Source organism: Helianthus annuus, chromosome 12, assembly GCF_002127325.2.
Source record: "Helianthus annuus cultivar XRQ/B chromosome 12, HanXRQr2.0-SUNRISE, whole genome shotgun sequence".
NCBI classification, from domain to species: domain Eukaryota; kingdom Viridiplantae; phylum Streptophyta; class Magnoliopsida; order Asterales; family Asteraceae; genus Helianthus; species Helianthus annuus.
This window is the reverse complement of record NC_035444.2, coordinates 155,685,187-155,757,275: the sequence shown is the minus strand read 5'-3', so window position 1 is coordinate 155,757,275 and position 72,089 is coordinate 155,685,187. Positions and strand designations below refer to the sequence as shown.

Genomic DNA, 72,089 nt, shown 5'->3' with positions numbered 1-72,089 from the left:
AGATATGCTCGAGACTCCTGTGATCGGTGTAGATAGTGCACTTGGTACCGTACAGGTAATGTCGCCATATCTTAAGTGCGAAAACAACAGCTCCCAGCTCTAAATCGTGTGTAGTGTAGTTCCGTTCGTGAATTTTAAGTTGGCGCGAAGCGTAAGCAATGACTTTATCCCGTTGCATCAATACACCACCAAAACCCTGTATTGATGCGTCACAGTAGACCACAAAATTGTCCGTGCCCTCTGGCAATGAAAGAATAGGTGCGCTGCAAAGTCTATCCTTTAAGTGCTGAAAAGCGGTTTCCTGAGTATTACCCCAACGATAAGTGACACCCTTCTGTGTCAGAAATGTAAGCGGCTGTGCAATATTTGAGAAGTCTTGGATAAACCGTCTATAATAACCCGCCAAACCCAAGAATTGGCGTATTTCCGTTGGTGTACGTGGTGCAGGCCAGTTCCTGGTCGAATCTACCTTGGATGGATCAACATGAATCCCATCCTTGTTTACCACGTGGCCTAGAAAGTGGACTTCACGAAGCCAGAAGTCGCATTTTGAAAACTTGGCGTACAGCTGTTCTGATCGAAGAAGTTCCAAGATGAGTCACAAGTGTTGTTCGTGTTCCTCCTGACTCTTGGAGTAGATCAGGATGTCGTCGATGAAAACAATCACAAACTTGTCTAAGTAAGGCTTGCACACCCTGTTCATAAGATCCATGAAAACTGCCGGTGCGTTGGTTAACCCGAAAGGCATGACAAGGAACTCGTAGTGGCCGTAGCGAGTTCTGAATGCTGTTTTGGAGACGTCCTCATCCCGGACTCTCAGTTGATGGTAACCTGACCTCAGATCAATCTTTGAGTAGTAGCTAGACCCTTGCAACTGGTCGAATAAATCATCAATACGTGGGAGAGGGTAGCGGTTCTTCACAGTCACTTTGTTGAGTTCACGGTAGTCGATACACATCCTGAAGGTACCGTCTTTCTTCTTCACAAAAAATACTGGAGCTCCCCAGGGCGAAGAGCTAGGACGTATAAAACCCTTATCCAAGAGCTCTTGTAGTTGCTTCGACAGTTCTTCCAGTTCAGTTGGAGCTAAGCGATATGGTGCACGAGCTATAGGTGCTGCTCCTGGAGCTAGTTCAATCTGAAATTCGACCTGGCGATGAGGCGGTAGCCCAGGTAAGTCTTCAGGAAATACTTGAGGAAAATCGCGTACAACTGGGATATCCTCTAATCTCTTCTCTTTTGTTGATGCATCAGTAACAAGTGCCAAAATAGCAGTGTGACCCTTTCGCAAACATTTCCGAGCCTTCAGAAAGGAGATGATGCCAACCACGGCACCACTCTTGTCGCCTTGAACTTCAAGAGGTTCTTTACCAGAACGGGGAATGCGAACTACCTTCTCCTTACATAAGATCTCTGCTTGCTGTTGGGATAACCAATCCATCCCGATAACGATGTCGAAACTACCCAGAACTATAGGAATGAGATCAATGGAGAAAGTCTGACCCGCTAAGACGATGTTACAACCCTTGACTACGTGTGTAGCCTCTACACTTTTACCGTTGGCTAACTCTACGACATGTTTGGTGTTTAAGGGTGTTGGTGTACGTTTTAACATTTGACTAACTTTTAGAGATACGTAACTGGTATCTGCACCCGAATCAAACAAAATAGTAACATAAAAGTCATCGAGGAGAAACTTACCCATAACCACGTTAGGATCATTCCTTGCGTCACCCTGCCCCAGCACGAACACACGACCCCTAGCATCGTTGCCATTATTGTTTCCCCCGTTGTTGTTGTTGCCCTTTCCCTGGTTATTGTTGTTGTTGTTCTGGTTCTGGTTTAACTGGGGCCAGTCACGTTTGAAGTGGCCTTCAGCACCACATTGATAGCATCCTCTGTTGCCTCGCTGCTGTTGCTGCTGCTGGTTTCGTGGAGCAGGTGGTTGTTGTTGCTGGTTCTGATTCGCTGGTCGTGAGCTCCTGCAATCTTTAGCTTCATGATCCAACTTGAGGCGCCGCTGACAACGACCCTTGTTGCACTGGCCGTTGTGGTGCTTGTTGCAAGTATTGCACCTTGGAAGGTTTCCTCGATATCCACCCTGTCTTTGATTACCCGAGGATTGCTGACCAGGGCTCTAGTAGTTATCAGTCTTGCGCTGCTGAACCTGAGACTGAGCTGTAGCTGAGCCTTTGCTGGAATCCCCATCCCATTTCCGCTTGTTATCACTGGGAGTAGTGGAAGTAGTAGCGTCGGTAGCACTGATACGTTTAGGCAGCCTGTTCTGTTCCACTGCCTGATCCGTGAGGCGATGAGCAAGACATTGAACATCCTGGATATCATTATGGTTGGCCGATGTCACGTGGCTTTGAATTTCTGGTGCAAGCCCTTTGAGATACAACTCAATACGTCTAATAGGAGGGTCCACCATAGTTGGACACAGGACGGCCAGCTCGTTTGACCGTTTAGTATATGCCTCAATTTCCGACCCAGTCCTCTTCAAATGAAAGAACTCCACTTCTAACTTGTGGATGTCGTCACGTGTGCAATATTCCCGTTTGATCAGCTCTTTGAAATTATTCCAAGGGGTGGCGTTAGCAGCTGCCAGCCCTAATATCTGGACTTGCGCATTCCACCAAGTTAGCGCAATTCCTTCTAGTGTACCAGTGGCGTACTTCACCCTGCGAGCCTCAGGGCATTCACACATCTCAAACACCGACTCGAGCTTTTCAAACCAGTGGAGGAGTCCCACTGCTCCCTCCGTGCCACTGAACGTGCTAGGACGACAGTCCATGAAATTCTTGAAAGTGCAAACAGGTGGCTGAGCGTGTTGACCTGCTGTGTATAAGAACAGGCTAAGGTTAAACACAAGAGTTGGTCTAGGAGTGTAGGATCTAAAGATCCTAGTGTGAGTTACTACTGCAGGGTATACCTCCTGCTTGTGTGGCCGCAAGTGCCGCAGCAACTTGTTCGTTAATGAGAGCCGTCAACTGGGCTTGTGTCAAGTTAATGCGTCCAGCCATGATCTTCATAGCAAAGGTATCATAAGTGAGAGAGGTTCGCGAATAGTGCGATGACAGAAGAGAGTAAGCACACAAGTGTTCTCAAGCAATAAGGAATAGTAGGCAATGTAATCTAAGCATACCACGAGCAAAGTTCTATGTAATTCTAGCAAGTAGGCAATGTAAACATGAATAGTAGTACCTATGGTGTTGAGCCTTGCACGTGGAGCGAAGCGTTGTTGTGGATCGTTGAGCATTGTACTGGTTATAGTCTGGTTTTAATAAAAACGTTTTCCCCATATTAAAACCAAGTTCTCTATAACCAATGGCTCTTATACCAATCTGTCACACCCCCAAAATCCACCCGCGGAGTACCACCGCTTGGAGGCGGGACTGACCAGGATCAAGCCACCAATCATATCGAACATATAAGTAAATAGTAAAAGAGAATGTATATCAACCAACAATATGAAAGGTGTTCAAAACATAAGTATAGTTCAATGTTTAGCGGAAGCATAAAAGTAACCCAATCATAAGCATAAGTATGAAATGTCATAATGTTTAACAAAACATTCATGATCCTTGTCCACAACGACCGCGCCTCCCAGTGCAAGCTCCATGTGTACCTAACGACCTGCAAGGCATGTAACAGAGAATTAACAACTAGTTGAGCGAGTTCACAGTGGGTTTTTTAGTAATAGTGTTCCTTTCGTAAAACGTTTGTTTGTTTAGTAACCCATGTATCGTTTATAATTTCATCGCGGCCCTCCAGGCATGTTTGCGAAGGTTAGTGGGGGTTTCCCATGTGTTGTAGACTAGTTTTAGTTGTATCGCGGCCCTCCAGGCATGTTTGCGAAGTTTAGTATTAGTATCGCGACCATTCCAGGCATGTGTGCGAAGATCAGTATCAGTACCGCGACCATTACAGGCATGTGTGCAAAGAGTAGTGGGGGCTCCCCCATGTATCACTAGTCTAGCAGTATATCTATAAGTGACCTTTCCCAAACGAGGTCAGTAGTACGTAATTCCCATAACCTTGTAAGTACAATCAATCAGTCAATCCCATTCCCTACCCCGGGAATCCCATGCCTTGGTAAGAGTGTGAACTCACCTTGGTTTGCTCGGTATGCTAAGTTATGTGCTCGAATTAATCAATCAAGTCCTAAAGTACGCATGTATACTTAATCAGTTTATATCCACAAGTTCATGTATAAGCACAATGATAGTAGTTATTGAATCAATGATCACCAAGTAGTACGAAGCGCGTATTCAAGTTCTTACAAGTTATGCTTAACATTTAACAGCAGTTAGTTAATTCAGTTACCCTTTACCAGAAAGAAATCAAGTCACTGTGCAATTTACCCATTCGGCGAAACACCCTCTGTTTCGCCGTGAACCCCTTCGATGAAACACTTCTGTTTTGTCACATTCGTTTCGTCGTAAATGGTCTCGGCGAAACACTTCTGTTTCGCCATGTTCATTTCGTCAAAATCGGTTTCGGCGAAACACATCCGTTTCGCCAGATGTGTTTCGTCGTCTGGCGTTTCGTCAAAACATCAGTTACGTTGATTAACAATCAAACACAGCAAACCCTAACCAGCCGTCACAGCATACGAAGATCATGCAGTCATCATCAACACAGAAATCATTCAGTAATCATTCAGAAATCACAATATTCATATCCTACTAATCATAACATAATCATAGGTAAATTCTTAGACAATCACGCATATGATTTAACCATTGCATGAGTATTACAATCACATGATCAACATTATCCATATCCTATTCTGATCATCATCAGCCAACAATCCAAACTCTATATACGGAAATTGTAACCGATAGAATCTCTTCAAGCAAGGTCAATTTATCAAGAAAAATCATGAATACCTACGTTATATAGCATCAACCCTAACAATCTAAGGCAAAACAATTAACACGGATACGAATCAAACAATCACGCAAGAGTAAAACACTAACCGCGATGATCGAGATGTTAAAACACTAACCGCGATGATCGAGATGTTAACAAGAGTAAAATACTCGAATTAACGTGTTGGGCCCAAACTGGGCTTCGGCGAATCGTGGGCCGGCGAAACACACTCGTTTCGTCGAGATGAGGATGACGAAACAAACTTCTGTTTCGTCACGATTGGTTATGGCGAATCACTTGTGTTTTGTCGGATGTGTTCTTGACGAAACAACTCTGTTTCGTCGTGCCATTTCATGGTTCAAATAGTTAAGTCTTTCAACAAGTTCCATATTATATCACCAAGCACATATACATGTAATAATCACAATACGTTTGTCATAACATAGCGTGTATAGTTACAAAGCAAACAAGTCAATTACGTAAACAACCAAACAGTCAACGTGCAATAAATGCGAAAGTGGAATCTCGGAAACTCGAGTTGTCACAGTTTCACTTCCCATTTCTGGACTAGTTTCCAAGAAGCAATGGGAACCCGACTAAATTTAAGTACTGCATATCATCCTCAAACAGACGGACAAAGTGAAAGGACGACACAAACCCTGGAAGACATGCTCCGAGCATGTGTAATTGATTTCAGTGGTAATTGGGATAACCACTTACCCTTAATTGAATTCTCCTATAACAATAGTTATCATTCAAGCATCGAAGCTGCCCCATTCGAAGCACTGTATGGACGCAAGTGCAGAACTCCAGTTTGTTGGGCAGAAATAGGAGAAAGTCAATTATCAGGTCCAGAAATTGTACAAGAGACCACAGACAAGATAACTCAAATCAAAGAAAGACTGAAGACTGCTAGAGATCGCCAGAAAAGCTATGTAGACAATCGCCGCAAGCCACTAGAGTTTCAAGTAGGAGACAAAGTAATTTTGAAAGTCTCTCCTTGGAAAGGAGTAGTACGATTCGGTAAGAAAGGAAAGCTAAGTCCAAGATACGTAGGACCATTTCTAGTAATGCAACGAATAGGACCAGTTGCTTATCGATTACAACTACCAGAAGAGCTAGCTGGAGTACATGATGTGTTTCATGTATCCAATCTCAAGAAATGTTTATCTGACGAATCCCTGGTAGTACCTCTTCAAGATGTAGAGGTAAATGAAAAATTAAAATTTGTACAGAAACCACTATAGATAGAAGATAGAAAAATAAAGTTTCTCAAGCACAAACGTCTAGTGCTAGTCAAAGTCAAATGGGATTCAAAGAGAGGACCAGAATACACTTGGGAGCTGGAATCAGAAATGAAGCGGAAATATCCTCATCTATTCCAGTAAATCTCGAGGACGAGATTTTTCTTAAGGTGGGGATGATGTAACAACTCTCACTAAAATTAAATACTTAGTATGTTAATTATCCAATAAGGAAACCCTAATTGAGACACCCGAGTGATTCTGCGCAAACCCTAAAATTTTCAGAACATTCGGAATCAGGATCAGAGCCCCTAAAACTCAGGTGGGGGTAAACCCTAGTTACGATTATCTAAATAAAACGTTGTCAAAATTAAAATTTTCGAATCTATCAAATCAGCAAGGCTAGTCAAGGACGTGGCTAACCTATAGTGATTTCGTGTCCCTTACGGACCGTAAGAAAAAAAGGCTTACAGTCCGTAAGCCTGGCCAATTTTGTGTATAAATAGCAGACTTTGGGACTTGAATTCTGGAATTAAAACGACGTAAAATTTCGCTACATGCACTGAGTTACGTTCTGTCTATTATCAAAACACACACAGATCACTAATCGCCGCCGCAATACCGGGTAATAACTCGATCGCTATTACGATTCAACGTCTGATCGATTGTAACTATCCAACGATTGTTTGAGTGCTGCTCAAATTGAGTTTATACTTTGTTATTCATCGTGATTTCGACTTGAATGTTTGAGTGATGTCCAAACTCGGACGATACTCTGTCATTCGTTGTGAATCCGCTGAATTGTTAAGTATTATTAATCGTTGTGAGGGTTTAATCTCGTGAATTGACGTAACTGCTGTATTAGTTACTAACCCCGTTTGCGTGTATTGTGAATTAAATTAGGTTAATCAAGGCTAATTAGTAAGCTTATACACTGCTCGTTAAATCTGCAATGTGAGTCATTCTCTTTTTATCAAATTTGAATTCAAAAACTCCAAGTTATTTTCAAAGTTATAATTACAGAGATTAAGTCTTTGTAATCACCAAATTACAGCCGGTTTGTGGGGTTTTGTATACATTACTTGATAATCTTCACCATTGGGGCAGCCAATGGGTGATATGACCATAATCACAGACACCATTGGACAATTAGAGGGCCAATGGGTCGAGTGACAAAGTACCGTGGGTAGTTGGTTTGATATCAGAAACATTGTAATCGCTCTTAATACTGTAATTTATAACCAATGTATCATTTTTAGTAAACTGAATGATTCACTCAGTATTTCCCCGCTGACAAAACCTTTTTCAAACATGTTTCAGGTGATCTATTGTGATCCAAGAAAAGTGCCGTGAAGCACTACAAGCATAGAGAAGTGGCTCAATATAAATAAATAAAGAAACATGTTTTGTAAAATAAAGATTTCCCAGTGAAATCACCTTATTGTAAATTACAAGGTTTTATCCCTAATTTATGTAAATGGGCAGTTTTAATATTAAAAGATCCTGTTTTAAAAAGACTTCCGCTGTCACTTAAAATTTAATACCACGGGATTTCCTGCCTCGCGGCTCTGGACCTGGTCAAACCGGGGCCGAGGGCCGTGACAATTGTCCTCACCATGGTATTCAAAGATGGGAGTTAATTACCGCCTTCCACGATGGGATTTCAAATGAGGATAGACGAGATATTAAGGCTATCATCGGGGGTACCTTTTTGAGAAATCATGTGGACGTAGATTGGGATTATTTGGATATTGTTGCAGCGGATTCAAAGAGGCAAGCATAGTCGGATAGGAATAAAAACTATCTGATTGTGGCACCATCAAGTGCGGGAGCTTCTAATGCAAGGGTTACTCAGTTAGAGAGAGAAAAGGAGGCGTTGGAATGCCAGTTGGCGAAGTTTAAGGGTCTTGGCGCAAGGGATTCATTACATGCGGCACAAACCTTTCCGGTTTGTGACTCGTGTGGCGAGTTAGGACATACTTTGGATGCATGCCCGGATCAGTTTGTAGAGGCTGATGAGGACGTGAACATGGTGTATGGAGAGCAAAAGAATTATGATATGAACTTAAACACATATCATCCAGGTTTGCGTAATCATCCAAATTTCGGTACAGTATTACTAATCAATTGAATCCTAATTTTCAGGTACCAAACCAAGGAAGCCAGCCGTATCAGAACCGTCAATCAAACTATAATGAGAATTATAATCAAGGAAATTACAACAAGGGAAATCAAAGAAGCTATCAGCAATAACAAGAGCAAGGCAAGTCAAATACTTCAAACGAGGAGATTTCCAATCGTGAGATTATGGAAGTGTTGAAGCAAATAAAAAAGGACCAAGAAGTACAAGCTAAATCTCATCAAGCGTTGGAAAAGCAAGTCGCTCAGTTGGCGACCGAGATGGCACAAGGAAGAAAAGACTCGAGCCGATTACCTAGTGATACCACGAAGAATCCACAGCATCAAGGGAGCTCGTCTAACGCCAGAATTAATCAGGTAAGTATTCTTCGTTCTGGGAAAGTTTATGATAATCAGGTTGGGATTCCTCCGCAGTTGGTTGAGGGTATCGTGGAGGAGGTTGATGAGGAAAACGAGTCCGATACTGAACCGGAACCTATTAGCCCTAAAAAGAATAAAAAAGAAATTCTTGAAAAAAATAATAGGGTGATAGATACTGAACCGGGTGCCAAAAAGGAACAGGGTACGGATAGTAATACCGTCCCATTTCCTAAGGCTTTAATTAATCCCGAAACAAAAGTCGTTAATAAACGGGGCCCACAACAGGATGAGACGTGGGAGGTTTTTAAACAGGTAAAAATTAATCTTCCGTTATTAGATGCCATCAAACAGGTCCCGGCATATGCAAAATATTTGAAAGAGCTTTGCACCCAAAAACGGCACAATAAATTTCCAAAAAAAAAAAGATAGCTTTAACCGAAAAAGTTAGTGCCGTTTTGTCAGGTGATCTTCCACCAAAGCTCCGAGATCCAGGTGCTCCTCTAATCCCCATTCAAGTGGATGAATTCAAGATGAGTTGAGCCTTGCTGGATTTGGGAGCAAGTGTTAGCATCCTACCGGGAAGTTTGTACGATCAATACGACTTCGGACCTTTGAAACAAGCCGACACCATCGTGGTGTTGGCCGACTTGGGTTAAAACTACCCTGGGGGATCTTGCGTGATGTCATTGTCAAAGTTGACGAGTTTTATTACCCGGTTGATTTTTTGGTTTTAGATTATGTGCAAATTGAAAACACTAAACAACCTAATGTCATACACGGTAGACCATTTTTAGCGACCGCAAATGCACTAATTGATTGTAGAAATGGTACCGTTGATATCACGTTTGGAAATCGTAAAGTCTAATTAAATCACCAAGTATCTTATGCAAATATCATTCTAAAATAATATGCATAATACACTGTACAATGAAATATAAAACAGGTTAGTAAAACGGGTGACGTGTAAAGGAAAGGTCTTGAAATCTCGAGTTCTGAGTTGATTTTCTTTGTTGATTCTGGTTGTGTTATACTTGTTGGTATTAATATGGAATGCGTAGGAGATCAAATCACGATGTAAAGTTTTGTGTATACGTTAAAATGAATCTGATTAACTGATTAGATTAACGATTGGTGATTGATGCCATTGGTAATAATGAATCTGTTAGATCAGTGATGATGTAAAGTTCTGGATGAACAATTGTTGAATTAATGAGTGTTGTTCGATCTGTTTGAATAAGGTTCATGGATGATTAGCAAAATATGTGGCCGCGGGTTAGGATTGTGAGGTTAGAAACTGTGAATTCATGAGTAGGTGATGAAATTATGTTTGATAATATGATTGCTATTTGATGCGCATCTCGATATGACGTAACTGTTAATGGATGATTTGGTATTAATTGGCAGATGTAAATTATGATAAATGTTATAGTTACAATTGTAAAAAGGAAACAGTTACGATTTCTTTTGGAGTAGATCCTACAAACGCGGGTGGTTACAAATGTGATATGGGGATTGACTGGTCAACCGCACAAGTGCAGTCACACAAGTGCAGTCGCACAACCACAGCCCAGTCGCCCAACATATCTGGGCCGAACACTTTGATGGATCGCACATCAGTTGTTAGGCCCAATCGCACAATGAGGCCCGGATCGCACAAGTAAGGTTCGGATCGCACAATTAAGGTCTAGTCGCACACTTCCTTGGGCCACACCATTACTTGAACCACACACCTTGTTGGGCCTGCTAAGACTTGGGTCGCACAACCCCGTCGAACCATGTATTGAACTGTTCATCTTTGTGAACTTGCATATTACTTGAACGAGAATTGAACTGTTGATATGTGTTATTGTGAAATACGAGCATGTGATGTGAATTTTGCATGAGACCCGAATACTTGTTACATGTTGTTAAGGATCATTGTGATACGTGACCTCTTGTTACAACTTGTATAATGATGTGTGGTTATGTGTCCGCTGCTTGTGTAATGTGAATGTGGAATACATGATTTATGTGCATATAATCTGATTATCATTGGTAACTATGTTAGGATTTGGTTGAGCAACTGTAAACGTAAACAAGTAACTAGTCTTACCGAGCAAACCTAAGGTGAGTTCACTACTTTCAATACAAGCATGCGTCTGGTGGGGACAATCAAACAGGTAAACAAACAAACGGATTTTCATAAACCCATATCCTTGCAGGGGATATGAGGCAGTTTTCAGTAACGAACAGTCTTTCACAAACCCATATACTTGTAGGGGATATGAGGCGGTTTTCAGTAAATGTTGATGTTGGATAATACACTCACTTTCTATCACTTAAGTCCCATCATACTACCGAACTAGTTGCTTGTAGGGCAACGGGGTTATTAGTTGATAGCGCTATTAGGTTTGGCACCCTCACGACGTACCTGGATAGGACGGGAATGAACTAATAACTTTAAAATCAAGACCAATGTTTGATAGAGCATTGGAGAAGGGCAAAAAGGAGTCGTCTGCGGTATCGAGTTATTATCAGCATAACATAAATCAGTATTTGGTAACAATCGGTTTAACAAATCAGTGAACTCGCCAGCGTTATGCTGATACACTTTCTCTTCATGCTTGCAGGCCTATAGGTGCATATCATTGGAACTTGCTGTCTTTAATGCTCGAGTGGTCATGGGTCGAGATACATGGAATCACGAGACAAGCCTAATGGTTTTAAAACACTTGGGTTAAGAAACTCTTAATTGTTGATTATGCTTCCGCTGAATAATAGATAATGTTTTGTAACACTTTATTTTAATAAATGAAGTTTTATTTGAAATATTATTATGAGTTCAATGTGATTGGTGGCTAGATCCTGGTAGGTCACACGCCTCGCGGGGATTCCTGCATGTGGTAATTTGGGGGTGTGACACTTTGTACCACCAGTAAAATCTGGTATACCGGTTTGAACCGTTATACCGGTACCGTCTCAGGTATGTTTTTGGGTTAGGATTTTACTTTTTATCGTCCCATCTCCATGTTTACTCTTAGCTTTAACCTAATAACTTTTAATATTTTATCTCCATCTATCAAAGTTCAAAACTTGCTTCATCACCCATCATTCTTGACTTGTTCCAGACTTCTATCACCCCATCCTTCGTTTCAGATTTCCATTTTAATCCAATTTTGGATTATTTTTTGAGTTAATGTTGTAATTTATGAAATTATGCAATTAACTAGTCAACCCGGTTGAACCGCCCGGCACAACCTGGTTCAACCGGTTAAACCATTTTTGTGCCTAATCCGGTATGATTAAAGAACCTGATTTTAAAACGTTTGCTTGACCTGCATAGTTGCTTCCTCCTTTTATTTTTCTTCGACAAAACCATCTCACCACCAAATTGCAACACCAGGTTAAGCTTCGAGGCCAGGCTGTCGCGCCCCGCGACAGACATAAAATATTGTTTTTATTCGATTTTTATTAAAATAAAGGTATTTTTTTATTTTCATATTTTTATTATATCTCTTAATTAACATAAAATCTATTTATTTTTTTATTTTCATCTTTTTATTATATTTCTTATTTAACATAAAATCTACTAGTTACACTAGTATTTTTTTTAAATAGATTTTTTTTAAATAAAATCTACTAGCTATATAGTTTTATGTAAATTAAATATCTTACTCGTTTTAAATAATGTAAACCTTACTCGTTTTCAATTTTGGATAGATATGATAGATAATAATAAATATCTTTCATGTAAATTAAAAAATAGACATGTATAAAGCTGTTAGTTTTAAATAATATAAACCTTACTCGTTTTCAATTTTGGATTCAACTAACATGTATCGAGTAAACTTTTCAAGTGTGTATTTTATTTTTTAGAACGCAATATAATTAGTTTTATATTAATATGTATTTTATATCTCAGTGATCAATATAATAAATATAGAAACTGTATAAGTTCTAAAATAGTAAAAAAAATACTAGTGTAGCTAGTAGATTTTATGTTAAATAAGAAATTTAATAAAAAGATGAAAATAAAAAAAATAAATAGATTTTATATAATTAAGTGATATAATAAAAAGATGAAAATAAAAAAATAGATTTTATAAAATGTATTTAAACTTAAACAAAATTAGGTGTTAGTACTCAAAGGTGTTACATTGATAAAATTTAAAAAAATAATGGAAGGGTATTTTAGTAATTAGACCGTGGGTATGGTGGGGCTTGGGTTGGGGGCATGAGTTGACACGTGGAGCTGAAGCCCCCCACCGGTGAGTGACGTGTCCGTGGGGTATGGCGGGGCTTGGGTTGGGGGTGTGGCTTGGAAGTTTATTAAAAAAAAATTACAAAAACACCCGCTATGACATGGCGGTGGACAGCGAATAGGAGGCCGTCACATCGGATCTCAAGCCCGCCCCACGCCCGGCTTCAAACCCAAGCCCCAAGGGTCACGCCCCAACCCAAGCCCACCCGGGGTGGTGGCTTGGGCGTTTTCCCCCAACCCACGCCCCAACCCAAGCCCCATACCCCATAGTCTTATATGGTGTTAGTACCCAAAGGTGTCTACCAATGTTTTTTTTAAACTTGCTTTTCCTCCCTCCTATGGCTAACAACCCTTAAGGTTGCGGGGAGGTGTACGAACGTCGCGTCAACTGTGGAGAGGATGGTTGTTCTGCCCATCAAGCCAGAAATAGCATTTAGAATGACGTGAATGCGGGGATGTGGGGGAACGGTAAATCCTTCCCTAGTGTGGGCGGGAGCAAGAAGGTGTCGTTGGTATAACACATAGCCTAATCTCATGATTAGTATAGAAGGTTTTTATATATATATCTTCACACATAAAAATATTTGATGGTGATTTACTAAAGTCACAATCAGATGATGGATCGATTTAGTTGGAGACGAATTATAATCAAATATTAAATCATGCGATAAGAAACTTGTATGTCACAACACAAGTACAACAGAATAAATAAAATAATACACCAACGTACACATGATATCATATCCCCACCTATGGATAGGAATTTATGCATTATAATTAATAATGGTACTTTTTTACTATTTGTAGTATTGGAAGCTTAAAAAGGAATGGGGTACCTAATGAATAAACGAGCACAAGAACACTTCACATGATGCATATGTGTATTAATTCAAACACCAGAGGGTAGGTGTCTTCTGTTACGTGTCCACTTGCCGATCAATTTAGTTGGTTTTTGAATCATCTTTAAGTGGTCAAAGCACGTGGTCCATGTTCTTGCTTTGTGCATGGGATGAACCATTCCTACATGTGAAACCCAAATTAGTTAGGAGTTTGTTAGTAGTGGTTCCATCTATTTAGGAATTGTAGCATGCAACTTATCTATTTATATCTTTGTATGTTTTCATTTTGAAGTATGAATGAAAATTAGTCTAAATCTATCTCTAAAATTCTTTCAAGTTTCGTTCTAGTTTCTTAGGCCAATCCAGTATCGGTTGGAACCACATCATCTTCTTAATTCGTTTCATTATTATCTTTATCTGTATCTTTTAATAACCATTTTACATATATAATTAATACATAAAATAATGTAAAAGATCCCGCTCAAATAAACTATGAAAATTTCAAGCATTTCAATATTTGAACATCACCCTTGTAATTAAGAACATAAGCGTAAAACTTTACAAGATCCAAAGATCATGTGTAGTGAGGCTTAAAACTAATACCCCTCCTTTGGGTATGTATGAAGTCATATGGTCAGCAATGAAAAGTTAGTTAATGACTAGAGTGGTATAATGCTTAATAATGCCCCATCAGTAATTACCCAATTATTTTTTTTTCTTTTAAAATTAAAAGTAATAATATTGAATTGAAATATATTTATTTATTTATTTATTATTATTATTATACATATTAATGAGAAGTTTCCATGAACAGTGGTTCATCAATTCAAATTTATTTAATTTTTATACTTTATTTAAAGTAATATATCAATATATTAATAAAATATATATTTGATTTAAAAAGGCTAGGAATTAGTGATTGTGTCTGATTAGTCGATTGGATACTTGACACTCATGGACTGGACTGGAACACTTAAACTTTTTTTCAAGATTTTGATAACCAATACCGATCAAACGATACCGAAACAGATATCGATATTTGTTTTTATTGTTTTTGATTGATGTAAATCATGTGTCGATTGATAAACTGAGTGTCAGTATCGTACTTATACTGTAATGAAACAAACTGATACAACCAAAATCCGCCGCGAAGCGCGGAAAAATACCACTAGTTTTAATTATAAGTATCATATTTAAAGTATGACATTATTATATTATCTAACGACTGTCTTTTTTTTTTTCTTTTTGAATGGAATGCTTACTTTGCTCGATTCACCAATTTAATTCTAAATTTTTCACTCTTCCCCAGGATGAAACATGAGACCTCTACCAAGTGGGCTAGCCTCACATTTAAACTTTGAATGTTTCACAACGCATACTTTCGACTGTATGATTTCACACTCAAAAGAAACAAAACAACCATAAAACTTAGTAAGCGAAAATGTTAAAAAGCATGGATGCTAAAATTATTGATTGAGTTCGTCAATCAAACAACATGGGATGTATCATGAGATGTTTCTCTTCTTTTGGTATGAGTGTTGTTTAACTCTTTTGCTTTGAAGGACGCACCATGCATGTTTACTCATTTCATCACCATATAAAAGTCTTGATGATGCACACTTTCCATATATCAACCAGTCATCGTTATGGGTTTTATGCAACAAGCAAATGGCATGTTCCTCAATCTTTACTTTAGACAATCGTATGGTACTCCACTTATCTGTCTAAGATATATTCAAATTTATCAAGGTCCCATCCCATTGTACTTCACAATATCAATTTTTTATTTGTATGTATTTTAACTATTTATTTATTTATTTATTTATTTATTTATTTATTTATTTATATTAATTTAGAAAGCCTGTGAATAGTAGCCTATAACACATGGCTTCACATCATTCAGCCTCTTCTTTTCCTTTTCACACGTTTTTTAGATTGTATTTATACAGTTCTTCTTCCTCTTTTATTGTCTTAGTGACTTTGGTAAACTGGGTTTTTTTGTTCCTGAATCCCCGTTGCACTTGGGCTTGATTCGTAGCCCTAATTTTTTCCCACGTTTTTTTTGATTTCATTAAATAAATAAAAGTTACATAAATAATAAATCACACACAAATAATACTACTCGTCTTAATTTTCATTTTTTATAGAAAATAATGTGTAGTTTGGGTTTGTTATTGTAGGTTTTGGTTTATTGTTTACAGAAAATGAAATGTGAGAGTTTGTATATACATACATATATATATATATATATATATATATATATATATATATATATATATATATGTTGGTGCATATTCTGTGACAACAGCTTAGATTTGGTCTTTGGATATCTTGTAATTAGGTAAACGATAAACGGTTAGCGGGTTTAGCTTTGTAATAGTGAAATAATAGACTTTGGGCTAAACTAAACCCGGTTTGGGTCATAGGGGACGAATTGGGCTTTGCCCATGTAGTAAACCCTAGCCCAGTTGCAAACCTTGTGTTATATAAACAAGGTTAGGCTTTAGGGTTTAGGTTAATCAGCCAAAACAGAGTTTGAGAGGCATTAGAATTCGTGAGAGCTAGGCTTGGACGAATTTGAGTGTGTGAGGATCTTGATTGATTGTAATCAGTTTGATAGTTAATCAATAAAGATCCGGATTGAAAGTGATTTGCTGTTTCTGTTCCTACACGTTTTCTGCTTATTCTGATCAAGAGGATTCCGCACTCTTGATTGGAAAGACAATTCTGTGAAAGATCCATAAGACTCAAGGGGACCTACAATTGGTATCAGAGCATTAGGCTCTTGAAGGCTCGGTTCAGAATTGTTTGCTGCAGAAACATGGAGTTTTTCGAATTGTTTAAAATTAGGGTTTTAAAATTTTCAAAACTTTTCTGTTGATTTGATAAAATTTTCGAAATTTTTGGCTGTTTTGATCTTCTGGTTTGTTTGTTTGGTGTTTTCAGGATTTCTGGAAAGATTCTGTTGATTGTTTGAAGGATTTTGGCTGGAAACACTTGAAGATTCGAAGATTGTTCTTCGTGTTCTTCACGTTCCTCGTTCTGTTTCTTATTAATTTTCGAAAATCACTAATATTTTGCTGTTTTGTTTTTGCAGATTTGTGTTGGAGAGGAGATAAAATCTTCAGAATTTCAAAAAGATTGAATTTCCTTATTACTGCCTAGCGAATTTAACAAATTCGCAAACAGGACCAGCATAATTAACTGAACGGCGAATTTGGGACTTAATAACTCGGTCATCGGCGAAATTAAATCCAAAGGCGACTTTGGTAATCGTATAATTTTCCACAGCGAAATTATTACGATTTTCAGGGACTTTACAGTCGTCGTTATAGCAAAATTAAAAGCGAATTTGATCAGCGAAATTGTCTCAGCGAACTAGACCTGCCTGCGAAATTAACCTGAACTGACTCAGCGAAAATAACAAGCGAAGTTGCTTACTAGCGAAATTAAGACAACAAATTTAAAAACCAGCAAATTTAAAAGGGTGGAATTTCAGTTGGCAAGCGTCGATAAAATTTCAGTGTTTTGCAAATAGAAATTGATCCGTAACTCGTTTGACAAAACCGTTTGCACCGTTGAATTCGTGTGATTTTTAGGACAAAAAAAAGACTCTGGAAAATCCCGAATTCGGTTTTTGACATTATATATCATTGGATTCGTCTTTTCGAGACGATTCTAACTATGTAATTTGGTAACCACTGTTTTCTGAAAAATTTGTACGGTTTTATCAGTCTGTTACGTTAAAAATGTCGAACATGTCTAGTTTGAATGAGCTGTTGAAGATGGAGCATGAGGTTGGCACTACCAACAAACCACCTAAGATGATGAAGGTGGAAAATTACTTGACCTGGAAGGATCGGCTTCAATCATTCGTTGAATATCAGGACACGCGTATGTGGATATGCATTGAAGATGGGTACATAAACCCAGTACATGACTTTGAGGGCAGACCACGATTAACAGCCAATGTGAACATGCAAGAGGCTGACAAAAAGATGTATGAGGCTGAAAAGAGAGCCTTGGCTGCAATCAAAATGTCCTTACCTGATAGCATCAAGCATACTTTCAAGGAGTACACAACTTCAAAAGATATGTGGGATGCGTTAGAGAAAAGATACGCGGGAAATGCAGATGTCAAGAAAAACAAAGTTGATCTATTGAAGAAGCAGTTTGCTGTTTTCAAGTACATGAAGCATGAGTCACTTGAAGACATCATCACTCGTTACTACCATCTGATGTCAGAAATGGAAAATTATGAGATCGATTGCTATTCTGACGTAGAGAAGAATGACAAGTTGCTCGATGCCTTACCTACCAAGTGGGATATCTACACTCTCATGATCAAGGGTGAAGCAGATTATGAAACAAAAGAGCCTGAAGAAGTAGTTGGAAAGCTCAGAGCTTATGAGCTCAGTATGAAGAAGAAAGATACTGGATATGATCAGGTTCAAGATCCAGCAGTTTACAATGGGCTTACATCTTCTTCATCTCACAACGCTTCTAGCAACTCTGCTACTGCGTTTCTATCATGTGAGAATGAACAGGTTACGGTGAATGAGGATGGTGATGTGTGTTTTGTAGCTGCTTCAGGAGGATCATCAGGAGCAAAGAAAACATCAGCTTCTAAGCAGAGTAGTAGTGCTAAGTCAATGCCTATGAGTGTGAAGTCTGCTGAAGAACATCTTGCTCTACTTGCTTCGTTTGTTGCTTCTTATGAGAATTATATTCAGGGGAAGATATCTGATCCTGCTACTTTAGATGAAGACTATGATCAGATTGACCCTGATGATCTTGAAGAGATGGATTTGCAATGGCAAATGGCCATGATTTCTAGACGAGTGAAGAGGTTTATGAATAGAACAGGAAGGAAGTTTGTGGGAAGGTCTGTTGGTTTTGACAAGACCAAAGTGAGATTCTTTAACTGTCAAAGTTATGGGCATTTTGCTAGGGAATGTCAGAAACAAAAGCAAGATAATTCGAGTCAGAGTTCAAACAACAGGAATGCATCAAACAACTCTAGCTCAAAGGCTTTGATCTCCACAGCACGAGAAGGTTCTTATGATTGGAGTATTCATCTAGATGACAATGAGAATGCCACTCAGGCATTCATGGCAGAGATAGTGCCCATTGATGATGATAAAGCTACTGTGGGAGATACTGAAGTGAAAGTCGATGCTGAAGTGAAGGTGGAGAGTAAAGCTGCAGAAGAGAAGGATGATCAGACACCGGTTGCTGAAGAGGAAAAGCAAAAGTCTGAACTTGAAAGGGAAGCTGAAGAAAAAGATGCTAAGTACAAAAGAATGGAAGCTCAGCTTGCGGCTCTAATGGCCAACCTTGATAAACAAACAGGAGAGGTAAAAACTAATTCTGTATGTTTGAAATGCCGTGAACTACAGGGTGAAGTTGACAGGTTGTCCACACACAACCAAAGTTTGGTCAGCGAAATGTCTAACATTAAAGAATCAAATTTTTTCGCTAAAAGAAATGAATCTCTATACTTGAAGAAAATAAAAGGTTATGAAACTGAAATCGATTCTTTAACCTGCAAACTAAACGAAAAACTTCAAGTCATAGACTTAGCTCATGACATGATGGCTGAGAAAACAAAAGAGATTTCTGAAAAATGCAAAGAGTTGACAGATGCACAACTCAAAACTGTTGAACTTGAAAAGAAGTTAGGACAATTCAGGGATTCTATTTTTGTCATGAAACATATGATGAGTGGGTTAAAGAAGAGTAATGACAAGACGAGTGTGGGATTCCAAGGCTTTAATGAAGTCCCACCTCCTCTTAGTCATGATTATTCATTCCTACCTGATGAAGATGAGCTAACCAATTTTATGTCAACAGCACCAAGTAGTTCCTCCTCAAGTCAAGGAGATGAGTCTGAGAGAGGTGATGCTAAGAAGGATAATAACAGCAAACCTGTTTTGAAAAAGAAAACTTCACATCCTAGGAATAAAAATTCAACTTGTGTTAAAAAGGTTAATTTTGTTCAAGGAAGTGACATGAAAAACGAAACAGCTGTTATTGAAAATGAATCGAACGTAGAGTTTGCTAAAAATAAAAACAAAGAAAATTCTGAAATTAAGCAAACTGAACCAAATCCTTCTAAGGCATCTTCATCAAAACCCGAATCTAGTTCAAAGGCTTCAGATAAGAAGTCTTCGAAAAAGAGATCGTGCTTCAAGTGTCACACAAAGGGACATGTAGCTAGCTGTTGTCCTAATAGAAAGAGTGAAGCACAAGTGAGTGAGAGGAAGAGAGAGAAGTCACCAGAGAAGAGTGGTGATAAAAAGGAGAAAGAGTTAAACTCTCCAAAGAAATCTGCTCCCAAGCAACCAGAGAATGTTGCTGTTGGTGAAGATAAGGCTGAAAAAGGAACTCCACAAGTTCCTCGTTTTCAAAGAAATCAACCAAGATTTCAGCCTAGATCTCCACCAGGCAGAAATGAGAGACCTAGAAGCTGTTCACCAAGAATGAACAATCATAATTCAAATAATTTTAGAAGTCAAGGTCAATATCAAAATCGATACCAAAATAATGGTGGTCGAAATTTTTATAACAATGGCTTTAGAAATTACAACAATAATGCTTCTTGGAATCAAAATCAAAGGTCAAATAGTCCAAACACATATAGGAACCCTCAGGACCAAAGACCTAGTGGAAATCAAAATCAAATTCCATCAACAGGTCTAAGATCCAAGACTCCAGTAAGGAGTAATGGATATTGGATGGATGTTCCAGTGGTTGGTGAATTTGGACGACCCAAGACCATTAAGGCTTGGGTCCCCCAATCTAACTAATTTTTTGGTTGGTGTGTGCAGGAGCTGCTAAGGAGGATTATCAACTTATGGTATGTTGATAGTGGCTGCTCTAGGCACATGACGGGGGATGCGAGATTGTTGACTGAATTTGAAGATTATGATGGAGGACATGTAAATTTTGCGGGTGCTAAAGGTGGTAGAATTACTGGACGAGGAAAAGTGACCAATGGGAAGATCACACTGGACAAAGTGAACTATGTGGAGCAGCTTAAACACAATCTGATGAGCGTGTCACAAGTCTGCGACAAGGGTCACTCGGTCCATTTTACCAAGAATGAAGCATTAGTGTTGAAACCAGGTTTGGAGATACCGGACGATTGGATAGTGATGCGAGCGCCAAGGAGAAATGACACTTATGTCATGGACATGGGTGCTAAGGATCCAACTGCGGTGGTGGCGTGTTTACTATCAAAAGCATCTAAAGCTGAATCAATGTTGTGGCACAGACGCATGGCCCATATTCACTATCGAAAAATGAATTACCTTGTTAAACATGAGCTAGTGAAAGGGGTTCCAATGCAGAGGTTTCAAGTGGAAGATAAATGTCTTCCATGTCAAAAGGGAAAACAACATAAGAAACCTCACAAGTCTAAAACAGTAAATTCCATAGATGCCCCTTACGAATTACTTCACATGGATTTATTCGGTCCAGTGAACGTGAGGAGCATAGGTGGAAAGTACTATTGTCTTGTTGTCACTGATGATTACTCACGTTATTCATGGGTTTTCTTTTTAGGTACAAAAGATGAAACAGCAGAGATGTTGATAGATCTTTTTACAAAATTGGAAAACGTCCATGATGCAAAGATCAAGAGGATAAGGAGTGATAATGGCACGGAGTTCAAGAATCGTATTCTGGATCTCTACTGTCTTCGCAAGGGAATTGAACATCAATATTCTGCTCCTTATACGCCTCAACAAAATGGAGTCGCTGAGAGGAAAAACAGGACATTGACTGAAGCCGCTAGGACGATGCTTTCAGATTCAAAGCTACCAGTTCTTTTCTGGGGAGAAGCTGTGAATACAGCTTGCTATGTCCTAAACAAGTTTTGACCGTTAAACGTTTTAACAAAACTTGTCATGAGTTGATGTTTAACAAAAAGCCAAACTTAGAAGGCTTTGAACCATTTGGATTACCCTGCACCATTGTGCGAAATAAAGATAAACAAAAATTCGGTGAAGTGGCTGACGAAGGCTATTTTCTAGGTTACGTACCTGGCGCACCGAATAAAAGGGTTTTAATCTAAAAACTGGTAAAATTGAGGTTGTGTTTAATGTGAAAATTACTTCATACAAACCTCAACAATCAACGAGTGGTCCAGCTATATTATATGATTATGAAAGTGTCTTTAAATCATTTAATATTCCTGAGTTTTCCAATGCAGATGAATCTTAGCTGATTCAGACAGTGCTAAATGAAGACGATGAAGGCGAGTTCATGCCTAGATCGAATGTTGATATGACAGATGCTCCGGAAACTTCCCAAGGTGCTGCTGATACTGATTCAAGTGATAGTGAACCCGAACCCAACCAGGGGGAGGACTTCATTAATCCGTTTGCGGATCAGAACGTTCAGGGGGAGGTTGGATCAAACCTGGGTGACAATCTAGAAGTCGATGCTGTTGCTACTACACGAGCAAATAGAGATCATCCAGTTGACATGATACTTGGAGATCCTACTGCATGTGTTCAGACAAGAAGAAGTATAGCAGCGAATATAGGGTTATTTGTTTCGATTGAGAAGACTGGGATTGTGAACGAGTGCTTGTATAGTTGTTTTATTTCCCAAGAGGAGCTAAGAACATTCATATGGCTCTTAAGGACAATTCATGGGTTGAAGCTATGCAAGAGGAACTGGCCCAGTTTGCAAAGTTGAAGGTTTGGGAGTTAGTTGACCTTCCTAAAGGTGAAAGAGAGATTGGCACCAAGTAGGTATTTAGGTGCAAGAAGGATGAAAGAGGAATCGTCACGCGAAACAAGGCTCGATTGGTGGTGAAAGGTTTCAATCAGCAAGAAGGGATAGATTACAATGAAGTGTTTGCACCAGTGGCAAGGTTGGAGGCAATTCGTTTGTTTCTAGCTTTCGCAACATTCAAGGGCTTTAAAGTTTACCAACTAGACGTGAAGAGTGCGTTTCTTTACGGGAAAGTCCAAGAAGTGGTGTATGTCTCACAACCAGATGGGTTCGTTGATCCAGATTATCCAGATCGGGTGTACAAACTTGATAAGGCTTTGTATGGATTACATCAAGCTCCCAGAGCGTGGTACGAGACACTGTCTACACATCTGATCAAGAATGGTTTTGAAAGAGGTCAGATTGACAGTACACTGTTCATCAAGAGGAAGAAGGAAGATTTTCTGCTGGTACAGGTGTATGTGGATGACATCATCTTTGGGTCATCAGATGAAAACATGTGTAAAGAGTTCGAGCAGGTGATGAAGAGCAAGTTCGAAATGAGCACTATGGGTGAGCTATCTTACTTTCTGGGATTACAAGTTGAACAGAAGAAGGATGGGATGTTTATTCATCAAACAAAGTATGTGTATGACATTTTGAGTCGGTTCAAAATGAATGATTGCTCTACTTTTAATACACCCATTTGCGAAAATCACAATCTTGGCCCAGATCATGAAAGTACTGAAGACGTTGATCCAACTCAATACAGGGCGATGATTGGTTCTCTGATGTACTTGACTGCTTCAAGACCTGACATCATGTTTGCCGTATGCTTGTGTGCCAGATATCAGGCTACTCCAAAAGTGTCGCACATGAAAGCAGTGAAGCGGATTCTTCGTTACTTGAAGGGGAAACCTAAACTTGGGTTGTGGTATCCAGCTGATAGTGATTTGACGTTTGTTGCTTACACTGACTCAGACTTTGGAGGATGCAAGTCTAACAGGAAGTCTACAACAGGTGGTTGTCAGTTCTTAGGAGGCAGGATTGTGTCTTGGCAATGCAAGAAGCAATCTTGTGTTTCTACCTCTACGTGTGAAGCTGAATATATTGCTGCTGGAAGCTGCTACTCTCAGGTTCTCTGGATTCAACAGCAGATGCGCGATTACGGTTTGGATTTCACTCGTACTCCTATTATGATAGACAATAATGCCACAATTTCAATAACTAATAATCCCGTGAAACACAGTCGCACAAAACATATTGACATACGTGATCATTTTATACGGGATTGTGCTGAAAAGCGACTGACTGAACTTCATCGAGTTGACACAGAAGATAACCTGGCAGATCTTTATACTAAAGCATTTGACAGGGCTCGCTTTGAACACTTAGTCGAACTCAACGGGATGAGGAATCCTGAATAACTGGTTTTTCATAAGAATTTTGTAAATAGTTTATTGTTTTTCTTAAAAATCAAAAATACAAAAACATTGAAAAATAAAAAACATAAGAAATAATAGAAAATAAAAAATGAGTTATCACTGTGTGAAAAAGAAGAAATGATAGTACATCAGCAAGTTAGACTGTCACACTCAAAATGAATTACATTGCTTAAGTGTGATAGCAGCTTCATCATATGATGTACCAGTAGGCAAAAAGCATGAAATAATCAACTTACCAAAGTGATATAAACTTAAATAGACTGAATATGAGTGGGGAACACATCAGTGGTGTATGGTTTAATGACCTTAAATCTTGCGTTGATAGATTGCCAAAATCTGAAGTTTTGGGTCTTTATACTGTTATTTCATCTGGGGATATCAGGGGTGTCCTTCTGCTGCATCCAGATACATGCTGACCTAGACACACCCAGGATATCTTAAAAGAGCAAAAAATGCCAAAACCCTGAAAATGAAGAAGCTCTCATAGAGAGTCTTTCAAAAAATGCAAAATGCATAATTCGTACCAAAAAATGGTATTTGTCTTAGCCCTCGATAAGATATTTTGGTCTCTTTGCTGTACGGAAGTACTGACCTGCTCACCAATTATCTATCGTTGAAAAATAAAACGGATGAATTCAGTATACTCACCTACTACGATGAATCTTTGTGCATACCTTGATCGCGGGGGTATATCCTGAAGTGGGACACACTAGTATATCAGTAATAATATTACCTTAACGTGTCATATGGTAATGGTACTTGAAATGTTCATGCATTTTGCTTAAGTGGACAAACATACTGGTAATCATCTTGAACTGCTTTTCACTAAAACATTAAATAAAGAATAATCTAATTGTGTGCAACAGTTTGATTGTGCTGATATGATCTTCTTACCGGTGATTCTCACAAAAATAGAGTGTTTATTGCTTTTTGTTATTTATTTGTTTTCAGAAAATACAAAAAAACCAAAAATAGTGTCATTTTCTGTTTAAAATTCTTAATGTACGAAAAACTGTTATTCTTGGAGGAATTGTTACGGATAGGGGGAGACGGTGTTAGAAAGTGAGTTCAAAATTTTAAATCTTGCAGGTTCTTGTGTGTTGAACAAAAAGTTTTGCGCATTGGTGATAAGTTGGAAATGCTTAATCTGTGATACAGTTTAACTATCTCTTGAAAAATAATAATTTATTTAACTTTGTTGAAAAATTCTTATGGTTTCTCAAGATGTTTGTTTTATAGTATACAGATTGAAGCAGTTTGTTGCTGAGAAGTTGCTGTGAAGTGTGAAGATGAGAGTTTGATTGGATGCATGGTAGAACCTCCTTTCTATATTGCAGACAAGATTGAAGAGTTTGAAGATTGTTGTGCAAAAGCTAAACTGGAGTTTACTCAAATGCTAACGTTTTGAAGATTTGGTGATTGGATGCATCAGCTTAGGGGGAGTCTGTTGCTGACAGAAACTATTGAAGCTGAAGCTATCCAAAGACCAAAGACAGTGCAAGACTACATGAAGATTGCAAGAAGACTGAAGACAAAGTTTTTATGAAGCTATTGTCAAGGGGGAGTTTGTTGGTGCATATTCTGTGACAACAGCTAAGATTTGGTCTTTAGATATCTTGTAATTAGTTAAACGATAAACGGTTAGCGAGTTTAGCTTTGTAATAGTGAAATAATAGAGTTTGGGCTAAACTAAACCCGGTTTGGGTCATAGGGGATGAATTGGGCTTTGACCATGTAGTAAACCCTAGCCCGGTTGCAAACCTTGTGTTATATAAACAAGGTTAGGCTTTAGGGTTTAGGTTAATCAGCCAAAACTGAGTTTGAGAGGCATTAGAATTCGTGAGAGCTAGGCTTGGGCGAATTTGAGTGTGTGAGGATCTTGATTGATTGTAATCAGTTTGATAGTTAATCAATAAAGATCCGGATTGAAAGTGATTTGTTGTTTCTGTTCCTACACGTTTTCTGCTTATTCTGATCAAGAGGATTCCACACTCTTGATTGGAAAGACAATTCTGTGAAAGATCCATAGGGTTGGGCTATATAGAAAACCCTAAATATTTAAGAAACCCGGAAAACTCAAAGCTCCCGACTTTTTTTTTTTTTGAAAAAAATAACACACGTAATATACATGTTTTTAAGAGTTTTGGGCCAAAAAAATCAAAAAAGCGCCGAAGGGTTTTTTTTAAAAAAAAAAACAAATTTCAGCAACTTTCAGCATTTTTGTCTAACACATGTTAGGCAACCGAACATTGCTGAAATTTGTTTATTTTTAAAAAAAAAAAATCCCTTCGGCGCTTTTTTGTTTTTTTGGCCCAAAACACTTTAAAACATGTATATTACATGTGTTATTTTTTTCAAAAAAAAAATGTCGGGAGGTTGGGTAAAAATGGGGAGAGATTTGAGTTTCCAGAGTTTTCTAAGAATTTAAGGGTTTTCTGTCTAGCATTCCCCTATATATATATATATATATATATATATATATATATATATATATAGGTAGAGGATCCTGTAAAAAGTGCTCAAAGTGTAAGAAGTGTAAGAAGTGTACTATAACACTATATATAATACTATATAACACCATATAAACACCGTATAACAATATGTAACACCATATAATACCATATAACACTATGTAACACTATATATCATTATATAACAAATATAACACTATAGGTTGTCTGATAGCATGTCTATGATAGATGTATAGTGTTATATTTGTTATATAATGATATATAGTGTTACATAGTGTTATATGGTATTATATGATGTTACATATTGTTATACGATGTTTATATGGTGTTATATAGTATTATATATAGTGTTATAATACACTTTTTACACTTCTCACACTTTGAGCACTTTTTACACTATCCTTACCCTATATATATATATATATATATATATATATGGTTGGGTTCATTGCAGAACTTGTTTTTTATTCAGAACTCGTAAGAACCATTTATAGTCATTGATCTATTAATCAATGGTTGAAAATAAATGAGGGTATATTTGTAATTAAAGAAACAATAAAAGAGTTTTAATTAAATGAAATAAGGGTAAAAATGTAAATAAACATCAACTGGAATTGGAAATAACCTTATTCTATCCCCTTTTTTCTCTAAAATCCTATATTCACGATCATTTTTCAAAAAATTGTTGAAGTACTCCATCTTTTTAGGTTTTTTTTATGAATTGCTTGACATCTCATTTTTTTCATATTTTTCCAATGAAGTGCTTTATATTGCATCGATTAAAAAGATGAAAATTGATACGATATTTACATATATGATGATGTTTAAATAAATGGTAATCCTTAACATACATGTAAATATAATATTTACATGTTTGAAAATATATGCACTAATTGTCAGTTTCTTATAGGTGAATGTCAACTACATATATGTAACTGTTTAACATACATGTGACTGTAGTAGAAATATATATGTTAATATTCACGTTGATCATATGTTCAAAGGGGATGTCAATTTACATTTATGTAAAAGTTTTACATAGGTATAAATATAAAATTTACATATATGAAGATATTCAAACTGATTAGTTTCTTCAAACTAAATGTTTAAATACATTTATGTAAATCTTCAAAACTAAAATTTTAAACTTATCGTTTATTTGAAAATTTTGAATTAAATAATTAATTAGAAAGTCTGAGCAAACTTTAGAAAAAAAAAATTCACAAGCATGAAAATCTTGAGTGCATTACCATAATGTCAACATGTTTATTTACTCAAAAAATTATATAAGGAAAAAATCAACTCCATTTCCCTGTGTACGCAAGTTTTCTGTTTAATACTTTTAACAGAAATGAGATAAAGGTGTATGTAGATTTAAAGGTGTTTTTGAAATGAGATAAATCAGGTTAAATTAAAAATGTGATAATTTTTTAGGTATAAATTTACTTTAATGCCCCTCATAAATAAAATAATGAAAAAATAACATGAAATAAAATGGGTGGCTGTAAAGAGTTCTGCAGGTTCTGTAAATTTTTTTGGTTCTGAAATGATCTTGATCCTATATATATATATATATGAGCCAGGATCATTTCAGAACCATAAATATTTACAGAACTCGCAGAACTACTAATAAACAATCTTTTTATTTATATATTTTTTGTTTAGGATAATTTTATCATTTAATTTATTATGTGTATTTTTACAATTACATACATGTTAAAAGTAATTTTATCATTTTTTATATGTAATTTTATAATTACACATATGTAAACTAGTTGTTTTACATATATGTAATTAGTTATGACACATATATATAATTTTGGCAATTAAACATATGTAAACTACTTTTAACATGTATGTAATCAAAGAAATACATATAATAGATGATAAAAAGATCCTAAATACAAAAACTTATATATAAAATGATTGTTTATTATGAGTTCTGAGAGTTCTGTAGTTATTTAGAGTTCTGAAATAAACTCAACCCATATATATATATGGGCAAGGATCATTTCAGAACCATAAATATTTACAGAATTCGCAGAACTCCTAATAAACAATCTTTTTATTTATATATTTTTATGTTTAGGACAATTTTATCATTTATTATGTGTATTTTTACGATTACATACATGTTAAGAGTAATTTTATCATTTTTTATATGTAATTTTATAATTACACATATGTAAACTAGTTTTTTTTACATATATGTAATTAGTTATGACACATATATATAATTTTGGCAATTAAACATATATAAACTACTTTTAACAAGTATGTAATCAGAGAAATATATATAATAGATGATAAAAAGATCCTAAATACAAAAACTTATAAATAAAATGATTGTTTATTAGGAGTTTTGTTATTATTTAGAGTTCTGAAATGAACTCAACCCTATATATATATATATATGTATATGAAATAAGAAAAAGAATATATCATAGTCGTTGAGTTGACCGTTGCCAACGGTCATTGGCCAAAATGAATCTCGATTTAGCGTTTTAAATAACACGCCCACACATTTTTTTTTTGAAAACCACGCCCGAGGGCGGTGGGGACGGCGTGTTTGGGCTTTTTTTTGTCCTCCATGCCCAGTCATGTTACCACTACGGGTGGTCTTATAATTAGCTATATTTTGTGTCGCAACCCCCGACCCCTGCCCCATGGAGGCGGACGGCCGCGGCCTACTCAGAGATGGTGGTATCGGTGTTTATCATTAATTTGGCAGCGGAAATTTTCATCAGGATCGTAGTTAGAAAATTTTTATCAGAGTAAAACACCACATTTTATAAATAATAAATATACGGGGAAAAACCAAATTTCCATTACAAACATGTTTTTAGGGATAAACCCTAATTTATTGAAATAAAACTTCTTCTTTATTTAGGTAACTTTTATAGCCACTTTTCCAAGCCTTCAGTGCTCTACAGTTGGCTTCTAATTGGCTTTCACATTTTGTTACCTGAAACGCGTTTAAAAACATTTTATCAGCAAGAAATACTGGCGAGTGAATCCCAGTTTAATCAAAACAGGTTTTATCATTTTACAGCATTGAGGGCAATCCAACAATTACATTTGTTTATATCTACTTTAATTACCACCCACGGTACTGTCAATCCTGACTGGTGGTAATGTTACTACTCACAGTGTAGTAACAAATTTTGTATACAAAACCCCAACATACCGACGATAATTATAGAATTACAAATACTCAATCACTGTTAATTATGAGGTAAAAACAATTGAGGTTTTGTAAAAACAATTTGTGAAAAGAGGAATCACTCACATTGTTATTTTAGCTATTTCCCTTGTGACTTTGCTGCTTATAATCTAGTAAATTAAACAATGCACACGCGTTAGTATAATAACCCAAATTTACATTAGTTGTACCCTCCCCGAGACAGAACTCCAACGACTGAGTCAGACAGAGCCTCGACATGCGTTACGGAGCACTAGATCGATCGGGCAGCCTATCTAACATGTAACCGGGGGTTATAATACTTACAATGAGGCAGAGCTTCGCTATTTAGGGGGGTATTATGTCTGGAGATTATTATTGCTTTTTAGATTTGAGAGAGAAATTCGAATTGTGAGCGATCTGCAACTGAAGCCGATCCCCTCTATTTATAGTGTCTGGTCGACCCTTTCCCGCGCCCCGCGAGAGACTCTAGGGTAGGCCCTAGCTTTGCTGACTTGACCCTAGCCTCGACACGCCTGACGACACGTGGCAGCACCAGGTTAAGCCTGGAGGCCAGGCTGTCGCTCCCCACGACGGATCAAGAGCAGTCTGTCGCGCCCCGCGACAGACATAAAATATTGTTTTTATTTGATTTTTATTAAAAAAAGGTATTTTTTTATTTTCATCTTTTTATTATATCTTTTAATTAACATAAAATCTATTTATTTATTTTATTTTCATCTTTTTATTAAATTTCTTATTTAACATAAAATCTACTAGTTACAGTAGTATTTTTTTTAAATAAATTCTACTATCTATATAGTTTTATGTAAATTAAATATCTTACTCGTTTTAAATAATGTAAACCTTACTCGTTTTCAATTTTGGATAGATATGATAGATAATAATAAATATCTTTCATGTAAATTAAAAAATAGACATGTATAAAGCTGTTAGTTTTAAATAATATAAACCTTACTCGTTTTCAATTTTGGATTCAACTAACATGTATCGAGTAAACTTTTCAACTGTGTATTTAATTTTTTAGAACAGAATTGTGCATATAATTAGTTTTATATTAATGTGTATTTTTTAGCTCAGTGATCAATAAGAAATTTAATAAAAAGATGAAAATAAAAAAATAAATAGATTTTATGTTAATTAAGAGATATAATAAAAAGATGAAAATAAAAAAATAGATTTTATAAAATTTATTTAAACTTAAATAAAATTAGGTGTTAGTACCCAAAGGTGTTACAGTGATAAAATTTAAAAAATAGAAGGGTATTTTAGTCATTATATGGTGTTAGTACCCAAAGGTGTTACAAAATTGAAACCATAAAACCTAAACCGGTTAAAAAAAAGTTAGTACCCAAAGGTGAAACCAGCTATAAACCATAGGGTCCATCTGTGTAATTAACTCTTATAAGAATAAAGAAAAGGAATTATGTTTATCAATTAGGGTTTATCCCTATAAAAACCTTTGTTTGTAATTTGTGTTTTATCCCAGTTATTTAATATTAAACTTCGGCGTTTTACAAACTCTGATTTTTTTTCTAACTACGATCCTGATGATATTTTCCGTTGCGAATTTAAAAAGCATGGATGCTAAAATTATTGATTGAGTTCGTCAATCAAACCACATGGGATGTATGATGAGATGTTTCTCTTCTTTTGATATGAGTGTTGTTTAATTCTTTTGCTTTGAAGGACGCACCATGCATGTTTACTCATTTCATCACCATATAAAAGTCTTGATGATGCACACTTTCCATATATCAACCAGTCATCGTTATGGGTTTTATGCAACAAGCAAATGGCATGTTCCTCAATCTTTACTTTAGACAATCGTATGGTACTCCACTTATCTGTCTAAGATTTATTCAAATTTATCAAGGTCTCATCCCATTGTACTTAACAATATCAATTTTTATTTATATGTATTTCAACTATTTATTTATTTATTTATTTATTTATATTAATTTAGAAAGCCTATGAATAGTAGCCTATAACACATGGCTTCACATCATTCAGCCTCTTCTTTTCCTTTTCATACGTTTTTTAGATTGTATTTATACATTTCTTCTTCCTCTTTTATTGTCTTAGTGACTTTGGTAAACTGGGTTTTTTTGTTCCTGAATCCCCATTGCACTTGGGCTTGATTCGTAGCCCTAATTTTTTCCCACGTTTTTTGTGATTTCATTAAATAAATAAAAGTTACATAAATAATAAAACACACACAAATAACACTACTCGTCTTAATTTTCATTTTTTATAGAAAACAATGTGTAGTTTGGGTTTGTTATTGTAGGTTTTGGTTTATTGTTTACAGAAAATGAAATGTGAGAGTTTGTATATATATATATACATATATATATATATATATATATAGAGAGAGAGAGAGAGAGAAAGTATAATGTACTTCAAGGCTTAACCTACATTAACATACATGACAAAAAATATAGCGTGCGTTATTATCATAGAACGTGCGTGATTATAGTTTCATGCGTGATTATGTGGTCCCATGCGTGATTATGTGGTCCCATGCGTGATTATACCCCTGATTCAACGGTTACCATTGTCTCCTACGTGATGTATGATAAAGCTTTTTGTATGTTAACCTTACTCTATATATATAGGGGATGGTTCAAATGAAAACCACTTTTATTGTGAAAACTCGAAAACTAACTAAAAAAAGCCTAAAAAACACACAAAAAAAAAATTTCAATTTTTTTAATAAAAATCGCTGGTTTTTATATATAAAAAAAAACTTTTTTTCAAAAAAAAAAAAAAATTGTGTAGTGCACATGTGTAATAATACACATGTGTAGTACACATACACATGTGTAGTATTACACATGTGCACTACACAAATTTTTTTTTTTTTGAAAATTTTTTTTTTATATATAAAAAAACCTGCGAAATTTGGTTTGTAAAAAAAAAATGTATGTTTTTTTTGCTTTTTTTAATTAGTTTTCGAGTTTTCACAATAACTAGTGGTTTTCATTTGAACCTTCCTCTATATATATATATATATATATATATATATATATATATATATATATATATATATATATATATAGCAATAGTGACATCTCTCTGCCTTACTTCAATCATAGCTTTTTTATAAAAAGGGAGGGTAATTTGGTAAAATTTTTTTGTAAATTTTATTATTTTAATTCTTGATGTTTTAATTTTCGGTTCAGATTCTATGTTGATGATGTTCCGATAAGAGAGATCAAAAGAACCGAATCAATGGGTGGGGATTACCCATCAAAACCAATGACTTTATACGCGACAATATGGGACGCTTCCGAGTGGGCTACAAATGGCGGAAAGTACAAGGTTAATTACAAATACGCCCCTTACATCGCTGAGTTTTCCAACTTTGTTCTCCACGGATGCACCGCAGACCCCCTCACGTTGCTCAAATGCGACGACGCATCAAACGCCAACGTAATCCCAAAGGGTATCACGACCTCACAAAGGGCGAAAATGGAAGGTTTTAGAAAGAAACACATGCAATATTCATATTGTTATGACAAAATAAGGTACAAAACGCCACCTTCCGAGTGTGTGATTAACCTGAAAGAAGCAGAGAGGTTGAAGAAGTTTGATCCTGTGACGTTTGGTGGCGGTCGGGGTCACCACCATGGGAAGAGACACTGCCGTGCGGTGGCGATTTAAGCATGGTGGTTGGTTCTCTTATTATGTTACTATCATTTTCTTTTTCTTTTTTTTTTTTTAAGTTTCTTATTTTGTTGATCATCTTTGATCTTTTTTTTTTTTTTGGGTTAATTTTTATGTGAATAGAGGACAATGGTGGGAAAGCATATAATTTGTTTGTGATGATGATTATGTGGAGAAATATGAGATTTTGGTTGATGAATACACCGTACACGACAAATCCATCATGCAACCCTTTTTTACTTTTGTTTATTTAATTATAATTATTGTTGACCCTAGTTTTTTTTATCTGTTGTTAAATGGTAGTTTTTATTTGTAAATTAAATTTTTTTTTACAAGTAAGGTTATTATTATTATTGGATATTCGGTTTATTAAAGAGCCTAGCGAGGCCAATTCCCGCTGATGATACAATGATACTTCAGTAGCCCGTCAGTGGTTTTGCTGTTACAAAAAACTAATGATATTTTAGATGTCCGTCAATGATCTTAATTTGCTGTTACACAAAACTAGATAAAATAAACTTGTTAATAAAGTTTTACACAACTGTTCTTATTATTTTTTCTTTTTTCAACTTGGTGTAGCTATTTATATAATTATTATCAATAATTTTAATTTTTCTTAAACACACGAGTGATAACGTGGCTACTACCTTTAGGATGATACGTTTTAGAAATTTGTATGTAATGACAAATCTATCATATAACCCTTTTTGTATATGATAATTTATATAAACCCTTTTTGTATATGATAATTTTTTATGGAAAAGTTGATATGAAAGTTTTCATAAAGTTCCTATAAGAATTCTTATTTTATATATTAAGAACACAAGTATGACTTATTTTAGAAAGCTTTTGACCTATTAGTCATGATTTAAAACTTTCATTATTACAGATTCCGAGATTGTGAAAACTACTCAAATCTGCTATTTCAAAATCAATCACGCTATATAAAAATGTGATGATGAAAAGTAATCTAAAAAGAAAAGTCGAGTCACATTGCCTAGCCTACCATTATAAATTTGTTTGAATAAACTCACACTTAAAAATTATCAAAGGAAAATAAGTTTCGTTTAATATTGCTTGTTAAACCCTAAGGATTATAGTTAGGCATTCAAGACATGTATAAATAAGTTTTGTTTATACTAGCTACTTTATCCTGACCGGCGTATTTTATTTGTAATTTTACAAGATTTACCTATCTCATGCTAATCGTATTAAACCAAGTGTAATGTCCATACCCAAGGCGTGATCATCACACCACTTGAGAGCCACATTGATGCAATCCGCCCCTTCAAGCATGACTACTGACTAACTAGGGTCACGCCTTCCCTTCCACACTCCACATGTGCGGTGTACAAGTCCCAAACCTGCAAAAGTAATTCCGTCGGGGTGATGAATTGGATTTCTCCACACCCATCATCACCCCGGCGAAATCACTTTTGCAGGTAGGTTTGGGACGTTTGTTACCCATGATCAAGATGTATCACCAAAAACTTCAATCTTTTAAAAGTGACAACCTATTGTCAAATCACTTGTAACTCCAAATTTTCTCCAATCAATACAACTTTTAAAGTACAATTATATAAATGATGTAACCAATCTAATTTGTCATAGGTTAGTTATATACTTCCAGTCTATACTATATACTAGAACAATCTCTTAACTACAATAATTGATAACTTGATTTGTAGGTGACCTGAAACTCTAATCGTTGCCTACCATGTGGCCGTGGGAAGTACAGATACCTTAAAACACTTTCTTCCTTATTTTTATTTTCTAAAAACATATCTATGCTCAATTTTGTCTCATATTTTAGATAGACTAATGCATAATTTTAAAACTATTTTTTTCCCGTAATCAAAAGACCCTAGGAAAATGATTTTCGTAATCAAATTTTGATTTGGTAATATCTAAATACATGAAGTGTTTGTTAATTTCTGGAAAAGTTCATTGAAGTTACAATTGCTTTTAAAAATATCACTCCCAACCAAAAGTGTTAATTACCCATTCCAACAAAATAAATTTGGAGACGTTAACATGTTGTGTCGTGTCTTTGAAACTAAGGGTCTGTTTGGTATGGGGTAATGGAATGGACGGAAGAATGGAATAGACGAGGTAATGGAATGGACAAAGGAATGAAATGGATCATTCAATTCCATGGTCTTGTTTGGTTACCATGTGGGAATGGAATGAATCGTTACCTTGTAGCGTTTGGTGGGCAGGAACAGAAGAAGGAATAAAATTGGCGATGGGTGGTGGTAGTCGATGGCGGCGGTGGTGGTTGGTGGCAGCGGTGGTGGCAGTGGCGGTGGTAGGTTGTGGCGGCAGTGATGCTGGTGTTCGGTGGCGGAGGGTGGCGATGGTCGGAAGTGGTGCTGATGTTGTGGCGGCGGGTGGGCGGTGTTAGTGGTGGTGGCCGGTGGTGGCGCCGGTGTTCGGTGGCGGAGGGTGGCGATGGTGGTGGGTTGTGGTGGCGGTGGTCGGTGGTGTTTGGTGGTTGATGCCAATGTTCGGTGGCGGAGAGGGTGGTTGTGGCGACGGGTGGTGGCGGTGGCACCGGTGTTCGGTGGCGGTGGTCGGCGGTGGCACGATGGGTGGAGACGATGGCGGCGCCGGTGGTCGATGGCATAAAGTGGCGGCAGCGGGTGGTGGTGGCATTTGTGGGTGGCTAGTGGTGGGAGGTGTTGGTGATGAAGATGGGAAAGGGAATGAAATGGAAAAAAAACACAAGGGGTGTGGATGGAATGAATTTGAAGGAATGAAATGTCATATGTAATGAATGATTCCATTACCTTGACCAACCAAATACATTTTTTTTCATTTCCTCGTAATAGTCCATTCTATTACTTCTCTCATTCCATTCCTACATACCACAACTACCTAATTGTTTTCTTCATTGTTGTTGTATGTGATTTTATTTTTATCAACATACATATGTTAATAACGGTCTAACGCACAGGTTGGCTGGTTTTGAATGTTATTGAATGTTATCGACGTCACGTTTTGATGTTCGACTTGTGCGAAGCACGGGTTGCTACCCACTAGTTAAATAAATAATTTAAAAAAAAAAAAAAACCTATTCTAAACCAAGCTTTGTTAGAAACTAAAAATTTTCAGTTCCCACACGAAAATATCAAAGCTCTCAAAAATCCAAAGCTACATACTGATGATCACCACTAGTTTTAACAAACAAAATCAACTTACAGTAAACATAAATCTCATCAAAACTTCCCAAATAAACAAGCCAAAAAAGAAAGATTAACCGTAACATCATTCCCAAAAAAAAAAAAAAAAGATCTAATCTTGACCATCCTGACTCTCATCTTTGGCTAGTTTGATCATGTCATCAATTCGAAGAATCGTTATAGCTGCTTCCGTTGCAAACTGTGATACATAAAACAGTTGAATTTACCTCGTAAAATTAAATACAAATTTATGTACATAAGAGAGTAGTAGATTTATCACTTACTTGTAGTATCTTGACTTTGCTCATTGCAGGTTCAATTACACCGGCTTCTAAGTTGTTGCGAACCGTACCGTTTATCAGGTCCAACCCCATACTGCGAATCAAAATCAATTAAAGCAAAATCCAAATGGAAATTAGCAAATTACGTTAATATATTTAACCTTTTTCATTAATATTGTTCACATCAACCTAACCTTCTAATCTATTTTTATTATGTTTATCCAAGGTTTTTATTAAGACGTTTTCTTTTACTATACTTTTTTTAATCAAAATCGATATTTGTTTCGGAGCAAATTACTTTGAAAATCATTTAATTTTTTGTTAAACCAAACCATAAATTTAGGTTTGGATTTTTATGCGGTTCGGTTTTTTCGGTTTTCTGCTCACCCCTAACTACAGTTAACTACTGGTAGGTATGAATTAAAAATAAACATACCTTGATAAATGTTTCTTATCTGCTTTAGTTTGCGCGGTGTGGTGATACGCACGCAATTTGGCTACCAAATCAGTTGCATCCTTCGCAGCATTGACAGCAAGAACCTTTCATAAAATAGTATTATAATCAGTAATCAATTTGAATAACTTGATCTTTGACTACACAAAAGTCAACACCTTTGGAATGATCAGCAACGATTCAGCAAACTCCGCAATTGCCAGCTGTTCACGAGATCCTAACGTTGTAGCAAGGTACTCTAAATACACTGACAACGCCGCCTCAACCGCGCCACCGCCAGCCACCACCTGATTAAACATTCCAACGCTCATCAATATATGTATATATGAATGTATGTATATTGTTTTATATCAATACAAATCAAATGGGGCATTACGGAATTAGATTCCAAGGTCCTCTTGACTATGCATAAAGCATCATGTAAAGCTCTATCCATTTCATCAAGCATGAAGTCATTAGCACCTCGAAGAATGACAGAAACCTGTTGGAATAATCACAAATAATATAAATATTAAAATTATTATGTTGTGGATGGAAACGATTTTTTTTAAAAAACAAGTTGAAATGTTGAATAACGTACTGCACTTGATGTTTTGGTTCCTTTGATCAGTATGACGTCATCGTCTGCAATGCGTTCCTCCACTACTTCATCTGCGGATCCGAGGAATGACGAATCGAAAGTTTCTTCTCCTTCCATGTCAGCAAATGTTGACACCTGTACATGGTAATAAACTTACTTTTAATATAAACTAGTATTTTGACTCGTTGTTGAGAAAAAATTACGTCAAAACATAAACCACCATACGGAAACATATCTAAAAAAAGCACGTAAGAAAATAGTATCTTTTAAGTTAAGGAGCGGTACCGCGTGTTGGGAAGGTGTTGAAACGTAAAGTAAATCAAACTTATATACCGCCTAGTGAAAACGTATTATGTTTGACCAGACTTGTTTTCGAACAAAATTTATGACAAAAAGTAGACCATTTATGTCAAAACGCAAACCAACTTGGATCTATATCGAAATGTACTTAAAAAGCACGTAAGAAAGTAGTTTTTTCTTTTTAATAGTACCACGCATGGCGGAATTTGAAACGTAAAGTAACTGGAATCAATACCGCCTAGTGAAAACGTATTATATATGACAAAACGTAAACCAACTAAAAACATACATAAAAATAAGCAGGAAAACAAATTGATAAAATGTAGACCAACCTAAAACATACATAAAAATAAGCACGAAAATGTATTATATTTGACCCACATACATATGAATTAGCACGTAAAACTTAAGAAGGTCAAAAAGACATTTTACAAAGTTTTTATAAAGCTAAGGGGTGTAAATGACAATGCTGAATGTTGAGGGTACAAAAAGAAAAAAAAACCCAAAAAAAGTTGGAAATTTTTTTAAAAACCTTGCTTTGATTGTTGCTACAGTGAAACACTTTTCCACAAATTGTAATACTTTTAATGTGTTCATTGAAAAAAAAAACTATAATTTATAAATACATATGTGCATATTACCGCAGTTGCGCCTGTTGCTTTGGCAACATGGCGTAAATCTTCTTTTCGAACTCGCCTCACAGCAATGGCACCAGCTTCCACAAAATACTGAGTTGATACAATAAAAATTGTTAGAATTAAAGGAAATATACATTTATAATGTTATATAATCAAAAAAAATAAGCAAATTTACCTTGAGTGCCATGTCATCAATCCCCTTGGTCGTTAAAACAACATTAGCACCAGCTTTTAGAATCTTTTCGATACGCTCTTTTGTCATATCAGCTTCTCTGTAAGGTTATACATCATACCCATATCAATACTTTAATTTAATAGAAGAAACACAAAACACGTAAATCCATGAAATAATAGATTTTATTACCTTTGACGAATTTTCTCCAACTCGCGTGGGTCGGTGACTAAAACCTGAACACCTAATTGCATTTTCGTCTTTTGGAGATTAAAGTCGAGGCATGCGATTCTTGCGGGAGAAACTTTCATCGGCATTCCTTGTGCTGCGCGCCCGGTATTAAGAGCGTAACCTTTTAACAAGTAGCTCTCTTTAGCGCTTTTTCCATGAGCTTTAAGGATGTTAATCCCCTAACAATATTAAAAGCGTTTCAGACATTTTCAGGCGTGAGATATTGAAAAAAATACGGTACTGATATACATCAAGGACAAAGTAATGACGTTATTATGAACAAAGTCACAAACCTTGATTGGATACTTGATTTCACCACGTGCATTGGTCATTTTAACAGCTTGCACTGCATCGACCACCTGATGATGTGTAACCCGTGATTGTTATTTTATTCAATTTAGATGAAGTAAATAATAAAAGCGTACCAGATTTGCGAAAAAGTCAGAGTCACCGGATAACAATTTAGAAGACATGCTTGTCTTTGCACAATTCACAAGAGAATCCTTTCCAAGCTTGTCAACCTAAAGAAAAACAAAAGAACACTTAAGGTTACGGGCGAGCAGAAAACCGAAAAAACCGATCCAAAAAACAGAATTGCACAAGAAACCGAAATAACCAAATCAAAATTTATAATTCAGTTACAGTTTTACATTTTTTAGAACCGAAAAAAAATCATTTTTAATGGTTGTTATGTATTGGTTATAGGAATTATTAGTTTCAATCTTGAATGTTGAGTATTTATAATAAAAACATTAACATGTTTATCTATCTTTGAAATAATTTATCCATTGCTTAAAAAATAACAAAATTTAAGATACAACTAAAATGATTTTCAAAGTATTATAATAGAAAATGTCTTAATAAAAACTTTGGAGAAACATAAAAACAGATTAGAAGGATAGGTTTACGTGAACAATATTAATTAAAAATTAAAAAGGTTAGATACAATAACTTAAATGTAAACATCTAAGAAAGATTCTTGAATCTTGGATTACACTTTTTTTGAATCTTACGAAATTTTGTTCCAAAAACCGGAAAACTGAACCGTTGCTAAAACCGAAAAAAACCAAAACCGAACGGTTTTCAATAACTGAAAACCAAAAATTTCAGTTGCGGTTTTAGTTTTACCATAAAACCGAACCGTTACTAGAACCAAAAAAACCAAAACCGAACGGGTTTCAATAACCAAAAACCAAACATTTTGGTTGTGGTTTTGGTTTTACCATAAAACCGAGCCGTGCACACCCCTACTTAAGATAATCAAAAGATAATATAGCTTCTTCAACATAAACGTAAGAAAATCCAATTCTTGTAGACGTACTTTTTGCCATTTTCACATATTACTCTATAATAGTATTACCTTAATCGCGAGCTTCTCTTCAATATATTTGCATGCTTCTCTCATTGCAAGCTGCGAACATAAAAACAGAAAAAAAAAAGTATACATGCCCATGAGAGCAAGAATTAACAAAACAATACTATATAGAAGACGAAGAATTGATTAACACTCACTCTGTATCCACTAATTACAGATGTTGGGTGAATCTTGTTTTTCACAAGATCATTTGCTCTCTGCAAAATTATCATAAGAATATATTAATAAAATTTTACAACAGGGGTCGAATTCTTTTATGAAAAATAGTAAATACAAAGATGTATTTACTAGAATATGTATATTAATACCTTGAGTAATTCAGCTGCTACAATGACGACAGAAGTAGTGCCATCTCCTACTTCTCTATCTTGAAGCTCGGCCAGTTCAACAAGAACCTATATTATATAAATAACCATAAGTTGCAAAAAAAAATGACATATTGAACAGACAAATAGCAAGAAAATTAAAAAAAAAAAACTACAAAAGACTAAAAAGATAAACTTTTTTTCTAACCTTGGCAGCTGGATGCTCAACGTCTAACATCTTGAGAATTGTAGCACCATCATTTGTGATGGTTACATCCCCAATGTCATCGACCAACATCTGAAACATGAGCTTACATTAGTTACACTCACAAGGTTTAATTTAATCGGAAAATAATAGAAGCATAAAAACAAAACAGAATAGAGAAGCAATTACAATTGCCAAAGTACTATAATGAGTTATAAGAAGCGAAACTGGATGCTATGTACAATACAAGAGAAAAAGGTTTATTATTGTCTCCTTTACTTCAACTTAATCCATCACTAATTCGTAAGCAAAAGGTTTACTGTTTCCTATGCACTGACTTTGTAGTCTGTAGCATAACATTTTATAAACGCAATAGCAACGACAAACGCTACTAAACCGCATTCACAAAACATACTCATCCTTTGAAACATCTACCAGAGCTCAGCCTCATCAGTCGCATACTAAACTATAAAAATCCCGACCGAAACCACAAGATCACAGACTTGCCTGTCCTCAAACTTTATCACAAACTATTAACTATATATTCTACCAACAATTCATCATCTTTTAAACTTTGACAATGTCACCACCATATTGTCATCTACCAGTTAGGGTTTGTAAAAACTTTGTGCATACTGAAATCTATCCAGCACAGACATAATAGATCTATGGTATACAAAACCCTAAAAAAAACCTAAATCTGTTATAACAAAACAACAAATACCTTGTCGAGTCCAACGGGACCAAGTGAAGTCTTGACGATATTCGAAACAGACTGACAAGCAGTAACTGCACCAAAACATTATTAAGGATCAATTAGAGTGCAGAAATTAGGGTTTTAAAAGATGAAGACAAACACTTACTGTTTTGAGTGCGAACATCTTGACCAGATTGACGATCTCCGAGAATATCAAGCGGCTGTGAACCAAGCGCCATTGTTGATTGTGAGGATGTGAAGGTTAAAATGATACTTCTTGAAGAACCCTAACCGATTGGGTTTTTTGAACCGGGCGGAGTTGGAGCGTTCCTTTGATAATACCAGTTTTATTGTTATTTATATTTTCATAATATAAACTATGTTATAACCCCCCGTGTGTATTACACGGGTTGAATAAATAAATTTTAGGGTAAATTACTTTTTGAGTCTTTGTGTTTCAGTTGTTTTAACTAGTTGATTCCAAAAGCAAAAAGTTTAACGACCTGAGTCCCTATAAGCATTTTCATTAACTATTTGAGTCCTTTTAGGTCCAAATTTTAACCTTTTGAGTCCAATTTTTTGGACTCAAATCGTTAAACTTTTTGATTTTGAACTCAAGTGGTTAAAACTACTAAAACACAGGGACTCAAAAAGTAATTTACTCTAAATTTTATATACTAAATGATAAAACAATATATCTTTAAAAACCCTTTTTATTGTACGGGTTGAATAAATGTAATTTTATATATTAAATAATAAAAATTTATATTCATAGGAACCATATTGTACATGTTTAATAAATGTAATTTTATATTCGAAATAATAAAAAATTTATATCTTTAAAATCGCGTGTATTATACAGGTTGAATAAATGTAACAAAATGACAAAACATAGGGAGCATACCTGCTATTTTCAAAAGGTGGGGACTAAATGTGAAAAAAACGTGAAACCACGGGGACCATCCGGGCAATTAACTCTTAAAAAATTAAGACTTTTTATTATTAGTAAAATCAATGATTTTATATTTGTAATTTTGTTTGGTATTATTTTATTAAAAAGTGCATATTATACATATAATTATATTATGTCTTAAGTTATTGATGTCATCAATGTTTTTTTTTCGATTTTAGGGGACTAGGGGTGGTTCACTAGTGATGGATTCTATCACTCCCACTCTCCAATCAAATCATGAAATGTCATCAACCAAATTTCTATCACTAGTGATAGAAATGTAGGAGGGGTGGAATCACTAGTGATGGAATTCTATCACTCCCAATTTTTTTAATTTTCATTTTAAAATTAGAAATTAAAAATAAAACACTAAATTATAAATTTCATTAAACTTTAAAAATAAATTACATAACCAAATAAAAAAAAACAACTAAACCGGTGGCATCTCCCAACCCCACTTTGCGCAAATCGCGCGCTTTTGTTCAATGACAACTGACTTGAACGGTTCGTCGAGATGGGCGTGGTTTTCACACAAGATTTTTAAATCATTTTGTCTTTCAATCGTTTTCAAGTGTTCTTTGTACGCCTGCTCCCGTTCAACTTTTAGGGACATCATTGTTTCTTTTCTTTGTTCGGCCTTCTTGAATTGGGTCATTTTCTCCTCTTCGATTCTAAAGATCGACTCCGCCACCGCCTCCTTCCCTTTGCTTGACGATTCACCACCTCGTCTGCGTCGTGGCCTTGTGGGTGTATCTTCCTCAACGGGCTCGTTAAGGAGTTGATCGGGTTCGTCAAGAGGGTCGTCGTTTAAGTTCATTTGAGGCAAGTTATCCGACGCGGAAGTCGTGTAGTTCCCCGACTCGGATGTCTTTGATCTTTTCGAACCGCCTCGTTTTTTTGGAGCCGTAGGACCATGCGTGTCAACTAACTCAACGGGGACCCACTTCGGGTGATGTCTCGCAACTTCCCATGCCGCCACGTGTGGAAAAGTTCTCTTATGGTACGTTTTGCAATACTCTGCGGTGGCTTGTTGCATGATCGTCGCCTCGCTCGCTCCACTTTGTGGGTTTCGGCTCTACAAAAAAAATAAAATGTTATAAAACTGTTTTTTTTATAAACTGTTTTTTTATATAAAACTGTTTTTTTAATAAACTGTTTTTATATAAACTGTTTTTTTTTTAAACTGTTTTTTTATATAAACTGTTTTATTTTTAAAAACTTTTTTTTATATAAACTGTTTTATTTTTAAACTGTTTTTTTATAAACTGTTTTTTTAATAAACAGTTTTTTTTATAAACTGTTTTTTTAAACAGTTTTTTTATATAAACAGTTATTTTTTATAAACTGTTTTTTTAATAAACAGTTTTTTTTATAAACTGTTTTATTTTTAAACTGTTTTTTTTAAACTGTTTTTTTTAAACAGTTTTTTTTATTTAAACAGTTTTTTTTTATAAACTGTTTTATTTTTAAAACTGTTTTTTTTATAAACTGTTTTTTTTTTAATAAAAAACATACCTTTTGAATGAAACAAGCGTTGAACTTGCTAATTTTCCCGTTCAAATCCGTCCACTTCGACGTCATTTGGTCCATATTTCGTATCCTTGCACCGGGAAGTTTCATAAAATGATTAATAACCCGTCTCCAAAACGCATCCTTTCGTTGCTCGTTCCCGTGTTTCTTACTCTCCGAGATGTGCAAATACGCCTTCGTCAACGAGACCTCCTTCTCGCTCGTCCAAGGTTGTCGGCCGATTGGAGCGATTTCTTGAACCTAGTAGTGGGTCGAGTGTGTGGGGTTGGGTTTGATACGTTTGCGATTGAAATTGGTGAGGTTGAAACGGTGGAACGAACGGTTGGTTATGGTACGTTTGCGATTGAAAGGGTGGATATTGTTGGGTTTGAAAGGTGGATATTGTTGGGTTTGAAAGGGTGGGACTTGGTCGGGTTCGTCTTGCAACCTAAAGCGTGCGGGCTCACCAAGATTCGCTCGAACCTTGGGCCTTATTTTCTTCGTACCCGAACCGCCACCTCTTTTTTTCGATCCACCACCTCTCTTGCTTGAACCTTCCATATTTCTTGTAAAAATGAGTGTGAAAATAGTTGAGAGTTTTTTGAATTTTTTGTATTGAGTGTGAGAATTGTTGAGAGTTTTATGAGTTTATGTATTGAAATATGTGGGATTTTATATAAAAAAAAACAATAAACAACGTTCAAAAAATTACAAACGGTCAAAAAGCAACGGTCAAAAACATACAAACGGTCAAAAATTTAGAAAGTTCAACGCGTGGTGGAGTTAACGCGTTACAAATGTAACGCGTGGTCATAAGACCGGCGGCGGTGTGCAACTCGTTTACAACGCGTTAAACTCCTTCATCACGTACCCGCCCCGAGTGGCCTTATGTCTAGCATTATATATATATTATGGTGAAAGTTTAAAGTTCATTAGAGATAACTAGTGGGAAGGCCCGCGCGTTGATGCGGGTATTTCGCATTTGGACCCAAAAGGTTTGAAATCTTGCCATTTTCATCCGGCTCGTTAACTCCATCCATTTTCTCCGTTAATTCAGGGGTATTTCTGTCTTTTTTGTTAACTTAAAGGGCAATTATCTCTTTTTCACTTTACGTACAAGCATATAGCATAATGTACAATTATTCAAAAGACTGAATTGCCCTTTAAGTTAACAAAAAAGACGGATATACCCCAAGGCGAAAAATGCATGGAGTTAACGAGCTGGATGAAAATGAGAAGATTTTAAACCTTTTGAATCCAGATGCGAAAAAACAAACGTTCGGATGAAAGTTTTGCCAAACCTCAGGGGACAAAATGGCATTTTACTCTAATTGGTATTACAAAGCAAAATTAATTTTATCACTCCCTCCAACATAAATGAACGAACATAAACGGACGTTCTCGAACATAAGTGAATGAACAAAACGTGTGTTCATGTTCGTTCGTTTATTAAATAAATGAACTTCCCGTCGAAAAAATTCACGAACAGTTCATAATGTCCGATTCTTTTTCTTTTACAGGCCTACCTTAATCAATATACAATCATGTGTTTTTTACATTTTATTTCTAGGGACTAATGGCCATAACAGCTGCCTTGAAGCCCAACATATATGTAGGGCTGTTCATTTTTATCCAAAACCCGAAACCCGACCCGAATTCAAAGCCACCCGAACCCGAATTAGCAAATACCCGAAAAACCCGAACCCGAGAAACCCGAACCCGACCAACCCGAAGTTTAAATGGTTCGGTTATCGGGTCACTTTTTCCAGGCCAAAAACCCGAACAACCCGACCCGAAAAACCCGAAACATGAAACCCGAAAAAAAACCCGAACATTTTTTTGTTTTTTCCATATAAAAGTGTTTAGATTTTGAGTCTTTAATAGATGGAACACTAAGTTTTGTTTTTTTTTAATATTATAATAGCATATTGTCAATTAATCTTTGAACTTTAATGATATTTATAAAGTAACAATATGAATTTTGATGATATTTTGAAAAAAAAAACATTTATTTTCATTTTACATCTAAACCCGAAAACCATATAACCCGACCCGAACTAACCCGAACCCGAATAACCCAAACCCGACTAACCCGAACTTTAAATGGGTTGGTTATCGGGTCAATTTTTCCCAGTGAAAAACCCGAAGAACCCGACCCGAAGAACCCGAAACCCGAAGAAAAAACCCGATGAACACCCCTACATATATGTAGTCAGATTCATAAAGAGATTTTGAGCATCAACCATATATATGTAAGCACTCAAACATCATACAAGGCTACAACCATACTGAACTACGAGTAACAATTTTGTGTTATGTGACATGGTTATGATATTAGGATTAGGAGGCCACAATGTTATAACAACTCCAAAATCAAAGAGTTGGTGAACAAGGCATCAGTGAAAAAAGAATTAGGGGTACACGGGATAGATTTTGTGTCGATTAGTAGTGGTGTATAATGCACTGATGGAAGACATCATGCGAAACCTTCAAGTTGGCCTTCCAGAGGTTTTGGAAGATGGTTATAAGATGCTTGTATATGTCGGAGAATATGATTATTTTTGTAACTGGATTGGTAAGACTCTTTCATGCTAAGGGCTCTAATCGAGCCGAGCCAGGCTCGAAAACAAAACGAGCTTTTTACAAGCGAGCCTCGAGTCGCGATCTCTTTGAACACCTCTATCATGCTGAACTTAAAAACAAAATAGAATAATGTTTCTTTCTGAATTGTTTAGAATGGACACGCTACAGGGAACTACAGATGGGTTGAGGCCATGAAATGGTCCGGTCGAAAAGGGAATTTGAAACATCAAGGATTGTCAAATTTGAAGTAGATGGCAAAGAAGCGGGAGAGCTAAAGAACCATGGTCCACTCACATTTTTCTGACGGTTCGTGTGTGTGAATATTAACTCCCCATCAGTTTTATTAAAGAAGCATTCTAGTTTCAAAAATTGACCGTTTGTGTCAACTGTCGAAACAGGTGCATGATGCTGGACATATGGATCAACCAAAGGCTTCACTGCAGATGCTCTCTATATCTAACTGACAGGTCTACACAAAACAAAACAAAACAAAACAAGATGAACATATAATCTTATAGAACCTTGTCTATATGTAATTAACCATCATCAAACATTGGCAGCACAAACGAATAACAAAACCGAAAAAGTAGGCAGTTAACGATCAGATCTTACTCCATACAGCTCACTTAAACTATCCATCATAGGACGAAAGCCGAAACAACACGCAGATGCTGTGCATTGCCATTCCTAGGGTTTGAAAGTGTCACTCTCAACATCTCTCCCTCCAGAATCCTTCTTACAGTCTCACCTATTCCATCAATTAGAGCACACAATGATAAGGAATCAAATAACATATCTATGATAGTTTCCCTGCGGCAGCAAACGAACTGGACATTCATCAAACACTTCGTGAAGCGTAGCGGGAAGTTCGTTTATGTTTGTTCTTTTAATTTTAATAGATAAATGGGCACGAACAAGAAATTTAGTTCGTTTGTTTAATTAAAGTCGAGATTTTGTAAAAAAAAAAAATCAACTATTTTGAAGAAAAAAGAAGTAAAATGCCATTTTCATCCCTGAGGATTGCCCACTTTTGCGACTTTCGTCTCTGACTCTGAGGTGCCATTTTCATCGAAAAAGTTTTAAAACTTGCCATTTTCATCCCTAAGGGCCAAATTCCGAGGGACGAAAGTCACAATAAACTGTCAAACTCAAGGATGAAAATGGCAATGAAACGCAAACCCGAAGGACTCAAATGCACAAAAAAGTCATTTTGGATGGAGCAAGCAAAAATGACTAAACCTTAGGGACGAATTTGGCATTTTACTCAAATAGGAAATATTTTTGTAAAGTTTGGAACGATAATCGTACCTTTGAGATTGCACGTTGTGCAAAGAATACATGAAGAGGACCTTTCAATGTGTCCGAAAGAACAAGCTCATTGAACACCTTCACCTCCTGTAGCAACAAAACATTAGATCTTTAATTTATTCAACACAAATATTTTCCACAAAAAAATAACTAAAACCAAAATACCTTCAAAACACAGGCATTATTCTTGTTTTACAACCACATATAAACCAAAATACCTTCAAAACAACCAGCATTATTCTTGTTTTACAACCACATATATATATATATTACATAAAGCTTTCACAGTAGGACAAGACCCCAACTGACTGTAATACAACCATAAAATGAAAGATGTCGCAAACAAGAAACAGGGGATGAACATTAACTATAAAGCGTTAAGCTTGTTATGGAGAGTTACCAAGTCTAGAGTAGAGCATCAATGCACAATCCATGCCCATCATCAGCCGTTGGCATTCTAACTTCCATTAGTGGAACCACACTGGATTTTTGGTTCCAGATCCAGGCATCACAACACCAGCCATAACTCTCAGCATATTCGAAGCATCAATGTCCATACACACATTAATTTCCGCTACCCCTTTTGCGGCCGGAGGCTGGCAAATCGTGTCTTAACGGGTTTAACAGGTTTCTGACGGCGCGCACAACATAAGTTTCAAACATGATTACGACTCGTGTAACTACTTTCTATCTCATGTTTATAAAACAGTTTTATGTTTTATGTACAAAGATGAATAAATGATAGATCCTAACATTGTAATTTTAATTATTTTAAAAATTAAAAAAGTCAATGGGTGTATTTTTCAGTCAAACAGGTCTAATCGTGTCTTAACATAACAGGTACCCAATTGCCAGCCCTTGAACCTTGAAATCAACTTCATATGCCAACATGGTTATATATGGCTTCAGGAGGAAATTAAAACAAAAGTAACCTGAATACGGTTGCTAAGTGCAAATTCAGAAACCGTCCGTTATCCTGTCAAATCCTGAAGTTCCCTCTGTCGATGCGATGATAAAGCATACGATCAAAACACACTTTTCTATCATCAGCGATACAAGTCAACACGAATATCGAACAAATCGAAACATGATCCATTACCATTAATGGAGGAAACACAAACATTAGTTTACAAACGAAATCTGAAGCAAAACGAAACCCTAAGAAAACTTACTTTTGCGTGTGCTAAAATTGAAGCAAAACTTAAAGGAATTGATTTGGACTCGATGAAGAGGAAATTGTGACAGATTGTAAGACACATAATTAAAATTTGAAAAGCAAAATTGTGAATATTGTATGTAGAATATTATTGGTTCAGAGATGGCTTCATTGTTAGGTCAAGAAACCCCTGCCTGCCTAAAATCACCAATTGAAACTATCTATAAACAGATACTTACAAACAAATCAATCATCAATCATACAATAACATCAACAGATACTTACAAGCCATGATTGAGGTGACCACTGGCTCCGATCATCAGTCTTAAATGATTGTTGGTGATGTTTTGGGAACCAGATTAGGGGAATTTATGAGTACAAAGCTTGTTCTCCTAAGATGTGGACGTGTGTACCGGAAGAGAATGAGAGGGGTCTCGATGATGGTAGGATCAAATGCCTCCTTCAATTACTGGCAATGAAGCCCATTGAATTGAATGATGATGAGGGGAAAGGACGCAGAGGTGAAATCCCTAGATTGCCCCTTTAGGCGTCTGAAAACTTTGAATAATTTATCATTTCACCCCTTCTAACATAGCTTCTTTTTCTTTGTACACAATGCTTTAAAATTTGTATATGTGGCAAATTACCTAAAGGGCAAAAAACCCAGTTCTCTTAATAAAGGTATATAGATTACATCATCGAAAAGAATAAGAGTAAATTTGTATGTTACAAACTAGAAAGTAGGTGTCTGTCATATGATATAAAAAATCAAATAAATAATGTTATAAATGAGAAGTACCTACACCACCTTGCCGTCGTTCCACTGCCGGCACCACCGCTGATGATGATGCTGATTCGAGATGGACTGGTGATGATGATGATTCGAGATGGACTGATCTGGAGAAGGAGGATTCAAAAATCTAAAGAAGAAAGAAGATTCGAAGATCTGGAGAAGAAAGAGAATTCGAAAATGTAGGGATTTGATTACAGTTTTCTATTTCAAGTGGATTTAAAAGACTCTATTACCCCTACAATTTGCAAATTAGTCCAAAAAATAAAACATATTTTACAATTTGGTCCCTACTGATCTCAACCATTAGATCAAAGATCTAATGGCTGAGATTCTTTCTTACCCTCTCACGCTTTTGGTCTTTTTTACAGGAATTTCAATATATATATATATATATAGGGTAAGGTTCAAGAGTGAACCATAGTGTTTTTGTGAACAAAATGAACAAATCTTGTCCATTGATTTTGAAGATCTTGAATTTATAATAATGGTAGTTTTCTAATTATTTATGTGTATAAAATAATTGAAAAAGGGCATAAGGGTAAATTGTTAACTAATTCATTTTTCAATTAAATATTTAATTACATTCTCTCTCTTCATTTCCCTCACCAATTACCAAATTTGTTAATTTTAAAATATACATTGTTCAGCCAAACTATTTTATACACATACATATATTTGTTTTTATACACATGCGTACATATGTAATTCGAGTAATACATATATGTACTTTGAGTATTCAGCACAAGTACATATGTGTATAAACCATTTATTAGTTCTATTTGTGTATGTTTTATACACAATTAGGATTCAGCCAAACTGTTTTATACACATATGTATATCCGTTTTATACGCATACATACACATGTAAATTAAAAAATACATATATGAATAACCAAACTATGAATCGAATGTATTGAACAGAAGATGATTTTTTTTAAGAAAAAGACACATTATTACATATAATCTAAGATTTTTTATATACTCCATCATTAAACATAAGATAAACAGATGTTCAAGTGAAAGAGATTCAACATGAGAGTAACCACATAACTTTCAAAACCCAAAATACCAAACGTGAGTTTAAGGAGAATATTTAACCTCCTTACAAAACCTCTCAACTTGGATATATGACTACAACTAAAAAAAACATAATTACAAATCAAATGGTAACCACCGATTTAAATCTCATAAAATTAAAAAGAAAAGTCAAAAGAGCATATATATTATCTATGCAAGCTTTACGTGGTTTTTGTTATCCTTATGAATTTCTCTTCTGAGGCATTTCATCAAAGAACGTATAGATGATCAGAAAAAAAAAAAAAACAAAATGAAGAACTGAAGCAATTGAAGTAGATTGATGTTCATCCAGGCGGTTGAAGGAAATAAGAAACTGTCAGATCTATATTTTTTCTTTGAGTATTTGATTCGGATTTTGTTAAATAGGATCAGTAAATTGAAATCACAACAAAATAGGAAATCAGTTACCTAATATGGTAACTGATTGATTTTGATGAATCTTATTTAAATTTGGTTTATAATAAAAAAATAAAATTTGTATGGGTAATGACAATCTTACCCTTAAAATCATAAAACTAATCAATGGCTAGGATTTGTTCATTTTGTTCACAAATAAGGGGGAGGTTCACAAATGAACCTAACCCTATATATATATATATATATATATATATATATATATATATATATATATATATATATATATATATATATATATATATATAGGGTAAGGTTCATGCGAGAACCATCCTTATTGCGAGAACCAATGTGAACACAAAATAAATTCTAAAAAAATCAAAAAAGCACTCAAATTTTTTTAATGTTTTTTTTTTCAAAAAATCGCTATATTTCGTTACCATTAAATTTTTTTTTTCGAGTAACTGATATCTATGCACATGTGCATATGTATCATTACTTCGACAAATTCAGTAATACGTTATCAGGAATAGACAATTGCACTTTAATTTACAATACTATTCGTAATACACTACTTTTTACATTACCAATATTTAAAATGCACATGTGCATCATTAGGTATAACCATGATATAACGTGTTTCGGTACAAAAAGTTTGTGATTTTGAATGGAGAAGTAGGCTCATATACATGTTTTTTGGTTAGTTATATCTAGTAGTTGATGGTTTGGTTATAGTTGTCAATTTATGATGTAATATGTTGATTGGATGGTATAAATGGTGTTTACATACATGTAATAAAGTGAAAATATCAGTAATGGTATTGTATTATGGATGGTAGGAGGTAATGGTAGTGTATTATGGATGGTATGATAGATGAAAGAGAAAGTGTATTCAAAGTAGTGTACCAAAACACCTTATTTCATGTTGATACATATAAATGCACATGTGCATTTCTAATATTGGTAATGTAAAAAGTAATGTATTACATATGGTAGTGTAAATGAAAGTGCAATTGTCTAATATGTGTAATGAATTACGAAATTTGTCAAATAAATGACAAAAATACACATGTGCATGCTTGTGTATTATGGATGAAATAATAGATGAAAGAGAAAATAGTGTACCAACACACCTTATTTCATGTTGATACGTATAGATGCACATGTGCATTTATAATATTGGTAACGTAAAAGGTAGTGTATTACACGTGGTAGTGTAAATGAAAGTGCAATTGTCTAATAGTTGTAATGAATTACGGAATTTGTCAAAGAAATGACATAAATGCACATGTGCATGGACAACTGTGACTCGAAACAAAAAAAAAATTTTGAAATTTTTTTTATTGTAAACAAAATATAGCGATTTTTACAAAAAAAATATTAATTTTTTTTTTTGGGTTTTTTTAGATTTTTTTAAGTATTATTGTTTGTGTTCACACTGGCTCTCGCGGTTGTCGCAATAAAAAGTGGTTCCTAACAGATCTTTGTCCTATATATATATTAAGTCTGTATAATGTGCTTAGAACAATGTTCCTGTAATCAATTCTAATGTTATTTCATTTATCGGATAAAAAAAATTAAAACTATGTAATGTGCATACATCAAAGTTCCTATAATCAATTCTAATGTTATTTCATTTATCGGTTTAAAAACATAAATTTCAAATGTAACCATTTTCGATAAAAAAATTTTGTTATTTGATTACATCAGGAAAAAAAATTAAATTTAGTTACATTACATATTTCAATATTTTCTTTCTAAAATCAAATTAGTCTTACCATGTTATAACAATCGATTTTCGTTTAAAAAAAAAACATAGAGCTCAATTATAATATCGAAAGTCAAAAACCAACATGTTTGACTTTAAAAGTCAAATCAAAATAGAAGCAATAACAATGTAACCATTTACTACCCCTGCACCGCCTTAGCCATGCCAAAAGCGGCTGCAAACGCTATGGCTCCAATCAGGGCTGTTTGTAGGGCACTCCAAACTGGTCTGTCCCCGGTGAAGTAACCTTTGGCAAACCCAAAGATCAGCAGGGCTAATATGGTCACCATGACAGATGCAACCAAAGCTTTTTGGGCCACTGGGATGAGCATGTAAGGTAGAAGCGGGACCAATCCACCCAATACATAAGCGATCGCGATTGTTAGTGCGCTTTGAAGTGCTCTTTTTGGATCGGGCTTTTCAAGTCCAAGTTCAAATCTGGATAATAAAAATATGAGAAATTGTTATTCATTCATAATGACCAAAGATCACATACAACCATATCCATTAACATTTTATACAAGTTGTTGACGTTTTGTATTAGAGGTAGCAAATGAGCAGATTAGGTTGCGGATTCAAGTCAAAATACGTGATAATTATGTGGGTCGGGTCTAATGGAGGCTTCAGTTGGTCCAAAACATAAAGTATGGTGTTAGCGTACAAATGGCATCCCTTCAAGCTAAGCAGTTAATGCGGTAAAAAAATCAGATATCGGTCAAGGACCGATATTTGAGATATTGGTTATCGCGGTGCGATATCGGTAATTTTAATATCATGCAAAATTTATATATAGCAATTTAACACTAACAATTCAGTATATTCTCCCACCATTAACATATTAACCTTTTGCAACTTGCAAAACACTAACAACTGTAGCAAGTAGGAACTGACTAAGACTTAAAACACTAACATTTAACAAAAACAATTAATAACTAAGACTTACAACACTCATGGCAGCAATAAGAAGAAAGACGAATGGTAGAACTAAGAAGAAAGGTGCTGTTATTGGGATAATCGGCCAATATCGCCCATAATATCGGTACCATATTCTGACCAATATTTTACATGGGGACCGATAACCGATGTATCGGTGATATATCACCGAATTAACTGCATAGCCTTCAAGTAATAAGACAACATGCATGGAGGCCTCAGATCTGCTTTTGTAATATTCCTTATAACCTTTCTTTGGCTAAAAGTATATCATGGTGACTGATTTTTTGTCTCCAATAAACTTATTTTATTTTGACCATCATAAAGTGTGGCCAACGTGCTAAAACAGCCAAAATGTTACACATAAAAGATAACTTATGATCAATTTTATATATACCTAAAACACTAAACAACAAAGTTAATTCAGTATTGTTTATAATTGTTCTAATTGAATGGCAGATTGCTTCTGGTTTGCCAAACACCACATGCTGACATGCATAAACTCTCCTTAAAAGTAAAACTGTAAAAGACAAAACATTCTTGAGAAAGACGTAATGAAAAGACGATGTTTAGCTTATCGATGGCTAGCTTACATATAATACTCCAAGAAACGATTAAAAGTTTCCTAACCATGTCCTACTAAGATTCCAATTGTCTAAAATCAAGAAATAAGAAGCAAATTTACTAATCTAGCCCTCAAGCTTCCATTACTTTGTTCTAAACAGTTAATTTGAGGATATGTAATAACACTTACTTCATCATGAAATCAAGCCATGCTTGCGGGTTCTTCCTCAAAGCATTCACCACAGGCCCGTACTCATGTGGCTCCACCCCATACTCCGCCAGTATCTCCGCCACTTCAGCCGCCTCTACAGTTTGTATACATAATCAGATCACCAATTATCAATTCCGTACTATCGAGTATGCATCTAATTTTTTGAATGAAATTATGAAATAACCTGAATCAGGTATGGTGTCAATTTCTTCTTGTTCTCTACGTAGCTCTCTATCGTAATGATCAGCTTCACTTTTTGCAGCCAAATACCTACACATTCAATTTATTGATCAGAGTATGATATCGGCATTAAGTCATGATACAAAACGAAAAAGTAACGAGTTATTGGAGCTAAAATCATCTTAAATCCATATCAAATTTTGAAAATCAATAACGCTAGGTTGTACCTCAAAACCTGAATTCTATAACCTAACAACATTCGCATGCAATTCACAATAGAGTATTGCAAATTCGTAATGATTAGAATTACGTCGTAATGATAAGAATTATTATGATTCTGTCACAAATTCGGATCATTCAAATTATTGATCAGCATTTGCAAATTATTGATCAACATTTGATACGGCATCAAATCATAACACAAAAACAAAACCTAACAAGCTATTGGAGCTTAATTCATCATAAATCCAAATCAAATACTGAATATCAATAACACTAGGTTTGACCTCAAAAGCAATTCGAAACGGAGTATCGTAAATTCACAATGTGAGTAGTATTATAACTCTATCTCAAAATCGAATCATTCGAGTTATTAACAAAAACGAAAAGTAACAAGTTATTAAAGCTAAATTCATCACAAATCCATATCAAATAGTGAAAATCAATAACACTAGGTACAACCAAAACCTAAATCCTACAACCTAACAACATTCACATGCAAATCTCAACGAAGCATCGTAAACTTGTAACAATTAGTATTACAATCCTATCGCAAATTCAAAACCAGAATATAACTACAAAATCAACAAATTAAACCTAAAAAAGCAAGCGAACTAACAAAAATCGGTTAAATTACCCTCCGAGTTCCATAGAGATAGCACCGACAGCAACCTCCGCTATACCGGAGGTGAGGATGATGGAAGACGAAACATTAGCACCGGAAAGACCAGCGGCAAGCGCGAACGGGACGATGAGGCCATCAGAGACACCGATGATGACGTCATGGACGATTTCACCGGCGGTGAAGTGGTGCTCCTTGTGCGGTTGAGTAGATACTTTTCCGATTCGTTGATGCCGCCCATTGTTTGTTGAGTTTGAACGTGGATTTACTCTGTGTGTGTGTGTGGAGGATTTCGAAAAGTTTTCTGTAAACGGTCCATATATATGATGAAGTTCGCATGGGAAATGTAAGTTTCATTAGTGGCCCTTTTGGTTTGGTTAGTGGCGGGCGTAAGGCCACTCGGCTTGGTCCATCCTGGCCCGTCGTCGAGCCTCAACACCATTTCCCCCTTAGCATTGTCGACGTATGAGGACGGGCATTAAATGACAAAAATTTTGACCGTTTTATGCTACTAGCTGTGATAAAAAAAATTAGTTTTTCAATCATACTTTATAAATATACACCCTTTATTCTCTCAATCTCTCTCATTTTTTTTATACAATATCTTACTTTTATAAAAATATAGGCATGTTTTATTCTTCTTCATCGTGGTGTTCGTCATCTGCGGGTGAGGGCGAATTATTTTTTGCAAACTTCATTATGCACGCAGCGCAGATGATCATGGAGGAGGCAGGAACGTCGTCACAACCGCAAACTAGGGCAGCCGCCTTAAAACGAGATCGAGAAGTTATTTTATTTTTTTAATGTATCTTTATTTAAATTTAATAATGTTTTTAATTTTTTCGGTATTAATAATGAATTTAATCTATTTTTTGTTGTTAATATATAGCCGGCCATGATAATTTAGTGGCCGATTATTTTGCCGACAAACCTATGTACAAGGACGCGATGTTTAGACGTCGGTTCCGAGTGAGTCGTCGACTGTTCTTACGTATCGCTGACAACTTGGCGCAGTCTGATTCGTTTTTCACACTACGATACGACGCTAGGGGCCGTAAGGGATTCATCACTTTACATAAATGTACGTCGGCCATTCGTCAAATGGCATACGGGACGACACCCGATTCGTTGGACGAGTATTTAAGGATGTCCGAAAGAACTTCACATGAATGTTTGCACATGTTATGCGAATAGATCGTGAAGTTATATAGAAAGAAATACCTGCGGAAACCAAACGCAAACGACGTCCAAAAATTATATCAAGCACACGAAGAAAGACATGGTTTTCCAGGAATGCTCGGAAGCTTTGGTTGCATGCACTGGTCGTGGCAGAACTGCCCTACGGTCTGGCAAGGTCAATATACTCGGGGCGATCATGGTCATCCCACTATAATACTAGAGGTTGTTGCGTCACAGAATCTCTGGATTTGGCATGTTTTTTTTGGTCTGTCTGTTTCACGTAACGAGTACACACATTAAAACCTACAAGCGGACTTGGTGGAGTACATTTGGAACAACGCATAAAACGAACCTAATGACGCCGGATGAAGACTAGTAGTTTTTATAATTTTTTTAAGATTATGTTGGTTTTTTTAATGTAATGTTGGAATTATGAATTATGAATCAGCAACTTGGTAATGCATATGCATGTTGTACATTTGGCTTTGGGATTGTTTTAAAAAATTGATTTTTCACTTTTCCCCGCATGTCTTGATAGTTGTTGTTGTTGCCTCCACATCAACACACAACAGGGAGATAGAGAGAGGAGTAAGAGAGACAAAGTAGAGAGGTAGAGAGAACTGAGCGACTGTGATGGAGGAACCGGCGCCAACCGCCGTCGAGGAAGCGGGAACTGTTGTTCCGACGTCACCAACCGCCGCCGACTGAACCAGAGTCTGTGATGACGACGACGAGTTCTAGAGTCCCGATCTCTCAATTGGTCGCCGGTTGTGGCTTCTCCATGGTGGTCGGTCGGTTAACGGGGATATCCGACAATACCCACCAAAAACCACCGCTGGTGCTTTGACATAGAGAATACAAATATGAGCCCTAGATTTGCACAGCAAAAATAAGGAGCGACAGAACACGTTGGTGAGCAGTCCGGCAGTTCTTTCACTCCGGCGATGGCGGTTTGGACCTGAACCAGGGACAGCGTGTCCTTGCACTGCCACTGCTTCCTCCTCCCTCTCCACCACGCCACTGACTTCACTCCGGCGATGACAGTTTGGAATTGAATGAGCGACGTCGTCTCCTCCTTCCACTGCCGCTGCTTCCTCCTCCTTCTCCACCACGCAACCGATGGTGTTTTTTTGTTGAGAAGTGGCGGTGGTGTTCTTTAAACACATTGCAGGTATATAACATTTCAAATTTTCTTTCCCCTGGTTGATAATATCTGTTCAACAAGTGTTTGTGTTTTCGTGATTACAGTAGATGTTAGGGATTTGTTTTGAAACCTTTTGTTTTGTCGATGTGTTTCATCTTTTATGCAATTAGCTTTCATTTTATTGGAATTCATATATTTTTGCTTTTAATCACCAGGTGTTATATCCAAGATTAAACGAGGCAAAGGAAAATTTATAGTTATAATTTTATTGGAATTTATATTCTGATGGATGGCTTTGTTTTTGGTATATGATAATGATTTGAAAATTTATAGTTATAGTGTAGTTATTGATCTGTATAAGACCAATTCAAATTGTCATAGATTTTATAATTAAATATTTGAGCATTATCATCGTTACAAATCACTTGAGCAAATCCAAATATCCATTTCACTTTGTTAATTTTTCAAAAAGAGGACTAGCCCATCGGAATTTATAAAGCAATCTACAGGCTGTGATTGGCGGTGATGACGATTCCTGTTCAGCATCAAGTTCAAGATGAATCAATGGAGATGGCGGATGAACTAGACCCATCTTCAAACCTCTCTGGTATGACTCTCAGTGAACCACCATAGGCACACACAACGACTATTGATGCAGATTACTGGACCGTGGTTTCTTTTAGAAGAAAAAGAGGTGGCGGGCACTAAGTTCATTTGTTTTCTTAGAAGAAATAAGTGTATCAAAACCAGGTCCAATAAGGGACTGCAACCCCGTCTATATTCTTTTCCTCTTAAATTAAGATCGTTTAGTATTTTGCAAATAACTTAAAATCTTGCATGACTACCAAACTCCCTTTCCTTTTAAACTTCAATAAGTAAACAATCAAATTCACTGGGGTACGTGGGGGTGAGCAAGATCCGGGTTCAGGTTCTGTCAGTGAAACAGACCAGGACCGACCCGTGAAACCACTAATACTTTTTGTCAGTTCGGTTCTTGGTTCTCATTTTCCCTCTTATTTGGTTTTGGTCCTACCCCAATGCCCAACCTGAAAAGACCCAAGAAACCCGATTACCCTGAAAAAAACCACTGTGTTAAAATTGACTTTATGGTTTATTATTGTTGGCTTGCCATCGGGTCCTGAGATTTTTGGAATTAATTTGCATTCCTATGTGTTAGAATTGAATTTATGGTTTATTATTTTTTTTATAAATTGAGCTATTTATTTATTTATGTATTTGTGTTTTTGAGCTTAAAACAGGTTCCACATGGATAAATGCAACAATGGTCGACACTTTTTTCAGTTTAACCAGTGTGTAGATAGGGTACGAATCTTCATCTCATCAACTATTCTCGATTTTAGATTGATTTTGGCTTGGACTGTCTTTGGATTGAAATATTGTTGGATACAACTAGCTACGTACTGTATTGGAATTTGATACAAAATTAATGAATCAGTGATGAATTATCTGAATCCAGCCCCTGTTTGTCATACAAGTTGATTGTTGGTTTTGTTTACATATTTAGATTTTTGTGATTGTAGGAACACGCATGTGTTTTGAGGCTGTTTAAGAGACTGGTGTGGACTGATCATCCGAGTCTGACTAAGAGCTGGTGTCTAACATGGTTGTTTCGGACTTCAAATCCAATGAAAATCAAGGTAAGAATGTTGATTTCTGGGTTCCAAGTTATTTAGATAATAAAATTGATGCGAAGAGGACTATGCGTGAGTGAGTAGTGGCGTTAATCTCAGTATCTTTCTACCATTTTGTGTGAAATAAAAAGCTTTATCAACTTAATGCCACTAGGCAAACTTGATGAAGTTGAGGTGTTCGACTAGCCAAGCTTTATCAACTTGACGCCAATTTTCAATGATTGTGTCAAATATTTATCATTTAGATGAGGAGTAGAACCCATCAAACTGTGCTGCTGCAGATTTGGATATTATGTTAGGTAGTTAGGTATTTATCAAACCCATTTAAAGTCGATGTTTTATATATATTTTTCCACATTTGGATACAAAGTCGTGCATTGGTGTAGTGGTTAGCCTTTTGGATTTCTTATTAGTTGAGGCGAAAAAAGAGAAAAAAACGAGTGGGCCAAGACTCAATCCCTCGGCCCACGCATCAGATGTAAGGAAAGCTAAAAGACCAATCAATACACCAACACACAACTTTGTATCCAAACGAGGAAAAAAATTTAAATTGGAATTTCATCATTGTTTTCATTTTCATGGAAGAACACGGCCTATATGAGGATATTTTGTAAATCTGGGGATATTATTTAAATCCATTAATTATTCATCGAAGTATCCTCCTGCAAGTATTAACCGTTAAACTAAAATATCTAAGTTTGACTTCGACTTCTTTAGTAATACAAGGTTTGGCTCTTTATTTTTAATTCACATGTTACATGAACAATAGGAGTGTCAAAACTGTTCTGTTACCTTAACGTACTGACTTATTAGGTGGGTTACCAATGTTCATAACTCTGCATAGTTATCTTTCCAATCTTAAATATGTCAATTTGGTGTGTTTGAGTTACACTATATGTATATAGGTAACGTTTTAGACAATGATGGCAAATTATATGAACAGTTGACACATTTTGGTTTTTTTCTTTTTTGTTTTTCAGGTCCACCTTCTCTGTCAACGGGTCATAACAAAAGGGTCATCAAGTTAATTCAAGTTAAGAGACGGTTTATAGTGTTAGGGTTATTGGTATGTGTATGTCCGCTGATGATGATAAAATAACCTATAACAGGTAAAAAGACAAATCTAATATAGATCTTTTCTTTTTTCTTTTTGTTTTTTAACTGCTTTGTAAACAACCTTCACTTATAGGTTTGTACAATTTTTATCTTAATGAACATTATTTTACATGTAGGCATGTGGGGTGATGGATCAGATGGCTTCTGCATGTGGCAAAGCTAACAAGTGCTTCTTGCAAATAGTTTGCTAGGCACATGATTCCAACATCAAGCAAGAATTTCTTGTCATGTAGGTTGGAAAAGGTGTCAAGAGACTAATTCGTGCTTTAGTTCAGCTTATTGGAAGATAGACATGCCAAGACGGTTATTTTAACACTAAATTAAACTACGCTTTGTATTTATCCTTCACGAAGTACGTGTTGACACAGTTTCACGCCCCCCGCCGCAACGCGGGGGAGCTTAATCCTAGTTATTATTATGTACAAGAAAAGGTGCAATTAGCTATGCATGACATAGTTTAACCCTTCACCAACGTCTTCTAGATGTTACACTAACCCCAGCCAGTTAAGACCTTATTTAACCATGGTTAGGTCTACTGAACGCTATATAAACTCAACGTCTCGGGCTACTTAACTCATTCATTCTTCATTCTCACACACACCTTCAAAGGTTCAAATTCTCTCTTCACAAGCTCTAACAATGGTAAACTGATCTTCTTCATATTTTGCTTTAACTTACTTCGCTTGCATTCGAATGAAATTTCTGATGAATATGATACGTTTCGTTTCGTGTTGTATTTATATATGTTGTTGAAACTGTGTTCAAAACGTTCTAAGTCATGTAACTTATGAACATCGCTGTGTAGTTGAATCGGTAGTTACTCAAACAGTGGTAAACTGATCTTCTTCACATTTTGCTCTGTTTCTTGTAAAATCCACCAACATTTCTGGTCGGATCTACAGTTGTTGCATTTGTTAGGCATATATAATATCGTTGTGCATGTTCTAACCCTGTTCCACCTCGTTATGATTCAATAATAATAATAATAATAATAATAATAATATTAATAATAACCCCAACAACTCATCTCTATAGGTGAATTTTTTTTTTAATTTTTATAAAGAAAAACCTATAGAAATAGTAAGTCGTCTCTATATGGCTTATATATTGTTATTTTTATTTTTTAAAGAGAATTTATAGAGACGACATGTCGTCTCTATAGGTGAAAATATTTTTTTATTTATTATAAAGAAAAACCTACAGAAACGACAAGTCGTCTCTATAGGGCTTAATTGTTTTTTTTTTATTTTTTTTAAAGAGAACCTATAGAGACGATATATGTCGTCTCTATAGAAAATATTAGAATAAACATTTCTTTTATTTAGTAAATATTAAGTTTAATTTGGGGATAAGATCTTAATCTAGATGGTTAATCACACCAGTAATTCCTTGAAAGGCTTTGTTGTTTTGACCGTTTAAACTCATAAATTAAAACATGATGATGGTGTAGGTTTTCGTGACGGTTGGCTCAATCTTACGATCTTCTACGATTAGTTAACCTTACGATCTTCTATAGTTATCTCTTTCGTCATTAAGGTATGATTATAGTTGTTTAATAAAGGTTGTGAGGCATTTGAGGTTTTAGAATATGATTCTAAATGTTTATTAAGTTTTAAAATTATAGATAACCTAGTAACTACATAATAAAATTAATGATATTATATACATATTTTAAATGTCTTTTAACCTTTTAGTTACTGTTTTAGTTACTTCACTTTGAGTATGAAAAAAGTATGGATTCTTAATTGCTAAAAAGGACTTATGAATTTACTTCATTTTGAATTTGAAAGTATGGATTCTTCCCTACACACACAAGCAACAAAGGTTTCTTTTACCTATTCACGAATTCTCAAACTCAAACTTTAAAAAATTAAAAAACTCATACATAAGTTGTAATTCAATTTATAGGTAAAGGCATCATGTAATGTCACATGATAGTTTTTAATAAAGTAAATAATTTATTGTATGAAGAACGATATCTTGTTTTAATTATTTAGAGATAAAAAAGAATAAATTTTAATTTAAAGTCAAGGAAATATATATTATTTCTTTTCTTTAGTAATATAAAAGATTTATGTGATACGATGGGTAAAAACATCCATATACTTATATAAAAATGGTCAAGATCTTAAATCAATCTTTTTTTCTCTCTCTATATATATGTTTGTTTATAATAAAAACTAGGCTATCATCCGGGAACATCCCGGGTTAGGAAAATTTAGTTTTCAATAATAAAACGTACATAAACAACATTTTCAAAGTCATTAATATCTTCTTTCACTACTTTTGTTAGTTCTATATTCTATGGACTTTGTAAAGGAGTTGAGTTGGATTGTCACTTCGTTGAATCTGATGACTTATGTTACTATATTCAGGTTTAGCCACCAAAGTTAAGTTACACGACTTATGAATGTAAATGTAAAAGTAATACATTTCAATACCGATTCGGTACTGATTCGGTATTGGCTTTGGAGATTTTCGATACTGGTTCGGTACCGGTATTTACCTGTTTTTACCCTCAAATAGGAAATAGGAGTTCCTGAGCTTTCATTATGAGGTATATAAACTTGAAATTAAATATCTTCACAATATATAGATATTAGTTTCACCAAATAAAGGATCGAATAATAACTAAACATGGATTAGAGTAAAAAATGTACTACCAGACAAAAAAAATATAATTTTACCCATTAGCGTTCTTATTCTGATTATGATGTTAATTTTCGTCTATAACTAAACATGTAACGCGTATGAGTTTACCTGTCGGGTCGACCGGTATGTAACATGTTTCATTATCCCTAAAGGCTGGAATCCCCTTGCATAGAACACCTACTTCAAGTGGTGGTACAGCTCCCTTAGGTCTAAGAGTTGTTATTTCTTCGCCCTCCCATCCACCACCTGTTTTCAACAAAAAAATCAACACTATCAATTTTAGGTATTAGAAAGAAACGATATAGCCTTCTATGACATAACTGTGCATACCAAAAAATTAAAGCTTTATACCCTTTAGATGAAGTTTGGGTCATTTACTTTTCTAACTTTTGTAATTTACTCGTTGACCGATTTGATAAAACGTAACCCAAAATAGATATATTTATAGGGGTCAAGTTATTCTATAAAGGCCTCTAATTGTAAGAAGTGTAAGAAGGATTTATAGAGTGACAAGTGTCCAATAACCTAAAACTAAACCCACTACATCACCACCAAAAACCTAAACACCCACCCCCACCCCACCCCACCACCACCCAAAAACCTAACCCCCCCCCCCACCCCGCAAAAAAAAAAAAAAAAAAAAAAACTATACCTCACCAAAAAAACCCCCAAAAAACCTAAACACCCCCCCCCCCACCCCCACCCCCAAAAACCTAAAAAAAACCTAACCCCCCCCCCCCAAAAAAAAAAACCTAAAAAAAAATCTAAAAAAAAACTAAACACCCACCCCCACCCAAAAACCTAAACCCCCACCCCCCTCGGCAAAAAAAAAAAAAAAAAAAGTTTAGGGTGGGTGATGTTGGGGGGGGGGGGTGGGGGTTTAGGTTTTTGGTGGTGGTGGATGTTTAAGGTTTTTTTTTTTTTTTTTTTTTTTTGTAGTGGGGTTTTTTTGTGTACTGGGTTTTTTTTAGGTTATTGGACACTTGTCACTCTATAAATCCTTCTTACACTTCTTACAATTAGGATCCTTTGTATTTGATCCTAATCCATATTTATAGATAACGGGTCAAATAACCTTTTATGATATAATTGTTCATACCCAAATATTGAAGCTTTCAAGATCCCTTGTTGAAAGGCCTTAAACCGTGCTTCATGCAGCTCCGTAGGTCTCATTTGATCTGTCATTTAGGCATACGGAAAAGAACAGTCCAGATTGTCCTCACTTGTCATGAGGTATTTTCACCATCACCAAAACCTATTTGATTATGGTTTTGTCACTTCACAAAAACACCTACCAAATATACTATTAATCATTGATGTAGCAGCATATATTAATCCATCATAGTAGCTTCTTGTATCTTTCATATTATGCAAAATAAGTAAACTTCAACGGTCATACAACTGACCTTACACTTTGCACAACAATTTAATATCTGATAATTCCGATCGTCTTTAGTTGTACCTGCAAGCAAATAACCCCAAATTTAAGGCATAAACCAGCCAATACAATAAAATCCTGTTCAAACTTCCTTTCTTTGGTATAGATAATAATTAGATAACAGTTTGAATTTAAACCTTTGATTATTTAATAAATTTGGGCCTAAATTGATAAGTAAGGACTTTTGTACAATTTTTTTTTAATCAGATGTATCTTGATAAATATTGATCCAATCTATGCCTTGCATACACACTCTTCAATAATTCATAGTATCAAACATTACATATAAAGTTATAAACACTAACACGTGATTTATCTTTTTTCACTCTCTTCAGAGCTCCTTTTTGCATAAATATATCAAAATCAATCTAACAAAACAAAAAAAAATACAACCAATCTAAACCCCCATTACAAGCACTTATTCCATATGCAAAGGGTACTGTATCGTACTATGTTGTATCATTCTAGCAGAAACATGAATACGCCATGTGGGTCTTCTTCGATACATATCTCGAAATATAATTTCCCGGTTCAGAACCAGCGGATGCAGAATCATCAGGAACCACTATTTTAGTCTTCCCTGAACCTATTCTTTTACCTGCAACATCTGCGTAAAACAACCCCGAAATTGCGAGCACGAACACATCACTCTCTGAACAATGGGTACCTGGTACCATATACTCATCCCTAAACATGTAACGTGTACCAATCTCGGTCCTAAAAAGTTGGAAAAATGGGTACCTGGTACCATATACTCATCCCTAGTTCTAATTGTGCTCCTAAAAATACGTCACTATTCCTCATACCCTGAAAATACATCAATGTTTCTCATAAATTTCAATTCTTTCAAAAAATAAATAAAAGCCAGAAAACATGACCCAAGGCTAAAACATTGAGGATATTACTTACTTTCAAGTTCCACTGCTGAAAGGAAAACTTCTCATATCATCCACAACAATTCTACTATCAATTTGTTGAATCAATCTAAAATTAGCCAAGTCATGACCCCAGTTGTAAGTTGCAGTCCCATCAGTTAGATATACTTCTCCTGCAAATAAATTTTATAACTTTATGAAAGTGAATCATTTGGGACACGTGTCGCGTTGTGGTGCAAGCATTTGTGATTCTTGGTCATATGTCACCATAAGGACTTCGCAAAGACCCATTTATCTAACATATGGTCATATGATAGCATAACACCATCAGTAAAATTGCGAGTAACACCATTTACCTATGAAGTTATATTCAACTTGCACTAAAAACATGTCTCAGTTCAAACCCATCTTAATCTATCACCCAACCCACCTATTACGTAAATCACCCAACCCACCTATTACGTAAAATGTAGTTATATTCATTGTTTGTAGCCACATCAAGTTAAGATATTATACAAATTCACCAAGGAATAGAAAATTATGTTACCAGATAAGATTCCTCATTTCCTTTTCAGACCATGTCTTCACCATTTTCATTGGGTTGTGGTTACAAAATCCGTGTAAATCGATATTTAGCTTTTCAACGCTTCTTCGGGTTCATTTTAGCCTAAACCGCTACAAACCGCCTTCACCGGCCACCTCTAGCCACCATTGTATATCATATTGCAATCCTTGATAGAACACCAAGCTTTACTTATGGACCCCCCATTCATACATCTCGATTCAGATTCGAAACCTAACCCAAAACACTTATTGTTGTCTTCACATTCTCGATTTGATTTGGCAGCCCTTACCGGAACTTACCGTGGTTCAATGTATAGATTTCTCAACCCTAAAGCTCCTCTCAAACAGCTACAAAAGATCCCAACTCGCTTCATGGTACCTGATGTCTGTCGTTAAGGACATGCAAAAACCAACTAAACTATGTAGATAGGATAAGTCGGATATCGAACCAGAGGAGGATTGTGGAAAGTGTCGTAATGAAAAGTTTTAATTAACTAGTACAGAATTGGAAAATCAGTTTGTTTGAATGTGAAAAGTATCTAAATTAACGAACAAAAATTGTGTTTTAAATCAATGAGAAGAAAGATGGTTCCTCCAGATTTCAGGTTTTGTAGTTAACTTCAATTATGTGTTTAATCATTACCTACATAGACATAGGTGTTAATTTCGATTAATTAATTGTGATAACCAACGACTAAGTACTCCGGTCAATACATAACGGGAGGTTATCGAATGATTATCAATTACAATTTACAAACCCTAACCCCATGTCAAACATATCCCAATTACTAGAACTCTCGGGAACTGAATGCTTAGAAATTAAGGTTTAAATAAACGTAACTGTTTACAATCAAGAAATCAAATCAATGGTGAAAAGCATCGAATGCTTAGATCACCAAGTCAGAACGATTGTATCAACACATAATATTCATTAACTTACAAAAACCCTCCATCCGGAGGAAACCACAAAAAGTTTAGCCGCTCATCTCGCACGAAGAATCTTCAAAAGCTTGAATTGGTGAAGAAATCATGGTTGATTCGATGATCGGATGAAGAATCTTGATGGAATTGGGTGAAAGAAACCTTGAATCTTGAGTTTGGAGTGTCTTCGATGCCCTGGATCGAAGTTGGAATGATAGATAATGAATACCAACATCACAAACCCTAATATATACCATATAACCTTATTTGCGTCTTTTTTTCGTAACCCCAACCGTAGGCTACGGTTTGGGAACCGTAGCTTACAGTTTCAGAATTCTGACCAACATCAGCACCCAACCGTAGCTTACGGTTGGTGAACCGTAGCTTACAGTTTCAGCAGATTCTTCCAAAATTGTTTTCTTCATAACTTCTTCGTTTTAGCTCCGTTTTACGCACCGTTTTCGCCCACGTCTTCGTAATTCAACCCTCTATCATGCCATCTTCTAATATCTTCATTTTCAATCCATTAACATTCCCCTAAACTCATCCAATCTTCGTATTTAACCTACAAAACATCATTTTCTCATAGTTATCCAATTCCACACATATAAACAACCAAATATGCATAAGATTAGACATTAAACACATATAAATCACATTCCTAAACCCATCCATCACATCCCCACACTTACCTTTGCTTGTCCTCAAGCAAACCAACTAGAAGTAGTCACCACAGTAACAATACCTCTAAACTCCCTAACCGGTTCAACCTGTTCAGTCCCAAGTCATACCCATCCCATAGACTGACACAATCGAGATTGACAGTCTGACAAGTAAATGATGCAATTTCAAAACTTAAGACTTGTCTATCTAAAACTAACATGTTTAAAATTAAACACATGCTACACACCCCTCACAATGTACTTACCTCTCGGGTTAATATCTGGACTAGCGTGTAATGTGCTAGTATATAAACACTCAATAAGCAAACATGAAATCCTGTAATCATAGGCTTGTATGACAATCACACCTCCACTGTATCATCTAACATGGCACATATCAAAAGGACTTTCGGGTTTTGGGCTTAGGGTAAAGGTAGGAAATATTTTTGGGTTCTTTTTCTTTTCTAATTGGCTCACAAACAACAACCAAACCGTGAAACTTTATTCAAACACAACTTATTCTATTGGGTTGGTTTCTACCCAAGAACATAAACGACATTCACAATATTTCTATTTCTATTTTTGTTTTTTTTTTCTTTTTCATTTCCCACATATTTTTCTATTTTCCTTTTTCTTCATTTTTTTTTCTTTTTTTTTTCATAGCAATATTATCACGGTTGGGTTTTCACAATAAACAGTGGGTAAACAAACGAAAGGTAATTGGGCTCAACAGGGCTACTAAGGGAAATTTGGTGAATAACACAAACGAAACACAAACACAAACGGTGTAACGGGAAATCCTAATGCCTTTATCATCTATGTGCACATGTCAAATCCACAGTCTCAGCATGCATCGAATCATACAAGTTCTAACACAGAACAACACGTAGCCTGCACTCAACAAATGAATTCATAATATAATGTATCCTATCCATCTACAGGCTCAAGATCTCACCAAGAAAAGGTAAAAAGGTTGACGACATGTAGCATATGAAATTAAAACATGTTACCCCTAGTAGACATCTCTTTTCAACTCATTTCCTAAAAAACACTTGTCAAACCTACTCTCATGAAACTTAAAGGGACAACCATGACAAGGGACTAATCTAGCTTACTACCGGTAAGAAGCCTATTAGTGATTGAAACTTTAGGTTTTCGTATCCAATTAGCTTGTTCAAGGCGATGAAAAATTTGAAAATTTTAAAAATTTTCAATTTTTACTAATTTTCATCGATTTTAACCACATCTCAATCTCTTCAAGCTTTATCCAAAATCCCTTCCCGGGCTCCCCCATCCCCACACTTGGGATACATTGTCCCCAATGTATGGTGCTTTTAGAATGTACCCGGGAATCCAACCAAACAAACCAAACGGCTAACTCTTAAAACAAATAACTAAACACACTCCCATAACACACTAAAGTTTTAACACCACCAACAACAAAAACACACCGAAACAGGATAGAGAAACACATGCACCTGATAAAAAACAAGTGAGTGTCTGTAGCGTTGTAACTGCTGCGATCAAGACCGGAAAATACGCATTCAATATAGGATTTTATGATGTCTCATCGGGGATGTTGCAAAACATCCCCACACTTGAATCATTGCCTCCGCGAAGATAAACGCATAGAAACCTGTCAAAACACAACACACCAGACGAAACCAAAACGAAATACAATACTCTACATCCTCGGGCTGCCTCCCGAGAGCGCTAAGTTTTAGGTCTTCAGCCAGACCGTACCTGATGTTCAAGGTGGTTCAGCTGCACGTTTTCCCTCCCATGTCTCTCCGTACATACCATCCAGTTTTTAGGGAGGGTCACCGTTTCACTTCGGTTGGGGTTAACTACAGTTTCATTACCCCATCCAAACCCACCATCAGGTGGTTTTCCTCCGCCAAATGGCCTTCTCACACTTGACTTCTTCACTCGATATCCACTCGCCTCTAACCTGTCCTTTGTCACACTTGAATCATATTCATTAGTAGCAACTGTGTGACAAGCATCATTAACAGGATCGTAAGAAATAGTTTTTAAAAACACATTAAAGTACAACTTACGATTCTTATAGCTCATGGTGACCATTCCACTTCGACAATCAATCTGGGCGTTTGCGGTATATAGGAATGGGCGACCCAAAACTACCTGCGGCTGCTCGTATGTGGTCGATGGTGCATAATCGACCACCATAAAATCGACCGGGTAGGAAAACTCTCCGAGTTGGATGACCACATCCTTCACAACCCCCCGTGGTTGTTTCAAACTTGCATCAGCGAACATGGCCATGCTATCACACGCTTGTAACGGACCGAAATCATACTGGTCATACAAGCTACCGGGTAACACGCTCACTCCTGCTCCATAGTCCAGCAATGCCTTGTGGATTTTGAACTTCCCAACTCTGATGGAGACAACCGGCTCCCCCAAATCGATTCCACTTTCTTCCACAACCGATTCATTTACACCTGCAATCACATTCGAAGTAGACAAACCATTATCATAACAAGTATTATTGGGAACTGGATTTACCCCACTGATCAATGTGCTCCGTGGATTCTTGGGGTTTGGTTGAGTATCACTTGGCAGCTTCCCTTGTTGCTGCTTCAGCTCCTTCACATCGGTTGCAAGTTGGGCCATTTGTATGGTTAATGATTGAACGGCTTTATCTCGCATCTCCTCTTTTTGAGCAAGATTTTTCAATTCAAGCCTTTGATTTTGTAAGTCAAGCTGAATTGCTTTCAACATCTCCATCATATCATTATTCACCTGACCATTACCTTGCTGGTAGTTCCTTTGATAACCGACGTTATTTTCCCTCTGATAGTTATTTTGATTTCGGGGCTGGTAATACTGATTGTTGCCTTGGGAACCCGAATACCTGTTCCCACTACTTTGCAGCATATTCACATCATCCTGCTTGCCAATTATATTAGGGCACTGATCAGCGATGTGCCCTATATCCCCACACTGACCGCACAACGGGTATTGTCCACTAAAATCTGGTGGATTTTCCACCGCTCTCACTACCGATTGTCGTGTACTTCTAGAAGATTGAGCCTTGCACTTTGACGCCCTTGCGGTTCTTTCCAAATATTCCCAATCATCCTCTTCGTAATTCATTCCAAAAGTACCATTGGATATTGAATTTACATCCCTGGCATCTTCATCTGTTAGACCTTCGTGGAATGTATTAATAAGCTCCCACAAATATATCTCATGATGTGGACAATTCTTGAGCATCATTTTGAAACGATTGAACGCTTCGTGAAATAACTCACCGGGCTGTTGTCGAAACCCTCGAATATCCTTCCTTGCATTGTTAGTACGCAGATGAGTATAAAATTCGTCTAAGAATTGTTGCTGCATTTCGCCCCATGTGAAGATCGAAGCTGACGGTAGCGAATGAAACCATTGATGTGCTTTGTCTTCAAGTGTGAATTGGAAAAGTACCAATTTCACATCATCAACTGAGAAACCTTGGCTGCTGATTGTGTTGCAACGTGCATCATATGCAGCAATGTGTAAATATGGTTCTTCATGTGCGTGACCATGAAACTTAGGCAGGCTGGATATTGATTGCGTTCGTACTTCGAATGACCGCCCTCCTTGTAATTGCAGGATCACAACCGGTGATGGGTTGTTAACTATAGCAGGCCTGAAGTGGCTCTCTATACCTCGAACTGGACCTTGATTATTTCGACGTGGAATTCCTTCCGGTAAAATCACCGGTCGGTGTAAATTTCGTGGCAGCGGTCTTGCCTGACCCTGCATCTGAGGTGCCGGCGGTGGTAATGGAATGTCCACTACCGGCCTTCTTGGAGCAGGCTGCTGATTGAGTGGGTCAGGTTGATGATATTGTTGTGGCATCTGTTGTATAGGCGTTGGTTGCACATGTTGTTGATACCCTACATTCCCTTGATTGACTCTCTCGGCTGCACCCAATCCGACTGTTTGCCTCTCATAGCTACCCATGTTAACCACTTGTCTCTCGTTTTGACCCACATAGTTATCATATTCCTCATAGCCATC

General features: G+C 36.0%; 2 protein-coding genes, 1 long non-coding RNA gene and 2 pseudogenes across 3 annotated transcripts; 2 read left to right on the top strand and 3 right to left on the bottom strand.

The window, feature by feature from the left end:
* The first annotated feature begins 18,808 nt into the window (after positions 1–18,808).
* Positions 18,809–33,409, top strand: LOC110893578 (probable xyloglucan endotransglucosylase/hydrolase protein 28). Its single transcript, XM_022140676.2, has 2 exons — positions 18,809–18,990; positions 32,707–33,409. Exons 1-2 carry the CDS (start codon positions 18,809–18,811, stop codon positions 33,203–33,205), a joined length of 681 nt encoding a protein of 226 aa, XP_021996368.1. The 3' UTR covers positions 33,206–33,409.
* Positions 33,410–36,336: 2,927 nt separating this feature from the next.
* On the bottom strand, positions 36,337–41,967 carry LOC110896003 (T-complex protein 1 subunit alpha). The gene is made up of 17 exons (XM_022143405.2): positions 41,795–41,967; positions 41,656–41,720; positions 40,935–41,024; positions 40,730–40,816; positions 40,559–40,618; positions 40,407–40,457; positions 39,472–39,567; positions 39,340–39,405; positions 39,008–39,225; positions 38,819–38,915; positions 38,647–38,733; positions 37,706–37,840; positions 37,502–37,606; positions 37,284–37,412; positions 37,108–37,211; positions 36,675–36,765; positions 36,337–36,589 (listed from the first exon to the last, which is right to left on the bottom strand). Exons 1-17 carry the CDS (start codon positions 41,865–41,867, stop codon positions 36,503–36,505), a joined length of 1,641 nt encoding a protein of 546 aa, XP_021999097.1. The 5' UTR covers positions 41,868–41,967; the 3' UTR covers positions 36,337–36,502.
* Positions 41,968–44,203: 2,236 nt separating this feature from the next.
* Positions 44,204–47,136, top strand: LOC110893577 (annotated as a pseudogene).
* Positions 47,137–53,170: 6,034 nt separating this feature from the next.
* LOC110897141 lies at positions 53,171–56,098 on the bottom strand (annotated as a pseudogene).
* Positions 56,099–65,357: 9,259 nt separating this feature from the next.
* LOC110896001 lies at positions 65,358–67,141 on the bottom strand. The gene is made up of 3 exons (XR_002567568.2): positions 66,461–67,141; positions 65,948–66,086; positions 65,358–65,845 (listed from the first exon to the last, which is right to left on the bottom strand). It is a non-coding gene; the product is annotated as an uncharacterized LOC110896001 (long non-coding RNA).
* Between the last annotated feature and the right edge of the window lie 4,948 nt (positions 67,142–72,089).

Bases quoted from the DNA above. Each gene is read 5' to 3' on its own strand.
- LOC110893578 (XM_022140676.2), top strand. From the start codon at position 18,809: ATGGCAGAGATAGTGCCCATTGATGATGATAAAGCTACTGTGGGAGAT. The intron at 18,991-32,706 runs GTACAAAAGAAT...TAATTCTTGATG, and splicing joins GCTGAAGAAAAAGATGCTAA to TTTTAATTTTCGGTTCAGAT.
- LOC110896003 (XM_022143405.2), bottom strand. From the start codon at position 41,867: ATGGCGCTTGGTTCACAGCCGCTTGATATTCTCGGAGATCGTCAATCT. The intron at 40,817-40,934 runs GTTAGAAAAAAA...TATATAATATAG, and splicing joins TTGAGCATCCAGCTGCCAAG to GTTCTTGTTGAACTGGCCGA. The intron at 40,458-40,558 runs GTGAGTGTTAAT...TTATGTTCGCAG, and splicing joins CTGTAATTAGTGGATACAGA to CTTGCAATGAGAGAAGCATG.